Source organism: Crocodylus siamensis, chromosome 4 (assembly GCF_052110815.1).
Source record: "Crocodylus siamensis isolate JL-2025a chromosome 4, ASM5211081v1, whole genome shotgun sequence".
In the NCBI taxonomy this organism is placed as follows: domain Eukaryota; kingdom Metazoa; phylum Chordata; order Crocodylia; family Crocodylidae; genus Crocodylus; species Crocodylus siamensis.
Window position 1 is genome coordinate 130,701,487 of NC_143398.1, and position 52,591 is coordinate 130,754,077.

Sequence of the window (52,591 nt, forward strand, 5' to 3'; positions counted from 1 at the left end):
CCTACGAGGAGAGATTAGAGAAACTGGACCTTTTCAGCCTCCGCAAGAGAAGGTTGAGAGGCGACCTGGTGGCTGCTTATAAGTTCATCAGGGGGGCACAGAAGGGAATTGGTGAGTATGTATTCACCAAGGCCCCGCCGGGGGTTACAAGAAATAATGGCCACAAGCTAGAAGAGAGCAGATTTAGATTGGATATTAGGAGGAACTTCTTCACAGTTCGAGTGGCCAAGGTCTGGAACGGGCTCCCAAGGGAGGTGGTGCTCTCCCCTACCCTGGGGGTCTTCAAGCGAAGGCTAGATGTGTATCTAGCTGGGGTAATGTAGGCCCAGCACTCTTTCCTGCTTATGCAGGGGGTCGGACTCGATGATCTATTGAGGTCCCTTCCGACCCTAGCATCTATGAATCTATGAATCTATTCCTGCAATGGGCCAAATACCTGTGGAGACCTCTCTACATTATGGAATTCCATATAAGGAGAAGTCCCAGAAGCCACAGTGAATGAGGAATCATGCTTCTTGGAAGTCAAATTAATATGCAATTAATTAATATGATCGATTTCTTAAGAAGTGAACCTCATGTCCTAATAGAGCATTCTGGGAAAACTGAGAGGGAAATCTTGTACAAGGTACTTTCGGTCTTGGTACAATAGGAAGGTTTACCCATGAAAGCAAGCAGTGTCATACCTGGAATCTTACCCTATATAGTGATGCTGTGAATTAGCTCAATAGCCACTAGCGGTTAGCCCCTGAAAGTCACTCATTATTATTGTAGGAGCATAGCAGGTGCTATTATGGTCCAGACCAATGGCTCAGGAACCTGTCTCCAACAGTCTTGAAAACCAGATGCTTCATGGAAAGATGAAAGAGTCCTGATAATTGGGCAATTATAAAATTTTAGGTGGGTGCTCAAGAGAATCTCTAAAATGAGTTGGTGAGTTCAGTCCAGTTCCCAATGGACAAACATACAGGTTACAAAAACCCCGTGACAACTGATTTCCTTGTGAATAGTTTTGGCTTGGAGAACAATGACTAACTGAGACACAGACTGGTACTCTGTCAGGTTGGAAGTACATTGACTGGGGAAGTAATAGACTAGAGGGAAGCCTTCACTGCTGCTGTCCATGTTGTACCAGGTCTATGGCTAAATGGAGGGTTTCACTTTTCAGTTATGACATCTGGCACTTTTAAGAAATGCCTTTAAAAGGTATTGCAATGTCCAATAGAATTGGTCAGAAGGCAGGGTAGATGTGCGCCTTTGTGGACTAACTGAATAAGATATATATAGAGAGAGAGCACAAATGGACTTGGTATAATTCATTCATAATTTGACACCATTTATAAAAGCACTGAAGAGAAAAGGTCATTTTACATAATTTCTATATTCTGCTGAGTTCCCAAATGTGACAATTTAAGCTTCCTTCTGAAGTAAATATGAACACCCTATAAATCATTTCCTTTCTGAGCCTCCTCACCAGATAGGTGCAAAGCTTTTATGAAGCATTTTGACTCTTCCCTCTCACTTTCCTTACAGATCCAGACTACATCCAATTCTGCCAGTTGTTAACGGTTAACAGTTAATCCCGTGACAGTTCCCAGATCCAGCCCATCTTCCCATCCAGGTCTTCTGGGTCTCACATTGGAACTACTACAGGCCTTCTATATGGCTGCATCTTTCCCAGACTCCTTCAACCATAGAATATCCATTTTGAATCCTTCCTTTGCATCAAATTCCAGCTCCTTGTCCTCATTTTCAAAACCCTCCACAGTGCTGCACCTCTGGATTTACCCCTTCCATTTACATGAGCATTGATCTTTGCTGCCTCTGCTCTGTCTTCATCACCTGATGGTCCACTTTTCTACAGCCACCTCTGCACTCTCATCCATTTCACTCCTTTCTCTTGAACTGATCCTTTCTTTCTTCACACCCTTCCATAAGATCCACATCTACCAGGAGGGACAAAGGCAAATGCCCCCTAATAATAGCTATGTAAAAGGCTAGGGAGGCTACTTGACACATTTTAAAATGGATGGCATGCTTTATCCCTCTCTCTTGCCTTTGATTTAGATTACATTTTGGATGGCCTGACTTGTGTCAGTGAAAATGAAATCTGACCCTCTCTGTTGGCAGAGATGAAGCTGAGAGAGATCTGAACATTATTACTGTATTTTTCTACTTGTATCTGGAATTCACTGAGCTACAAAAAACCCCAAACATTTTCAAGTAATACTACCTGGACAATGCTCTTGTGAATGGCTGGTCCACTTCACTGGCAGACAGGATGACCTTATGCCAAACCAACTTGCTGAATAAATAAATCTGACTGTATATTGACTAAGACACTGATTCTGTAAACTCTCAGGTGTTTAGCTGTACTTAGGTGTCCCACTGCACTACTCATCTTAGCAAAATTAAGCAAATGTTTGCAGGGTAGAGACTAAAAAGAGATTCCACAGTCCTCACACAGGCAAAACTCCCATTGACAGCAATGGGAATTCTGCTTGCCTGTCTGTGGGATCATTTTAAACCAGTTGTTTATTTTAAAACTGAAATTATTAGGAAGACTTTTTTCTGGGTCTTCACTTGTTGGTCTACTTTTTTTTGGTCTACTTTTGGTCTGCTTTTTTTTTTTACCTGTCTTGTTAAGGGGGACTGGGAGGCTCTGTTTCTGGGGTGTTAAAACACAGAAAAGCTGAATGTACTGAAGTATACTGCATGTTCATTTGGTATTGAGAGATGATATGCAGCATTTTTTCATATTTTCCCCAGTACCCTAATATTTTTGTTTGGAACTTTTGCAGGTAATGTGTCTATCTCTGCACCTCCCAGTCAGGCAAAATTCTCCCCGATTCCACTAGGAGTTTCATGTGACCATAGACTTGAAGATCATTTGTAACAGGAATAGTTTTCAAAACAAAGCACTTGATTGACTGAAAGAGGAAGAGACCCAGGGGAAGAAGCCACATTATTATAATTTAATTACTGATTTCAGGGGCAACCTAAATCTAATTTAAATCTGAAGTCTAGGGAAAGAACTGAAACTGGATCAAAATGATGGTGGTGTAAGTCTGGAGTAGTTGCAATGTTCCAAGCATGATTGGTCCATTCATTCTGAGAAATCTGTCTGATCTATGCATTTATTTTAAAGGTGTCAGCTGCTTGATTTGCTGTATCTTTTAAAATCTGGTATCATTCCCTCTGTGATCAGGACTTATGACCAGTATCCTTCAATGCAGGATGAGGAAGGCACAATAATTCAGTGCAACAGGGCTGAACCTTTTCTCTTTATCACTATGATTTTACTGCCTTCCATGTGTTTTCCCTTGATTTTCACCTGAATTACAGACAGCTGAATCAGGCCCATTCTGTTTTAATAGGAGACGACCCCAGAAAGCAAAATTCAGAGCTGGAACTGGATTTTGACCCCCACACTTAGGGCTGTACAAGTTTGAACCAAGTGTTCATTTCAAAATGTAGATCAGATTCAGAGTTCAAATATTCATCCTCTCCCTTTCTGATTTGGGACCTTTATTTTTTTCCCTTTTACCAATCCTCTCAATGCTCTTTCCCATTAGATGTGGGTGGGAAGTTGTAAGGCAGAATCAAAGCAATTCTTTGTTAGCACAGATCAAAAGAAACCTAACACAGCTGTGCCGTGAGAACCTGGATTGAGCCTGTTCTATGATGTTGGGTGGAGACAGGCTCTCTATGTCCTTCCTTACCTGCAGCCTGGGAGTAGCTGAGGGAGGGAGTGTGTGTGCTGAGGAGAGGGGGTTGTAGAGAGGAGGCTGCATGAGGGAACGGAAAAGGAGCTGCTGTCTGGCTGGAGGGGTAAACTAGCTAGGTAATTTGGGTGCAGACCTGCAGGTGGGGTGGAAAGGAATGGGTGTTTATTGATGAGGAAGTAGGTGGTTGTAGTAGTGAACCTGTGTGTTTTTTAGGCTTGGAGGCAGGAGTTGCCCTCCAGTGTTGTTTTTCTGGCAATTCTTTTCAGTGCCTGAGCATGTGGAGCTGTTGGCTGGTGCCAGCTTTTTGCTGGTTAGTACACCTGTGTGCAGGTAAGGAGTATCTCTTTGTGATCTTTTTCCATCTCCTCTTCTTTCCCATTTCTAATCCTCAAAAAAAAAAAATTAAGAGAAATTTATTTTTCCTTTGGAGGTTCAGGTGTCTTCTTCTTCCCTCACCCTGTTCTAATATTAGAGGAGTAGTAGTACTTAAAAGATTACTGCAAGCTCCCAGTGAAGTGAGCTCTGTCTCTGCTGGGAGCATTGGTGGGGTTGTAGGATCCCACCTCTAAGCATTTGCCCCTGCAGAAATCCTTGTTTACGCTTCATGAAAAGGTTCAGATCAATCTATACCCTCTTTAAGCTACTGTTACTACTAACCTTCTCTGGTGTTCCTCCAGGAGAGGTAGAGAATGACTATACCCTTTTCTGACCCTCTACAGAGCTTCCCAGTTGCACTTGAGATGGTATCAGACCTGTTCTGGAGGAACTTACACTATCCAGGGGTTCAAAAATGTTTGTGGCTTGCTGCTGATTAGCCACAGGAGGATGAGAAAGGGAGGAACTTTAATTCAGAAGTGTTCCCAGAAAAGGAAGCCTTCAACTTATCTGCTTGGGCTCTCCTGATAAAAGGGATTTCCTTAAGACTAAATTCAGTGGGAGAGCATTAGCTTTGGGTGTGGGTTTCTTGGGTCCAGATGAAACAGTCTACCCTAGACATCGTATTTGGGACACTCATTTTTCCCCATGTACAAAGGGAAGAACCAGAACTTGAACTGGGATGCTAAGAGGGAAGCCCTGACTAGGAGACACTCCCTGGTGGGGGAGGTCAGAAGCCTTGCCTTTTTGCCCTAAGCCCCTATCCAAGTTTTCTTTTGATACAGAATGGGTAAACTTCAGAACTCTAAGCTTTACATGCCAAGAAAACTGTTTCTTTCCAAGTTCTAGTCCAAACCCTTCTCCTACCCTTTTGAGTATATTTTAATAATAAAACTTGATGGTGGTCATAGTAAAAGAAGAGTTAACCAAGTGTTTCCATTTCTGACCTATTGTTTCCAGCTCAGAGTCTGAGGCCACAGATTGCAAGCCCCCAGCTGGCTACAAACAATCCCACCTTTACTACAGTTGCTTTAGAAAAACCTTTTTGTGTATTTGATGGCTTGCTGTCCCCAGGTAAATCCTATGAAGTATATCTGTATGCAATGATGGATTCTAGTAAGTATTTTATTTTATTTTATTTTCATAACTCTTTCTTTGTCTACCCCTCTCCTTTACCCATTTGAGAGACTTATGTGATGGGTGCTCAAATGTAATTCTTCAAGAACTTGTGGAATGCTTCAGTATGGGGTATGGTGGCAAGGTCAACTTGTAACTAAGAGCCTGGGTAAAAACTAATTCAAGTTCATAGATGTTTACCACTCACTAATAAACATCTCCTTTGGACTCAACAAGCTGAGGGTCTGATATCAATTCTTTACTTGGTATCACGATTGCCGACATCTGGGTTGGCAATAGGTTGTTGGCCAGTGTAAACCTGGAGCAGTCATGTTCTGTACAGTTTCTGCTGAGCACTCGGGAGAAGCTGACACAATATCAAATGGGTGTGGTCTGCAGGGAACACTTGCACAAGAGGAAAACGATTCCTTTAGGTGAGCCTGGTAGAGGGCCGGATTGCTACTCCAGTACTAGCTGCCCTGCTGTTAGACTGTAGACTCCAGGAGTATTTAGCAACACTTAGCAAATATTCAAGTTTGTTGGAACTCTATTTAAGTATAAACAAAAAAGCCTGTAAAATGTTGGCTGTGCATCTCCAAGTAAGATGAAATTAGTTTACATGATAGTTGCATAACTCCTAAAACAGTATTAAAAGCAACCAATAAGTCTTTCTCTTCTGGAGGGAGACAGGGCTTTTCTATACTTTGCTAGTGTCTGGTCTTGAGGAAAACTGAGCTGCCCATCCAAGTCTGCACTCAAGAGCCAGAAATTTTGCTGGGGAAGTTGCTCTGTGATCTTAAACACACTCTAGCATGGACAAGCCCATCAGGTCTGTCACCTAATTCCCTCCTCCCTCCCTCTGACAGCCATCCTGTCTTAAAGACAAGGGGGTTACTGAGTAACTTTAAGTTACTGAGTGGTAGTCTTGTAACATAAAGATGAGCCTGAAACATGGCATGCTCTCCCAGTAAGCACTGGAAATGAAAGCTTGGACTGTGGCTAGCCGGGCTACACGATGCTAATAACATAGGAAATAGAATGACCAGACACCTCTCCTACTGGAGGCTCCTGCCTTGGGCTGCAGTGAACTTGCCATGGCTGGCAAGAGCTGCAGTCAAAGGCTCTACTGTCCTGAGCATCATGGGGTTCTCTATTTTTTTTTTTTTTCTTTCTTAAGAACCAACTGTTACATTGGCTATAATACATGGACAGACTAAAACATTCTGTTGGATGTTTGGCTTGTCTCAAAAATGTGCTGCCTTGACTGCTGCTTTCCATGAAGTGCCTTGGATGCTATATTGACCCTTCTGCCTACAGCAGAGTGGAGCTATGCACACATTTTGCTATAATGGTGTCTGCTATAAAAAGACTGCTTAGAAGAAATACCTGCTAATTAAACGATGGGCAAAGAGGCATTTCTTCAACACTTGTATTTGCTTTTTGTCTTAAAAAATGGTATGTTGGCGCATCTTTAGAGGTCTGCTAAAGTTATGGGACCAGGTTTTATTTGCCAAGGATTTAAATTCCTCAAATCTTGATGGATGGTTAAGCTGTCTGCAGTGTTTGGCTGACTCCCTGCTTTTCAGGGACTACTTTGCATGTAAAGCCCTTGAAATATCTGAGGAAATGGAAACTTCTTTTTCTGGTAACTTGGATAGTGCTACAGTGTTACTATAATATCTGCAAACTGCTCTTATGGGCCTACATCACTGAGGAACAAAACTAGGCAATGAATTCAACTCTTTTTAGAAATTAGATGTAGGATTACTATAGCAATTGCTGTGGGGTTGCCAGGTGTTGTTTAGAGCGGTGGTGCTCAAACGTTTTTGTACAAGGACACATTTTGTAAACACCAGTAGCCAGTGCTGACCCAGTGCCCCTCGCATCCAACCTGCTGCCCCCTACCCCCAGGCTCCAGCCCCCCAGTGTGTGGGTTAGGGGGTGGGGGTGGGGGTGGAAATCTGCCAGCTTGCAAGAGAAAACTCATGGGTTCCCCATGCTTTTCTCCTTTTAATTGAAACACATTTCTAAAGTTTGTTTGTGATGCTTTCATATTTTCTTGCAACCTACTTTTGGGTTACAAACAATGGGTTGAGGAATGCTGGTTTAGAGGGTGAGCTTATGCTGCTTAATGCAGATATCAATGCTTAAAATTACTCTGCACTGAGAGGGGAGACAGTAATGATAGTGGGAACCAAAGAATCAAACCGTGTGTGGGGTTTGTTTGACTATGTTTCCCACCAGTCTATTGCCCCCCACTTCCTCACCTGCAAGAAAATCCAAAGACACAGAGAATCATGGAAACTAAACCAATCGCTTGAGTCTCTCTACTATATATATAGGTTAGTATCAAGTATTCTGCTGGGTGCATGCATTACACATAGCAAAAAACTTTGCCTGACTTGCCTCTGTGCTCATTCCTGTAGCTTAATGACCCTGGCTAAAAACCAGGGCTTCTAGTTTGGAAGGAAGACTTTTTTTTTTTTTTTTCTTTGCTTCCATTACCCCCAAATCACCCTTCCAAGATCTTCATTTAAGAAGTCTAATTAGATGTTGCCAAAACTGAATGGCGTCCCAGACTCAGCAGCTGCTCAATGAAATGGATGCTCCTGTGAACCACAGTGTGGAAAGAATATTTGTTTTACTGAGTGGCCAGAGAAGCTTCTATGCAGTGCTAGACCCAAGTCCATCTCCAGGGTTTTCCTCTGCAACTGCTCTGAGTGTATGCTAAAGACAACCCTGGCCATCTAAACTGGTGGTGTTTCCAGGCTTGGAGCATTTGGGTGGTCATGGTGTGTACTTGGGGATAATCTAGCCAGGACCTGCTGCTGGAGTGTAGATGTGCCTTAAAGCTCAATCTTGGCTCTTACATTTGGGGCTTCCGTCTCCTTTTACAGCAGAGAATATTCTTGTGACTGAATATGGCTCTGAGGGTTGAAATTTCTGGTTTTGGTGCAGAACTGACAGTTCCTCTACCTTTCCTAACTTAGACTCCAATCCCCTCCATAGCACTAGCCTGAAGGACTGCTGTATAAATGTTCAGAGGGAGAATGAATGAGAGCGAGGGAGCAGAACCTCAAGTGGAGCAGAGAGGGCAGTGACATGGTTCTGAAACTCCCAGGCCAGGTACAGACGTTCAAAAAGCCCAAGGTAGAATTGATCCAACTAACACTTTTTCCTATAAGTGGCATAGGTTAGATTGGTAGTGAACAGAACATGTTTGCCCTTTGCAGGAGTGTGCGGAGCAGAGTGTGCACACGCTGTCTGTACTAGCTAAGGCCAGCAGGTTGGAGGCACTCCTGCGGGCTCCATGGGCTTGGGCTGCTGGAGATGGCCAAGTGCCTGAGCCACTCCTGATTGCTTGCTAGGAATGGGCAAAAATTCCCCCCCGCCCTTCCCACTGCTGCATCCTCTGTCAGCTGCAGGCAGGCAGGGGGAGGGAGGAATGCTTGCCCATACCTGGCAGCCAGGTCCAGCCCTGGGGCTCCCCTTGCTTTTGGAAGTTATTCTGGGCTCCACATCAAGTCTGTATATACTGTGGGGTGCTTTGTGCTAGGGTTTGTGCAGGGACATGGACATTTTTTCTCCCCCCTCCTCGCTGCCCCCCACAACACATGCTTGTGGCTGACAGCTGGCCAGAGGCAGGAGGAAGGGCTGTCAAAAGGGATTGTGCTGACTCAACTTTGACAGCCCACTAAGCACTTACTTAGAGCAGCTGAGCACAGTATGAATGCTAGTATGCCTCCCTGAAAGGCAGGCTTAGCAGGAGGTTGCAAAAGGGTTTGGGATGCTGGTAGACAGCAACCTAACGTGAATTGATAGGGGATCTGGTACAGAAGCTTGGTTCACCGGTCTATTAAATCAATTGAAGTTTGAGTTCATGGTGATCCAGGTCTATCTTAGACTGGGTTTTGCCATTTTTAAACCAGTCTACATGTACCAAACTTCTGTTCAGTTATGGGTACAGATTATTTTTTGTTTTTTTTCTGTGAGTCTTTTCCTTTTCAGTCACTCGCACAGGTAAAAGTGTAATGTCTATACCTGACCCCAAGAAAAGGGAATGCAGAAGACTCATTGTTGTGCAAAGGGTTCAGCACTAATGAAGCTAGCTCCACTTCAGTCTTATTATGAGACACCGCTGTGAGAGGCAGATGCCCAATGCGTGCTCAACCCTGCTGCTTGGTGTCATGCTGGTGAATAGAATTGCAGGTGCTCTGTGTTTCCTACCTTGGGAAGGAGCAAAGGCACTGCTTACAAACACATGCTCCATTATTGGTGAGGGAACAAGTGTTGTTTCTGAGTCTGCAGCTCCTTGGCATCTGCTGTGACTGATAACACTGTGGCTGAAGTACTAACTTGAGTGGGATTGAGAGAAAAGGCAAGAGCTAACTGGGTATTGTTTGACATTGTCTCTATTTCCTTGACTTGGAGAGGAATATGGTGGTTCATGTTGGCAGGCAGATGGGAAGGACCTAGGATGCTTACTTATACAAATCTCTTGCAGTGAGCATGATCAGCTCAGCCGTGACTGACAACAGTAGCAAACCTCTGGACACCACTTTCCAGGAAGTCAACGGAGGCCAGCTTGGACCTTACAAGGCAGCAGTGTTAAATGTGCCTGACTGTGCATCGCCTCCCAAGCTAGCTGATATTAGAAATGTCAAAAAAGCTTCTGATGTCCTGAAACAGTACCTCTTCAGAGTGGGAGATGATGTCTCTTGTTTGTATGATCCAAACTTCCTAGGTGTCTGTAACCCACCTCTGGCTTCGGGTACCACCTACAGGTATGATCTCTGGGTACATGCAGATGTTTGCTGCAAGCCATGTGACAGTCAGTTGGATGCTTCAAGCCATAGATCAATGGCAAACATGCACAAGCTGCAAATGTCAGGAGCCCCACCAGGAACTTGGGTTAGAGGAAGCATCAGGGGGGCTAGCAGGTCCAGGGGATTTGCCTATCCAGGAGTGGGAGGGGTTGGGGGCTAAAAGTGGACTGGTCAGTGTTACGGAAGGGGAATAAGAAGAGCACAGTTCTAGGCCTGGGGAGAGTAGCTGGGCTTTCCCAGCTGCAGGGCTGCACTCCAAAAGTGTGCAGGCATTCAGCAGATAGACTAGGAACAGGTTAGCTCAAACTTGGCTCACCTTCTTAAGTGACCTAATTCTAGACATGGGCTGGCTTTGCTTTATTTTTATTTGCCTTATTTTAACCTCCCTGAACCTATTCACAGATAAGCACGTAGATGTACCTACTAGAGTTAGGTTGATCTACATGTGTATATTAATGCAAAGCAATAAACTCCAGCACATATCTCACCAGAGTGTATTGCTCCTGGGTGCCCTGTTTACATGTGTGGCTGGGACTGCAGAATGTTGAGCTAGGTCAGAGCAGCCCTGACTGGCAGGGGGCTGTTTTGGGGGGGGTCAGCCTGCTAGCCTGGTGCTGCTCTGACCCGCACCTGCGTAACTTGCTGTACAGAGAGCCTGGCAGGGGCATGAGGGTGCTTCAGTACAGGGCTAGCATGCAGGCAGCTCTGTCACTGAAGCACCCTCATGCTCCACGCAGCCAAGTCGACATCTACACATATGCTGTTGCACACACGCAACCTAAACTCTGCAGCAGGATATTTATTTTTACAAGTACTAACCTCCTGCAGAGTTTCCTGAGGCCTAATAGGGCCGCACATGCAGACACCAAAACATTTTGCTGTGGAGCTAATTGTGCAACTCCGTAGTAAACATCTCATGTAGAGTCGCCCAGCTTGGTCCACCTAAAATAGAAGGTACTTGCAGACATTACATTGGCAGGTGGCATAGTAACACTCAGTGCCAGCACTAATTTGGTAATCAGTCCAGCTAATACTACACAAATACAATGACTTAAACTGAAAAGTGGTAAGCAGCGCTAAAGCAGCTGCACTTGTCTGTTCTAGCGGGGGGTATCTTGACCGGTGCTGATCAGAACTTTCCACTAAAGGAGACCTCTGACAAAATGCAGGAAAAGTTCTCTCTCTGCCTGGATTCCTGTTAGGTCCCTGGATAGATGGCTAGCGTTCACTGTAGTTCTTGAGCACTCTACACCTGCTGTGGAGTGCAGTTTGCTTCTGAAACAAAACCCCACAGTTCTGCAAGAACTCCTTGTATGGGTTCTTCCCTCCTTTAGAGGAAAAACATCTGAAAAAGCCTTGTAGAATAACAACTTTTTTTTCACCATTTAATGCTTTCTCTACACTTCTCTTTAACAGAAGAGCTAGGTTTTAATAGGCTATCCAGACCCCCTTCTCAAACACCTCTGGAGTAATGGACAACGTTTGACGAACTGCCTCTGTGTGCATGTGTGTTGTTAAGCTTTTTTAATTGTTTATTCAATCTGGTTATCTCCAAAATATTAAAATATAAAGGCTTTGCTAGACATGCTAACAAACTTAGCCTTTCTTATCTCTGTTTTCGAGGTTTAAATACATCTTGGTAGATGTGACTTCGGGTATCATGAAAGATGAAACTCTCTGGTCTGAGCCAATCAAAACCAATAGTGGTAAGTCTCCCTAAGGGTTTCTGCTCCTATTTGGGAAGGAAGCTTGCTTTAGCATCCTCTTGGTTTAATAGTCTAAAAAGTCCTTGGAACAAAAAATTTTAGTGGTACAGAATGCTTTGAAGCTAGTAAGAGAAACTCCCTTTCTCCCTAGACCCTGAAAAACCCCCCATCAGTCATAGCAAAGATATAATGGCTAGAAGTCAGGAGATCTGGCTCCTATTTCTGCCTTTTTGTTCAGTGACTAATAATAGCCAAATCACTTCATACATGGTTTTTAATGTATGGTTAGGTATAATACCGATGTTGCAGAGCTAAACTTAAACTAATCTACTGAGTACTTTGATGTGAAGTCTTCAAGTGCCAAGTAGCAAAGCATACAGTATTTTGAATTACTATGACTTGTCTGTGAAGTAAGGTGACTTCCAGGGTTTGTCCATACAGTGGGAGCACTCTCTGCCTCCTCACTCGCGCAAGCATTTCTCAAGCACAGAAATGTGCTAATAAAGATACTCTGAAGTAGCTCTCAAAATAAGCTGGAGATGACAGTATCAAGGCTTCCCTAGCTTATATATATAAGCTTCCCTGCAGCTCCTGGCCTCTTGCTGGGAGGTCACAAGTGGAGTAATAATACTGTTTCCATTGATCTCTCTCCTAGTTAAAAAGTCTTCAACAATTGATACCTGGCCTGGTCGAAGGAGTGGAGGGATGATTGTCATAACCTCAATCCTGAGCGTCCTTATCTTTCTCCTCCTCGCAGGACTTTTTGCCTCTGTATTCTTTGCTATCATGTAAGTTATCACTATGCTTGCAGCCTGGGAACGTTAAATGAACAACCAAGTGCCTGAGCCTTTGAAGTAAACAGCATTTGTGAATGTCTTAAGATGAGAGCACAGTTCCGCTCACTAGCATGATGCAAGTGCTATTGGGGTTGTCCAAAGTGGGACACTACTCTCAATACCCTTCTGTTTTGGAATTTGACCCTCCCTCCAGATGGGGAAATCCTACTTATGATAATGGATAGTCTAAGGAAGCTAGTGCAAATCTCTCCTATATACTTTGTCACTTCTAAACCCTTCCGGAAAACTTCTGGGAAGGTCCTAAAGCAGCTGCATCTCTTATGGGGTAAATGCCACTTCACACAATTGTGTGTGCCTGGACACTGGCAGGGGCGGAAATGGGGTGGGGAGGAAGGGGAATGGAGGGTGGAGTGGTGCACTTGCACCCTACCCTCCCTGACCCTTCTACCCCCTTCTGATTCCTGGTCCATCCAAAGCTGAAATCCAGCTGCCTAGCAGTGACAGCAGCACTTCTATTGAGGCACCAGTGAGAGAATCAGTTGACTTAATGGCTCATTCTAATTTGCTTGACTTCTTCTAAACCAGGGCAGGGAAAATGGTGGATCCAGCCTGTGGCTGGACTCCATTTCCCAGCAGCCCCAGTGGTGATGGCTCCTGACTGCTGCTACATTCAGCCCCACTGGCTGGACAGTCGGCCCCACACTCACCTCTGGGGGTGGGACTGGTGTGGGGAGCACATGTGACCAGGTGGCTGGGATGGGGCTGCAGCCAAGAGCGGGATGGGTGGACTGGGCTGAGGAGCCCTCTTGACCTTGGGGTGGTGACAGCGTGGTGCTGGGGCTGGGGAAAGCCATGATCCATTGCTTATGTACCCCAGCAATGAACATGGGTTCTGCGGGCAGGGGCATGCAGGGAGCAGACTGGGGCTCTGCTCCAGCCCCCTTCTGTCAGCCCCTCAAGATCCTGGCCCTGGCTGTACCTTCCTGCCTGGCCATGCATCCTGACTGCATAGGTACTGGCTGGTTTCCATGGAGACCCTGGGATCTTGGGGTGGTAACAGTGCAAGGATGGGGCAGAACCACAATGCACTCTTCACACACAACTGGGATTCTGTCATGGCCTTGCACTGTCATGGCCCCACAATCCTCAGATCTCCATGGACATGGGCAGGGCATGCAGCTGGGGAGGAAGCTGTGGCCAGGGTCTGGATCTTGGGATGCTGACAGCACAGGGCCAGGGCAGAACTGCAGTCAGCTTCCTGAGTGCCTCTGCCTAGGGAACCCGCACCCGTTGCAAGGGCATGCAGGCAGCAGATCATGGCTCTAGCCTGGACATGTGTTGTCACCACCCCTAGACTCCAGGGTCTCCTCAGCGCTGTCTACCTGTTTTGCTCCCAGCTGTGGTCCCATCCCACCTGCCTGGCTGCATGCCCTGCCTGTGCAGATCCCACCCCCGGTGGTGGGTACAGGGTGGGTTGGTCAGGTTGCCTAGGCAGTGGGGTTAGGTCTGGTAGTGGCAGCCAGAAGGAGCTGCTGCTGCTAGGAAATGGAGTCCCCCATGGGCCAAGTCTGGCCTGCAGACCACAGTTTGCTGACCCTGTTCTCAACTGTTCACTCCACAGGTGCTAGCAACTCTTTTCTTTTACATGGTCTTTTAATGGTTCCATTATTCCGGCTATCTCTACTTCTGCAATGCTGCTGTCTGTTAGCTGCTTCTAGTAACATAGCTCCCATTTCACAGCCCCTGCAGACCATGTTTTAAACTATAGTTAATATTTTCATACTCAAGTTTATTTTTAACTTGGGTGAATGTTAGCTCAGGTGTGGAACTTGTTTTCAATGAAGCATTGAATGCACTGCCAGATGCTTTAGAAAGCACTTTTGTTTTATGCATCTGAAAGAGATGTACATTTTAACTGTAATGTCTTTGAGTTATTTTGCCTACTTTATTGTGTGTTTTAGATCACTAGATATGATGTAGCAGATTAAGTCACATTCCAACATTTTTCTTTCCTCCATCCTAAACTAAATAATATAGCTCTAGGTCCCCAACATTATTGGTGAAGCTTCTAGTTACATTTTTATCCAGGTAAAAAGAGTTCTGTTGCATAATTTGGATGAACCAACCATCATCATCTCCAACCCCCCCTTTATCAAAATCCTAGATCAGGACACTGGTCTTCTGCTTCCTGGAAAGGAGATAAGTCCCTGAAGAGAATAAAGCTGACCTTGTCACCTAACTAACGCCACCTTAGTCTACTACTAATTGGCCTCCAGGATCCTATGTGCATGTGAAAATAGCTATCAAGCCTCACGGGTCTAGAATGAGATCAGGAAAAGGAACTTAATAACAATCAAAATGAGAACTCATGGGTTAACTCTACCTTGTGCAACAAGTAGCTTGATGTTACTTGTGCAGTCAATACTAGTATTTTTTTTTTTTTTTTTTTTTTAGTATTCTGCAGTCTGTGGGCTTTGTCTAGTATGTACAAATTACTGCAGGAATTGGATGCTGGCAGAACAATAGGCCTTAAAAGCTAGCTATTAGGACTCCTGTGTTTTGTTTTTTGTTTGTTTTTAAATAAGATAAAGGATTGGGGGTTTTTAATGCTTAGTGCATGTGTTTTCCTTAATTTTGATTTGTGATGTCACACCTGGGTTTCAGCTCTAACAGGGAATCCTTTTTCTCCAATCATATAGGGGATCAGAAGACTCTGCTACTACAGAAACCAGGCACATATCTCAAACTGTCCAGCAGGTTGCACCACGACCTCAGGCCAGCTCTGATAGAGCAGACCAGTGAGACTTCAGCTTTTGCTTGTACCAGGTTAATGCCACTGGAACACAATTGAACAGCTACAGCTGTATTAAATTAAAGCATTGCTTCTTCTACTGAACTCTGATCCAAAGATTACTGAACAGGAGTCTAATCACTCAAACTGAGCGGTACACTTGCCACAGTCTGGACTGTATTCTATCAGCTTCTGCAGTGGGTAACATCACTTGCTTCACTAGACTGCAGTTGCAAAGAGCTCCTTGCTTCTACCCTGCCACTTGCTGCTTTTGTATCCAATGAAGGACTCAAAACTGTAGTTTTGTCCTTGTTCTTCAGGCTAGAAAGACTAGCAGTAAAACTTTGGCCAAAGTCCCGACAACTTTCAACTTAACAAGTATAAGCTTGGGTCGTATAGTGAACAATGATCCTTGCTGTATAGTTTTTAAACTGAACTCATGCTGTTGGTGTAAGGTCCATCTTGGATTCCTGTTAATAAAAAAGACTAACTTGTGGACATCCTGTAACAAGGGCCCTGTTGTGAGAGAACTGCACTTCCTGGTTATAACATAGCGGAGCTAATCTTTTGACCACTTACCTAAATAGTTGACTTGGGCCTCCATGAAGAATCAAAGATTTTTGTTGTTGTTGTTTTGTTTTTTAAAGCAGTAACTAAAACAATCAAACTAAAACAAGTGCAGCAGCCCTTACTGAGAAGAAGAAACAAGGGGTAATGATGCCACCTAATTGGTAATCACAGGATGAGAAATGTACCTACTCCCAGTAATCTTGACTTCTGCAAATTTCCCCTGAGCCTTGAAAAGCCAGACAAAAGTAGTTGCCCTTAAAGAGTAGCAACTCTGGTATAGCATCTGTATGGAACATTTCCATTTGGAGCTGGGCAGCCTTGTCTCAGACAGAAGTGTTGTCTCAATACCATCTTCTAACCCTAGGCCTGCCACTGAGGGGAGCAAGCAAGCAAAGTTTATTTGGCTTGCACATCTGAAACCTGTAGTTAAGCTGTGTAAAATGAGTGACTTGGGAGTGTCCCTCTGTGCCACATTCTGTGAGTGTCTCTCTCTCAAGTGTGTTTTATAGAAAGCCATATATTTTGCTGCCCAGCTAATTAGGATCTGACGTATGGAAGTAGTGACATGTTTCCCAACAATATTAGGCTAACAGTTGCTTTGAAGGTAGATGGCTGGCTACCATGCCAGCCTAACACATTTTCTACAAAGATACTTAAGCGAATTTGATTGGATCCCTCAGCTAACTGCTTGTCTAATACTATGAGAAGCAAACTCAGACCACAAGCCTGAGAGCTGTAGTGCTTTCTTCTATAGCTACATTTAAGTATGAGCTTCTTTAGGGTGAAGTTCTATTTGAAGTCAAGTCTCCCTCCCCCTTTCCCCACACTCTCAATTTATTAGTCATGCATGTCTACTTTGAAGCCTTATCTCATGCAGTTTGTGTATAGCAGCAGCTCGATTCTGCTGTAACTAAATGCATATTCATAAATATGTTGCCGACACTGAGACTTCGTCCTACTTTGGTATGAAAAATCTGGGTAACACTGTCTCAGTCTAGCAAACACTGATTACTTCACAGTCAACAGTGATGATCTGAATCTGTTAATCCTGCATTGCTGTAAATACATGTAAAGAAAAAGCTGCTGGTGTGTGTGCAATGGTCTTTTTTGTTTTGTTTGCATACTGTTCTGCCCATTTAGTAGTTAAAGAGTATGTCTTAAATGAAAAACTTCAGGAAAATTAAATATTGCTGCTGAGTATTATTGTGTAGCTCACTAAAGTCAAAATTATACAGATAAGGTGGGTATAGTCTGGTAGAGTTGGGCTGACCTAGCAAAAAGGTCAGTGTAGCATTTAATGGGTATGCTACTGGCCCCGAAGTAAAAGGCTGGGGGAGTAGTGACGGGAGCTCTGGCTGCCCTCTAATCAAAGGTCAGACTCATCATTCTGTTGTTAGTTCACACTCTTATTTTTTTTTTTTCCAACCTCTTCTAATTGGAGGGAGACTGTAGTGTTATGTTGTACATTATGTTCTACACTGTCTGTAGAAAGCTCTCACATGTTGCACCTTTCCAGTGCACATCTTGAATAGTCTATTCTCTATTGCAGATGGGGCTCTGAGGAAGCTCCTTCACTTAAGTTGTTTGTTTATTACTTTAGGATATGTCCCCAGCAATAATATGGTAGGATGTGTCAAGGCTGCAATAGTAAAAGTGTTCCATTAAGAAAAGTCTTCAGGGTTCTCCTGTTCAAAATCACAGATATCCAGGAATGAATTTGGTATTTTTTTGAGAACTGGGGGCAAAATCATACTAGCAGCAGATTTCTCACAGTATTTACATAATGGAACCGTGGTGACTTGTACAAATCCATAAAAGAGGATTTAAATGATGCTCATGTTTTATCAGTAAGACAAAAAAATAAAATCAAGGTGAAGGGTTTGTCCAGACCTAGCAGCCCAGCAGTATCGTAGTTGCAGTATGGTAGTTGAAAGGATCTCGAGGCATCCCAGAGTGCTGTGGCAGCCTAGTTGAGAAGGGCATGCAAGGGAACCCTATATGTAACCTTTATCCTCCCCAGCCTGAATGAGCAGGTATCTATTTACAACAGTGTCAACCAGGGGCAGTCTTCAGGAGAAGTTGAGACCCGTGGTGCTTAAGGTTTTGGCCCTGTGGGTCAGTTGAATACCACAGGACTAGTCTGTGGACCAGATAGAGCCCTATGCCAACCTTAAGTGCCAGGTTCTGGTTTTGGGGCCCTGCACCACCCCTGCCCAGCCCAGCATGCCAGGATTGGGCCCCATGCAGGATTGTGGATCCATGGGGAGACCTGCAGGTTGAGCACCCCTGGTCTAGATGCTACAGAGAAGCTTAAACTCACACCTTTGCATTTAACTACTCTGCCTTGGTGCCCCTCCTTTAAAAAGGCTTCAGGTGGAAGTGATACCCCATAGTGCTGGGCTCATATAAACAAAGTAAGAAAATACTTGTGTTGGAGTGCTCCTCTCCACAGAAGTGGATATAACCCTACTTGAATTAACCTGTACCAAGCAGAGGTGATTAAGGTTTTGTACACTCCTGTTTCATTCCTGGTCTTCAACATGTCTCACATTTTAGTCCTGACCTTCCTTGGAGCAGAGACTTACAATCAGGCTAACTCATGACACTGTGGTGGGAGGAAAAACAGGTGCTAAGATGAGACTACAAAGGCAGTTTTTTGCCTTAAGTCAAGGTCTAAGGCTCAAATTTTGAGTCTCTGAGAGTAGATGGCAAAAGCATTAAATTTACATCACATGCCCAATCCTAACGTGCCTTCAGTCCAGGCTCCAGCTAGATTGTTGTGGAATGTTGTTCCGGGCCTGTTTAACAGATTCATTGTACTGCAATGTGCTCTAGTTAAAAATTGCAGCCAGGGTTATGAGCTAGTAGATAGATATGTGGCTGAACTCGTCTGTGAAGCTTGTCAAGTTTGGGTGTGGAGGGAGGAAGAGTAGGAAAAGTGGTGGGAGAGAGAGACAGGATTTACTTGTGGTTTCAGACATTTCCATGACTAGATAATGGATTGTTATGTCGCTTGGTTTGCCTTAGGGTTGTCAGCTGCTGAAATATGGACTACAATAACAGTGCGTCAGCTGAATGCTACATTGGCTGATACACTCTGCCCATGTTAATAGTAGGTGAGTGTTGTAATACATTTATGGGGCAATTGTACAGGAAGCATGTCAAATCTAATTTTTTAAAATAATATGCATACAAATAAAGAAGAAGTGCGTGGAGAGGTTGAAGAGAGGTTTTGCATTCCTTAATCATGTTGTTTTCCATATCTCTAGATCACACTGAAGCATTCTGTAGTCTCATACAGGCAATCCCCTCCAGTACAGACAGGTCAGTAGTTACAAGCCTATATATTATCTGCTTAGCAGGCTCATTTTACAGTTTGTTTAACATGTTTAGGAGAGAGATTTGGGATGAGACTTGTATTTGAAATCACAGGATTGGATAAATTGTGCTATGTGTTCCTTTGAGGCAAAGTTCATGCATTCTGCCTTCTCAAAGGTTGTTGGGTAGGCACTTGGTATTATACTGCCAGTCATCTGGTATTAATCTGGAATAAGAAGTGGATTTAGGTTCTTATATCACTTGAGTAATAAGGACATTGTTTTTCAACCAGATGAGGGTACAGGTAAACTCAGGTGGCTTTAAGATGCTGAAAACACCCTCAGGCTGTCTGGTAAAAGAGTGAGTGGTGCTTTTGTATAGCTCAGACAAAAATACAGACTGTCAGTTAGGTCTGGTAGGACAAGGCCCAGGAGCAGAAGGATGACTGGGATTCACATTGGCCTGTATTTGATGCAGACTTTCTGGTCTGTGATGCAGCAAGTCTATCCCCAAATTAGAAGGTCACTAGCACTGGTCTGAAAAAGGCTGTTTTATCTATTTTTCATTGGCTCTTGATCACTCACAAGAGGCTTGGAGCTTTATAGGTAAGTAAGAAGACATGCCTTCTGATAGTGCCCTTTAAAAACAAGAATGAGTTACTGCAAGTCTGTTGCCCCATTAAACTTAGCTTCATGGTTTTTATGCAGAAAAGATATTGTATGTCAAGTTCTCCCTGTATACACCATGATAACCATGCACAGATAATTACATGGATCTACAGGTATTAATCGTAAAAATAATGTAATAGCTACATAAAGGAGAAATCGCATAAATAGAGCAGGGTGAAAGGAATTAGACAGGGTGCCTGTGCCTTTGAATCTCTGACCTGGGTAGTGGGGGCATTAAAATGCAGAGTTCAAGAGAGACAAAGTGACATACTATAATAGTGCATAGTAATAATGGGAATCCAGCCATTGAAAACAATTATACATGGATGCAGGGGAAACCAAATGGATGCTTCAGACCTCTTTTGGCACTCCAGAGAAGCTGGTTAGGGAGCAAAATGTGCTGTTCTTTTTCACAGCCCCATACTTATGGCCCATGCATGCATGTGTGCACACACATGCACATATACACATTTGTTTGGAAGGGGTCATAGGATCTTTCTGTGCATTTCCTTGTCTCTGTTGTCTTCCCCATATTATGTTCAATTACAGAAGGGTTTCACAGTTGGTAGGGTCAGAAGTGACCTTAGCAGATCAAGTCCAACCCCCTGCTGTGGCAGGAAAGACCCCAGCAAGGTGTTCGTCTAGCCTCCTCTTAAAGACCCCCAGGGTAGGAGCCAGCACCACTTCGCTTGGAAGTTGGTTCCAGATCTTAGCCGCCCTGACCGTGAAGTAGCACCTCCTGATGTCTAGTCTGAATCTACCCTCTGCCAGCTTGTGACTGTTATTCCTGGTCACTTCTGGTAGTGCTTGGGGAATCCTATATTTCAGGAGGGCAGACTTCAATGAGGTAAGGAGACTAGTCCGGGAAGCACTCGGGTCTGGGAGGGGAGGGAAGCCAGGTGTCCGAGAAGAGTGGTTGCTCCTTAAGGAGACAATCCTCCAAGCCCAAAGGGAGATAATCCCAACATGGATCAAAGGGAGCAGGAAGGCACAAAAGCCCCCATGGCTCACCAAAAGCATCCGGGAATGTCTTCTAGTTAAAAAGGAGGCAGATATCACTTCTGTTAGTGCCCCATCTTTTAACTGAGTTATGAAAAAGACACAACCCCTACTCTTTGCAAAAGGTCTGCAACACAACTGGCCCCTTAGAAATTCAGGAAGCTATCAGATTGATAATCCTGATAAAATACTCTGCCCAGTTAGAATCAAAAGACAGACCCAGATCTCCAAAAAAGGAAGTGAAGGTTTCTCCTGAAAACATGGGCACTCTAATCAGAGAGAGTGCATTGCTCTCCAGGCTCCATTAGAGAAGGATTGTACCTCTGGCATACTTCACAGCTAAGGGCAGAAATTACACATAAACTGTATAAGTGATCAGAAACGGGTTGATACAATGTCATTAAGTAGCATGTGATATTAAAGACTATGTCAATGCACAGCCACCCAAGCTGGTGAGTTCCCTGCCCCGTGCTGGTCTAATTTATTTATGGGTTTGATTTGATTCTTAGATAAAAGAATGAGGAGAAGGCTGCTGTTGTCACCACTGTGGATGTCCTTTTAATCAAGCCAATTAGTTTTTGTTGATGATATTTTTTTTTCTCATTTTCCCTCTTTTTACATAGTCTGATATAGTTCAGAAGTTTTGCTAGAGTTGAATTTGTCCAACTTTAACCCTGGATGAAGCAGTGTTTGAATTGTTTCACTAGATTTGCATTGTTTCTGGCTTGTGCACATCTAACAGTTAGAAGGGAGCAGCTGCCGTACGGTTTGGAGCAAGAGGTCTCTCCCCTTTTGAGATGGCTCCAAATGTACATTTGTCCATACCCTTCCTATGTTTTTGAAGCTCCTAGCACCATGGGACCCTACCTCTGATTGGAGATCTCTGCATGTGATTGCAATATATACAATCTGCTATTTTGTATCTGGTCATGGCTTTTCTGTTAGATCTCATGGTATGGTGATTACTCATTCTGTATCAGGTCACACTTGTATTTGGGGTGGGGTGCTAGGCATTCAGAAACTATAAAGACACTATACTAATATGTCAAGAGGCACCACCATAAGGACTTAGATTTTCAAAGTTGCATATTTTGGATCTTGGCTTTATATCAGCAACTTCTTCCCCCCACCCAGTCCAGGACACTGGGATACTTCATGGATGAGGAAAATGAGAATGGGATAGAGTGTTTCTTCTCTGCCACAGATACCCACAAGTTCTTATATGTTCCAAGCCGGCCGTGACCAAAAATGACTATAATCTGGTGGCTGTGAAATGAGTTCTTTAATCTCAGTGTTGCAAAATTGTGACTCAAATCAGCACCAACTGGCACCTTGACTGACAGTCTCAGAGGATAGACCCATAGACCCAGGGTCAAAGGGATAAAGAGATTATTTTTTAATTAATCCTTTTTCAGTTGCTGTTGCTGAACTTCTTCCAGCATGTGAGTTACCAAAAGGCTTTGTCTTCCATGCCAAGAAGCATTCAAGTATGTCAGCATTCACTCCAAGTATGGACATTGCACCTGGGAGAAAACACTTTGACCTTTCACATATTTGCCTAAAGGGGTCCCATGCTTAAGTGAGCATAATAAAATCATTGAACAGGAATTATGGCTCACATATTTATCTATGCTAAAAGGAAAAATGAGTGAAGTGCATTCATCTTTTGAGTTACAGGAATTAAAGATCAAAGATTAAGTAAAATTTGGGTGCACATGGAGATGTAGCAATTTGGAATATGTTGAAAATTAGGTAGGTTATTCTCAGTGTAATTTGTAAATTCAGGGTTTCACATTTGAACTGAACAAATCAAATCTGTTTTCCTTCCCCAAAAAACAACATTTAAATGGAGGAAGCTGCAGTGCTTATGGGAAAAGGGACTGTGGTAGCATCAAGAATCTGATTTAGGGCTTACCATAAGTATCCTACATTCTGATGCCACAAAGACACGTTTAGCACAGCTTAAAGGTGACCAACTTTCTAATGGGCAACCAGTCAAAATGAATTATCACCATCTGGAACCTGAAGTTAGAGAGCTGCTATCATATCCCCAGTCCACCATTGGACTTCAACCAGCTCAGGATGGAATATGACAAATATTCTTAGCGGGCATGGCTGCATTACACCATATTACAGGTTTTTAGGAGGAAAAAAAGATGATGTGGTGGTGTCTAAAAAACATTCAGCTGTGCCTGCTATTTGTTATATGTATGATCAACCTGGTCATACATATGCTGGTACTTATGCAGGCAGACCTGGTACTTTGTGTTCCCTAATTTGTTGTCCTACAATCTAAATACAGGATGAACGTTTTGGGGGACAATGGGTGTGGTTTTTTGTTTCCTGCCTTATAAGGCCTGGCCCAGTATGGCCCAGTTCTCTGACTGAGGTCACTAATGCACTCTCACAAAACAAAAAAGCAATAAAAATAATTTTACCAGTTGACCACCCCAGCAGGAGTTTACATGCACTGAATGCAAGTATCCAAGCAGGAATTCATCTAAGACGTGAGGTTTAACTCTGTGTACCATGAAACCCTTTCCCCATCCATTTTCTGCTTCTTGTCTGAGGGCAAGTGCTTCCATATCGGGCAATGATCCTTTTACCGACTCAGGTGGAATCTACTCAGTTTATCTCATGGATCTCCGTGATAAATGCCCACATACCACACTTAGCTTGAAGTCCTTCAGCCTGGCCCAGATGTGGCTTCTATTTTACATTCTTCTTCAGGAAAGATCTAGTAGAGGATTCTCAGCAATTGCCTGCAAGTGTTTACTCCATTCTGGAGGAATGAAGGATATGCCATTTAATCTTCTTCATGCCTCTAAGTTTATAGCAGCATTCCATAACTGCAGAAAATGGGAATACTCTTTCCTTCAAACATAAAATTGGTATGTCAAGTATTATCCACAGTACCACCATCACCTCCCTCCTGAGTATATAGAAGATACAGGAGCTGTGTTAAAAGACTGTAGTATATTACATACTTATTAATTTAATTGCTTTTGCCCCAACTTTTTGCCTGACTGCAAGAAATTTGGAGGAATACAGGTGTGTGGTGAGGGTATAAATAACTTTCTGATATCTACTTGCTAGGGACTCTATTGTATTAACTTTTGGAGGCAAACCTAGAACAAACCTTGATAAATTTCCATCCCTTGTATTATAGATATATATATATTACTAACTATCTAGGGCAAAAACAATGTAATGGTATTTATAGTGGAGTAAAGGTTCTAGGTCATCCTCACATACTGACTAAACTCAAGTAAAGCTTTCTTTCATTGTAAAGTTGAAGCCAAGGAATTACAGGTTCTTGGTTATCTTCTTCTCCTCTTTCCTTTTTTTTTCTGAGAGATTCATGAACAGAGGTTTCAGCAATAAGAATTTGGAATATTTCATTTTTTCATTCTTGTGCTTTTTCCATTGGCTGTACACATTCCCATAACACAGGCACCTGCTGTTGGACAAAGTCTATGCCTTTTACAATTAAATGACATTAGGATTTTCCCTGACATGTCTGTTAGCTGAATGCCTCTTAGAAATTGTTTGTATTATGGACCCTATGTGGCTGTTTTTGCAGCTCAGTCATCTTCAGTGAAAAATAAGTCCTATCATTACCTTTGAGCAAAGGACAAAAGGTCTGACTTAGAAGTATGTTGCTGGAGGAAACTCTTCAAGTTCTCAGATAGAAGACTCACTGTCTTGCAACCAATGCATTTTTATCTAGGATACATATCTCCCTTGTTTCTCCTCTTCTGTTTCCCCCCACCTCCCTCCTTGTACCTGTCTAATGAATGCAAATCCCTCCCTCTTTTCCAAGGCAGAAATTCTGGAGCCCAAAAAACTCACCTCACATTTGTCCAACAAACCTAACTAACTCCACCACATTTCAGCAATGAAACTAGTTCTGCTGCTGTGCTTTGTTAGCTGCCTCAGAACAGGATGGGCGGTTCAATTATCCAGTTTAGACAAAATCTGTGAGTACTGCTCTTCTATTTCAGCAATAGCAAGCTACAGTGTACTTTATGCTTTTAATTAATGCATTGGTGTTTACTAATCCTCTGCTAATTAATGCTGTAACGGTGCAGCTAAAGTATAGGGGAACTGGAAAACAAAACTGCAGTATATAGTTTTAACTTGGATGTAGCTATTATTATTTATGTGTGCCATATGTATGTGCAGAGCTATGCAGACAAGTACATATCCTTATTATAAGATATAATTTTCCCATTAAAATATTTCATTGTAAAACATCAATCTATTCAGCATAGAATTTTGAAACATCTGGAGCCAGATGTTTCTAGTGTAATTAGAACTGAGGAAGGAAACTTCTGGGTGGCATTTAATGGTATCATAGTAAGAAGTGGGATTCATGATGTATAAGCAGGGATATAGATTCACTTTCTTTATCCACATAAGGCATTTCAGTCATGATTATATGAGTATGGCAGATAGAGATCTTTATAGAATATCAATGTTGCATAGGCAAGACAAACCTATTGCCCCTTTCTGTCATACACTCTTGGTCTAGACTTAATATAGAACCTGACTTTCAGTAACCAGTGGAAATTGTGGCTATTCGCCTCTTTGAAAATCAAGTCCACCCTTTATCTCATTATTGCATATAATAATATGGTTCTTTAGGGCCCAGGCCAAATACCAGCAATGTGTCTGTCCACTGATTGTAACAACAGCTGCATGATGTCTTTAATTAGTGATATATGAATTCTTTAAAACTTTGAAGATTCTTTTGGGATCAAAAAAGGTGTTTAAATATAATGTACTGCAGTCATGAATGGCATTATTCACTTTAGACCAGAACTGGTGCTGTGATATGCCTGTGTAAATCCAAAGCCTGTCCTTTGAAGGCAGTTATTTTGAATATGCAAACCTGTGATTCAGAGCTAACTTAATCTTTCTACTTCCAACCCTGCAGCTGGCATTCAAGAAAAATCTCTACTGATTTCAGTGAGAGTTTTGCCTAAGGACTGATAGATAAGGTCTTCATTTATAACAAGAAGAACATGACTTAAATCACTACATCAGAAAGCAAAATGAGAAAGAACCGGCATTAGAATAAATGGCCAGAGGCCAACTACAATGCACAATGAGTAGGCTCGTGAAACACCCAGTCCTACAGAAATGTCATACCTGTTCTGGCTCCAAGCACAGGAGAACCCAATACCTTTATCTGAGATCAGACTTAAAGGGATAAAACGTTAGTGATTGATACCAACTATTCTTCACTCTGCTGCATCATTTTTGATTACACAGGAGGTTCCTTCCAGTCCTATGATCTCTGTTTCTACTTTCCTATGTGGATAAGCAATGTATTACAGTTGCTGTATACTGTTTGACTCCCTTCAACTTCAGGGGGGTTGGCAATGGGGTGGGATGGCACTAGTCTTTTTCCCACTTGATAGTTTCCTAAATCTTTGAGTTGATAGGGATTACTACCATTTTTAACCTTGGTACATAATCTATATAGCAGTGATTCTCAACCAGGGTGCCTGAGGTGCTTTGAAATCCTTTCAAGGGTGCCATGAGATGCCATGCAAAGTTAACACAGTTAGGTGTACAAACGTGATTCACAAAATAAACCCAGATATTTTAAATAGGAATCCAGTGTGTCAAACACCTTCTGACCTGTTCTGATCTTCCTGAGTTCTTTACAACATAAGAATTGCTCAATTACTTTTCTGTACTCAACAATGAGTAAAGGTAAAAAGGTTGAGAACCACTTCTCTAATCTTAACTGATGTATCTTATATGTTTTAAGCAATACCTATCTTACCAGAGGGGTTGATATGTATAAAAGTATTTTCCCCATCCCAAAGGGGCCTCTACTGTGCTCCATACTACATCTACCTAGAACTGGACACCATAAATTAGTTGTAAGTCAGCAGTATCCTAACTAAAACACACAGGTGCACCCACTGTGTCCCTGAATCATCTTTAGTGAATTAAGATGGGTGAGAATGTACCTGAAAAAGTTCCTTGAATGCCTACAGCATTAAGAAAAGAGTACAAGATAGCTAATATTGTTTTACAATTTTGAATCAAAGCTTTTGTATAATGCAAAAGAGCCTTTCAATTACATAAAATTCCAGCAAAATATTTTTATTTTTCCTAAAAATATATACATATTTTAATAAAACAAAATTGCAAAAATCAAATGAACATGAAAACATTTTCCTGCTCATTAAGGTATTTTTTTGAGGATGGAAGGGATCAGTTCCCAACCAACTCTGATAAATCTGTTACATAATTTCCTAGATTTCCTGGACATCTTTACTGAGAGAAGAATTGGTCTGACATTTTTTTCCTTTTGTTTCCAGCACTGAACTTCTTTCCTAACATGAGCAATATTTTAGCAGCAAGATTGAGTACTTCCTTCATTGTTAATATCCCTAAGTGTATCTCCTCCTCTCACTATACACCCACTACCATCAGACCAGCAATAGCTGTTCTTGGTGAGACAGTTGGCCTGCCAGGTAGGACATATTCTTATTTTGTTTGATGAATTTGTTATTTTTTTAACTCAGTGATATTTTAATGGTCACAAACGTGGCAGTTCCATCAGCATCCATGGACCATCAGACAGTGTATAGGCAACAGAAGTATGGGCTGCTTCATCATGCCTCACCCACATGACTCAAGGGGTTTAGAGTATGTCTTTACTGCTTCCAGAAAGAGTGCATGTGCACCATTGAGAAATAATCCCCACCCGCTTGCACCCATGGCCAAACCTGCAACTTAAGCAATGTACACAGTTTACTAGGATCCCAAGTGTGTGTCCCAGCACAATGTCCAGGCTCTACCCCTTGGAAAAACTTGAGAACCCCTCTGAGCTGTCTACCCTGTCTAATGTGTAAACCTGGGTGCACACAAAGAGGGCATGTGTGGATGGGGCTTGTGGGTCGCTCTAGAAGCAGAAGAGACTTGTAATTCAAGGGACCATCTCTATGATCTATGCTCTGCCCTTTGATGGGACTGTCAAAGAGGGGGCCAGTTATATTGTACAGCTTTTATTTTAAATGGCCATCTATCCACCAGGAACTGACTGAACTGTTGAGGTGCTTCTACACTGCCTTGAATAGCAATAACTTTCAGTCATATTATTTGCAATCTTAGTTGGATTTTAACTATGAGTTTACCTGTTCAGAAGCAAAGTAGCACCCCTCCCCAAGGAAGCTGCTTCCCTCACATGCCGTGATCACAAGACTTACACAGGGAAACAAAGAGCAGCATAGGTCTCCTTTCTTCTCTCCCTACTTGTGTCAACTCACAAATGAGCCCCAAGACATTTCTAAATTGCTAATGGGTTGAGCTCTTGCCGCGCTGATTGGGCATGTGATTGATGTACAAGCACTATGCTGTTCTTTCCTCAGCTGTGACAGACACCAACCAGATCAGATCCCTCCACAACTTCACTGATGCCCCCATTTACTATGCGGGAGAATTTGCAAGTGTCTCATGCAGGATGGCCAGGGCTCTTGTGAAAATGGACATAGATGATGAGAACTATAAGCTGACCACAATTGTAGGCTACCAGGTGGGAGCAGAAGTCTGTGAAAACACTAAGGGACCCTTCTGCAATCGAGTCCTGAAGCCATCCTCATTCTACAGGTACCATACAGGCCAAATGAAGTGAAATATCATTAAAATGGTAGTAGACTTTGAAAAGTCAGTGCTGTTCCATGGTGTTATCTACTGGAGAATGTGATACAAGAGCATGAGAAGTCTTTGTTTTTTTAGCAAGTGTGAGAAACCATTAATTTTAAAAAAATCACACAAAATTAAAAAAAAAACCAAAACATTTTGAGCTATGTGTTTCTCTCCTTAAAAGTTATTTCCTTTTCCTTAGAGTTTGTTCATTTCAGCTGTAGTGCAGGGTAGGAGCTTTTCCCAAAATACAAATGCCTGATTTTCACTTGGTGATCCTTACGGTTTAATAAATCATGGTGAGAAACTCGGGGGACCAAAGAATTTTTTAAGGGAAACTTTCAGGAAGAAAACATTCTCTACTACCCTCAGCTTCTGTAAAAAAAACCCCCTTAATTTAACATATAAAGTACCTGTAACATGCTTTTTTTAAAAATGAAAATGGTCAAATCAATAGAAAATGGTTCAAATGACTCAAATGGACCCAGATTTTTACTTCTGGCTCACTCTGGGATGGGAGCATTTTTCAGAATCTCAGAAATGTTTATAGGCTGGGAAGCCTGGTTCCCAACCACAGCTGGCTGAGACTTCCACCGATAGATGGTGGGGCAGGAATTTGCAGTGGGCACAAATCTGGTAGTGCTGGTGCCTCCACCAGCCAACCCTAACCCTAGATAGGTAGGTGCATCACTCCAATGCAAATAATGGCAGACATTTATATGACCCTGCCAAAGCAACTGTTTAACATTGGGTGGCCAACCTACAGCACGTGTGCCGCAAGTGGCCCAGGCAGTCTCTGTGTGTGGCACAGATATCAGTGAGGGAACAAGCAGCACAGTGACAGATAGGGCAGAAAGCAGAACAGCAAAATATTCAGGGGAAGGAGATCAGAGTGGCATTCAGGAAGGGTGTGGGGCTAATTTGGGGCATGACTCTCAAAAAGGTTGGCCTCCACTGCACTAATATATCTTTTCTTTTAACTTTTAAGGGTGAATTTTTTTGTTTTGGATGAAAATGCTGTAGTAAGAGCTCACACAGGCTGGTCTGATCCCATCCAGACAAATAATGGTAAGTCCCTAACATGGTAAAAAGGTAATTTCCATCATTTGCCTTAAGCTGCTGCTCTTTCAGAATCACTCAGACACCCAGATAATATTCCCAGAGCAACCATGGGACTGTGTCACTGTAGCTTTTCTGACTTGTTTCTCTGACTCTCTGACTAGTCTCACCTCATAAAAACTGAAGTCTGGATTCACTATTGCAATTTAGCTCACACAATCATATGCAGGTGTGTTAAGTCCAAATGGTAGTGTTTTACATCTACTTTGAGGTTATTTTACATGTCATTTGCACAGCAGTAGTAAAGGAGGTGGAAGCCATGAGTGAATCAGGCTTCTGGTCTCCTCAGGCCTGCCTATAGTGATCATTAGAATTGGCCAAGCACCCAGAGAGAGAGTGGGGGGAGGAGAGAACAGGGGGCAGGAGATGGATGGAGCCAAGTGAGTTTTACCTGACCCTGGAAACTCAAAACCCCCAGATGATCCCAAGGGCTCCCTGAACATTGGGATTTGCCATTCTGGTACCCCTATAAATCGGTGCTCAGGACTGCTGCCCACTTGCCCACCATGAGTTACATTACTTCTTCTGGCCGCATGCTATGGTGCAGAAAAGAAACGCAGTTTTGAACATTTGCGCCAAAACTTTCAATCCTAAATCGTTTTTCTTTACATTCTAGTGACAAGCTTCTCAGCCTATGATGGTTCATTTGAAGGGAGAGCAGGAGGAATGATTGTGATCACCGTGCTGCTTTCTGTTGGCATGTTCTTGGTGGTGGTTGGTTTAATTGTGGCAGCTGCTCTTGGAGGTAGAAAATCCTAAAACTGGCAAGTCAAGATTGCCTTCCAGAATGATGCCAACAACAGCTATGGATAAAATGGGGCCTGGGAGTCAAGAATATGTTTATGTAAGCAGTGGTGTACATAAGAGGGAATATGAAGAGTTAGAAACAGTGGAAATCAGAAATAAAGATGTGTAATTTATAAAGTGAAAAAACTGTACAGCCCGATTTAGACAGAGATAAGCCCAAAAAAACCCTCAAGACCTGACCAATGCTCAAGTTGGGTTCCAGATTGATTTGAATCTTTATCTTGCTAACTGACTGAAGTGGATATTTGAGGTATATAGCACATAGAGCACAAGCTGTGACTTTAAAGTATCAAGGAAAAACATTGTTGAGGGTGATAGGTTGAGTTCTGTATCTAGGCTCTGTTCACTTGGCACAATGCAGTGCTGTGCAAGGGCACCTGTGTACGAGAAGCAGTATAGTTGCATTTGCTAATGATGTAGCTATATTGCTTCTGGTACCTGAGTTGGATCTGAATGAGCTCAAGTTGGGTATCTGTGCATAGCACTACCTTGTGTCAAGTAGATATACCTTCATTGTCTTAGACCAGAGGGGGCCGACCTTTTTGGCATGGGTACTGGAAATTAACCCCTCACCTTCCCTGAGTGCCACACCAATCCTTTCCCTCTGTCCGATGTGCTTTTCTACTTTTTTGCTCCCTGCCCTATCTGCTGTTCTGCTTTCTGTCTCTTACTTACCCTGTGCTCTCTGCCTGATCTGCTGCTCTGCTTTCAGCTTATTGCCTCATCTGCTCTTCTGCTGCCTGCTCCCTCCCCAATCTGCTTCATACCACACACACAGACTGCTTGTGGAACTTGTAGCACTTGTGGCAGGTTGGCCACCCCTGCTGTAGACCATCTTTTGTGTTAGTGGCTATGTAAAGTATAAAAGCAAGTGACTGTATTGCATATAATGGTTGAATATGGTATGCCAGGGTCTATATATCTTTCTGTTAAATGTACTGAATTTCCATTTATCTCTTCCCTCCACCATGAATCAGATGACACCATCTTTGAGTGTGATGTTTCTTTTTGGCTGGACAGGTTGTATGGTGCAGTATACTAATCAATATAGTAGCTGGTTTTAGAAGCCTGGCCTTAAGAGGCATTGAGCACTAGTTCTGCTCATTGCGTTGACTTCCATGTTGATGTCAAGGAGAGCTGCAGATGCTTAAACCATCTTAAGTTCAGGCCTTTACCCACACTGTGGGTGTCCTGACGATCTATAGGCTTCATATACTCTTTCAAAGGGGCCATTAGTCTCCACAAGATTCAGTGGCCATGGCCAAAACTGCAGCATTTTTGCTTGTGTTACTTAGGCTTGTTGGTTAACCTGCTAAAATTGAGCTGAAAGAGCTTATACTGCTTGTAGCTCATAGACCTGATATCTGTGGTCAGAATTTGCTGTGATAGTTTGGCAACTGCACTTAAACCTCTTTGGATGTGGCCAGAGAAAACAGTACTGAAAAACAGGTTGAAATTATGGAGTCTGAAGGAAGACCTCAATATTTGTGAAACAATTCAAAGCTCATAGTTAAGATAACGAATAGGTAAGACTAGAAATCAAACTTATACAAACTGGGACATATTCTGCTCCTGGTCAAACCTGTGCAAAACTCAGTGAATTTGATGTAAATGCAAAGTATTAGTTTAGGTAAAATTTGGCTCTTTGAGTTCAATCCAAAGTCTACTGAAGTCACATGGGAACCTTCCTAGGTGACTTCATTATACTTAGAATTAGGCCCTTTATATTTTGTATTTTTCACTAAATGAACTCTTCCAGGCTTTAGGTATCAAATTAAAATAAATGATCCTTGATTACTTTTACGTAATAATGACTTTGTGCCAAGTGAAATGGATGACAATCTGTGGTAAGCATTAAAAATAAATAAAGCCAGGGGAAATGCTTCTGCAGTTTTCTGATGCTGCTGAATTTCACAACACCCATGAGGACGAGTATATGACACATTAGCCAGAGTGAATTCCAATAACTGGTCAGTAGCTGGTGGTCATTCATAAAAAGGGATCACTTCTAGAAATGATTTAATAGGAAATCTGTCCTGTGTCACTGATGTCATGTTTTATGTGTCACTTTGCTGTATTTTCAGAAATTGCATTCAGGTCCTTGGTTTGATAAAATGGACAGTAATCTACTTTATACCGTCCTTGCTAAACTGTTATGTGTTTGGGTTCATAACATTTTTTTCTACCTACCGCTAGTCATTTCCAGGTTTGTTTTTTATTTTTTCCCCCTCCTTCTGAACACTGCTTTGACATTCAAGTAAAAATGTGAATGATGTTTATAAATTAATGATCTTTGTAAATAAGTTCTGATTTAAATTACAATGCAACTGAAACTTGCTTGGAAGGAAAGTAAGTCCAGCATGAATGAAAAAAATTAAGCTTCAAATGATTTCACTTTACCTTAAGTTATACATCAAGTCTGTATATGTGCTCTTCATTGAGAGCCTAATCTGGTGGAGTGATGAGTTCCTCCAGGGAAATGTACAAAATCCTCTGTTGTTCTTAGTATTCAGTCCCAGGCTGTTGCTTTTGTGTTCCTATGACCAAGTCCTCTGGTGGTGTAAAGGGCAATTCACATGCATGCAAGAGAGCAGAATCTAGCCCATAATATTATAATATTTATGCCTGGTACATATCTTGCATCTCATACATGTTGGGAGCCATGTGCTCATCTTGCTGCCATCTTTTTTACCATACAAATAAAACCAGAGGCATAACAGGGTAGCTTTGTGCCCTGGGCACTGGCAATAGGGGAGACAAGAAGGGTTTGGGGGAGACATTGTTTCCCCTAGCACCCCCTGGCATAACAAGGAATAATGGACACAAGTTATTGGAGAGTAGGTTTAGATTAGACATCCGCAAGAACTACTTCACAGGGCAGCTAGGAGCTGGAACCAACTTCCAAGGGAAGTGGTGCTGGCTCCTACCCAGGGGGTCTTTAAGAAGGGGCTTGATGCCTACCTGGCTGGACTCATTTGAGTCCAGTTTTTCTCCAGGTGGGGGGTCGGACTTGAAGATCTGCAAGGTCCCTTCCGACCCTACTTCTATGAACCTATGAATACTGGTTGCTATGCTGCCAGGTATGCCAGTGGTGGTTATTTTTGCACCTCCCCTCAAAAGGCTGCACATGGGGCTGCTGCTGTGATCAGCGCAAGTTACACTTCCGAATAAACCTTATTTTCATCAGGTGCCCATGAGTCTACAGTAGAGAAGATTTACTAATAAATGCATTAGAGTTGCCACATACATATTACTGTCACACAAGGCAAATAATAGTGCAAAGGGTTTACATTTGATAATTAACCCTGCATACAGCAGTGGTGTCCAAACTTTTTAAGTAGGAGATCATCTTTGGCATTTAAAACAATCCAAGATCTACTGTGTGCCACCGCCACCTCCACCACTCGCCCCTTTCCCCCGACCCAGCTGGTAAATCTGTGGGGAGGGAAGGAGGAGGTAGATCGAGGCAGAGGGAGAAAAAATTATTTGGGGTCATGCCTCCCCAGCAGGTAAGTCGCACCTGGCCAGGGCCTCATTCATCTTACCCCTGTTCCTGCCTTTGAAGCACTGTCCCTCACCGTGGGGGCCTCAATCTAACCCCCACCCCTTCCCTCCCCCACGGACTGAACTGCTGGGCTGGCACACTCGTGCAGGCATGCGTGTGCGTGCAGGCATGCGTGTGCATGCACGCAGGCACTCAGCCCCTCACCCCAGCCTCAGACTGACTCCAAGAGGCTCCGAGATCTACAAGAGGTTGTGAGATCTACCAGTGGATCGAGATTCCAAGATGAACATGGGCCGACAGTGTGGGGATGCGGTCAGGAAGGCTTACCACACCTTGTCACACATCCACAGATGCATCACGAGCAGGTCCAAGGAGGTGATCCTCCCCCTCTATGCGGCACTGGTCAGGCCACAGCCGGAGTACTGCGTCCAGTTCTGGGGGCTGCACTTCAGGAGAGATATGGACAGCATGGAGAGAGTCCAAAGGAGGGCTATGCACATGATCAGGGGTCAGCAGGGTAGACCCTATGGGGAGAGGCTACAGGACCTGAACCTGTTCAGCCTCCACAAAAGAAGGTGGAGAGGGGATCTGGTGGCTGCCTATAAACTTGCCAAGGGGGACCAGCAGGCAATGGGAGAGTCCCTGTTCCCCTGAGCACTACCAGGGGTAACAAGAAATAATGGCCATAAGTTAACTGAGAGTAGATTCAGGCTAGACATCAGGAGGCACTACTTCACTGTCAGGGTGGCTAGGGGCTGGAACCAACTTCCAAGGGAAGTGGTGCTTGCCTCTACCCTGGGGGTCTTCAAAAGGAGGCTAGACAGCCACCTAGCTGGGGTCATTTGACCCCAGCATCCTTTCCTGCCCATGGCAGGGAGGCGGACTAGATGATCTGCTCAGGTCCCTTCCGACCTTACCAACTATGAAACTATGAGATCCACTGGTTGGTGACCAGTGGCATACAGTATGCTACTTTTCCTGCAGATCAGCTGCCCACTCAGACTGATGCAGCAACCACGTCCAATGGCATTTAAAAGTCCTTAAAAAGTATACACCCAGTTATATGGAGCCCTGCTATGAAGAGGCCTTTTCCACTTGGTTACAGTGCACAGGGACTGCTCAGATATACTGAACCAACACAGCCAAACTGCTAGTGTCCTAGTCATATTGTTTACATTTGCAGTAGCCACAGAAACACAGAACAAAATGAGAGTTCCTGCCCCAGCAAACTTTACGCTCCCTTTTCTAGTGTCAGATAAAATACTCCCATGCTGCTGAGGAAGGCCCTGGATTTTGTATATAGAATCATAGGAAAGTACAGCTGGAAGGGACTTCATGAGGTGATCTAGTTCAGCCCCAAGCTTAAGGCAGAATCATCCCAACTAAACTATCCCAGCCAAGTGTCTGTCCAATCTGCTCTTGAAAATTACCAGGGATGGAGATTCCAAAGCTTCTGTAGGCAGCCTGATATAATGCTCGACCACCCTCAAGGTTAGAAAGTTCCTTCAATTCTCTAACCTAAATTACTTCTGCTGCAGCTTGAGTCCATTGCTCCAATTTCTTTCCCCTATGACCACAAGGAAAAGCCCATCTCCATTCTCTACAATCATTCTTCAGGTATTTGAAAACTGTTGGAACACCCCACCCCTCTCAGGCTTCTCTTCCCCATACTAACTAAACCTGTTCTTTCAGCCTTTCCTCATAAGTCAAGCTCTCCATTAAGGAAAGGTGAGATCTCTTCCATGCTGAATAGAGAAGAATTACTTCCCTTGATTAGCAAGTGACACACTTGTTAATGCGACTCAGTACACTGTTGGCCTTTTTTGCAATGAGACCACACTATTGGCCATGAGTACTCAAAGAAGACAGCTAATGGGTCTGAAATTACCTGAGCCAATTCCTTCAGTACCCTAAGCTGCATCCCATCTGGCCCTGCCAACTTAAAAGCATCTAGCCTCTCTAAGGAGTCTCTAATCTGTTCTGTTATTACTCTAGGTATTGCTCAACCTTCTTGCAGGCCAGTAATCCTGATCCAGTGCCCAGGGTGACTGCAGGGGGCCCCATCCAGCCATGCAGAGGGGGACAGCCCACCTGAACCAAGCCCCATGTGGGGAAGGAGGCTTGACTGAGCCCTGCATGGTGAAGGGAAGGGAGCCTGACGAAGTCCTGATCCAGCCACGAGCCCCTCAGAGCAAGGGGCCATGGCTTGGCTCCAATCTGCTGTGTGGAGTTGCTGTTTGGGAATTTGGCAGGGGAGAGGGTGGCCGTATAATTGCTATGCTCCCCCACTGCCAAATTTCCTGACCTGTGAGGACCCCCACAGGCCAGGTGCCAAGACTGTGGGCCTCATTTGCCCTGTGGGCTGGAGGTTGAGCACCCCTGCTCTAGACTGTAGTTGCCTAGAGGCAACTTTGACTCCCGTCTTTGCTGTCTACTACGCTTATCTGCTAGCTGCCCCCACCTGTGAAGACTGAAGTAAAAAAGGCATTAAGTACTTCAGATTTCTCTGCAGCATCCATATCTAGATTGCCTTCTGCATTCCATAAGGGACCCATGGTTTCTTTGGTCCTCCTCTTACATTCGACATACCTGAAGAATCCCTTTTTTATTGGCTTTTATGTCGCTTGCCAATTGCAATGCAAATTGTACCTTAGCCTTCCTGAATTTCTCCCTACATACCCATGCAATAATCATACTCTTCCCTAGTACTATCAATATGGTCAGATTCAGTCATCCTCAGTCCCTTTTTCACAAACTGACCTGCTCTGCCATAACATTGGAAACAAAAAACAATCCAGACCAGTTGTGAAGGAGGGACTCCTTCAGGAAAGATCTCTTACTGTATTGCATAAACAGAGGAAAACAGACAGAGGACAATTAGGACCCCCCTTTTATTGTTTGGGAGTAAGAAAAACATTGGCCTGAAGCATAGCAGCCCAGCTTTTGGCAGCCTGTGAGCGGTTAACATGCAGCTCACAGGCCCCATAGCTGTCTCTCCTGATGCCACACATGGGGGAGAGTCCAGGGGTCCATGTACTGCTGGCATGCCACTGGCACAGCCCATGGGTGGGTGGGGAATCCAAGGGGCTGCCCCTCCTCTGAAGTGTGCAGCCTGGCTTGAAGGAAAGCAGGTTTCATATATTCTCCATTTTTTATGTCTGCACTTCCTTTTGAATGTACATGCCAAGCATGCTATACTACACATCATGCTCTAGGGAGTGAAACATTAATATCACTATTTCCAAGGCCTTATCTGCACTGCAGAATTTAATTTCAGAGCTGAAACAATGTAAGAAGAAAACACATGCATGCGAGTTGTCCTGAAACAGTTTAAGTCTTGCTCTACATTTATAGTCTCACTGTAAGCCACTCCAGCTACAATGCCTTCTTGGCACCTATTCCACCATTCATGGCCAAAATCCCAGAAGCAGTGCATTCTGAGAGACTTTGTAAGGCAGAAAAATAGTCAAAGAACCAACACTGATTTAAGTGGAATAATTTAAAAATACATTCAATTAAGTCCCAGCAAAAGCTTGGATACACTTATATTGGTTTATTGATCACGCTTCAGGTTCATCTGGTATATTATTCAAGCTCATCATACATTGTATATTGTGGCCAGGCTGGGGGTGAATAACGAATACTCTCTTCAGGGATTTTTCTGCCACGCCTTAAGATGTTGGGAGAAGAAGAGAGTTAATTATCCCCAGGAAACAGTGTAGTTAATCGCATAAGTCATGAGATAAACAAAATTTTGTTTTATTGTGCTCTCTGCATGAGTGTTAACAATCACCATGACCCGCAGCACTCCTTTGCTTTATTCTTCCCCTTTCTTATCTCTTGCCTCACTTAGTAGGGGTTCTTCCCCCTGACCTGACCTCCCATCCACTTCTGCATGTGTCTTTCAGCTGTGTCAGGCATTCATCTGCTTGCCATGATCCCATGCTCTTCAGATCATGCAGGTAACTTTTCTTCTCACCTTTTCCTCTTTTGATCCCTTGTTCTGAATTTCCTCACCCAAGTGATCGGTTGTTGAAGTGAGGCTTCCAACCGCCAAACTTCTCCAGTCTCCGAGTGCCCCGAGGGCAACATCCCCTTCCCACACTGCTGCTTTTATCCTCCAGCTTGCTGCTTGCCAGTTAACTCTTCCCCAGTGTGCAGATCCCTCAGCAGTGACCAGTGTTTCAATTACCCTTGCCCGTATCTTGACCTCACTCTCTGCCCTTCCCCAGAGCTACCCTTTCCAGTACAGGGTTGTCTTTCATCCTGTTACATATATAGAGAGCTTAACTGTATGCACCAGCAATGCATTTAAGTCCTAGGTGACTTAAATCAATTACTCTGTGCCTCAGTTCCTTATCAGTAAAATAGAGATAATGCAACCTCTTCACTTCATGAGATGTGTAAAAAATCTTAAAATTTGTGAAGCACTATAATTCTACAGCAATGAACAGCAGAAAAAAATGCATAAGAAAATGAGTTATTCTGGTCTTCAGAACTACATTTGAATAGTGTTCAGTAAATAAGAGCTAGGGCCACACATGAAGCAGCCATTTAAAACAATTTTGTTGTATTTATCCATTTCACTCTGAAGGATCCTGAAAAAAATGTAGTGAACTTTAGATAAAGTACTAAATTCCCACCTGTGAAATGCAACCACATGTAGAGTGGAATGCAGAGGCAGTTTAACAATAGTCTTATTCTCTATGTTTTTGTATAATACTATAGTAGTGTTGAAGTAAATGTTGGCATAATGTAATGTCGGTGTGATGGTCCAGAAAATATGCAAGAGGCAAGACTGTTTGTAGGTGGTATCTTTTATCTGCAGAAAAGTTTTATCCCAACTGCTTGGTTGGATAGACTTAGCCAACTGCTTGCAACATATTTTGTGTGAGTTAAGGTATTAGTGATGGTGTGCTAGCCAAACCTCAGCATAAGCAATTCAATTCTGCCTGCCCAACTTCTCCCTGCAGTTTTAATTGGATACTTTGTCACTTCCTGCTCTAAAGGGTTATATAGTATTTTAGTGGCAAGGATTTTTGTGGATGTTATATTTTATTGGACCAACTGCATAGTTAAACAAGCTTTCAGGTATCCCAGTGTTCTTCCTTGGGTCTGGGAGAAAAACAGATGCAACAGTTGTGCCATCTAGCTGTACTATAACAAACCCAAGGAAGAGTATTGTAATACCCAAAAGTTTGTCTAAGTGCTTTATAGGTCATCAGAATGCCGGCACTTCCAGCAACTGCTGTGGTCGTGCTGGGGCATTGGTTCATTATGGAGCCAGAGGAAAGAGTGCTGCCTGCTGAACCACCAACACCAAATCCTATACAAATGACCAGTTTATTCTGAGTCTTCCTGCCAAGAGTGGATCTGTTTTGCTTACAAAGCGTATTAGGAACAAGATGAAATGACTGCAGACAACACAAGCAGGAATGTTTCCATGATCAGTAATATATGACTTACTCTGATGTCTTTCCCAGAAGTCCTGCCTCCAGAAATATTTCTTGTAATGTTGACCACACAGATATCTGTGGTATGCTTATGCTTGTGCTGCCTGCTCTGAGATGGAGATGGTTTTCTTTTTATTAGGGAAAGATCAAAAGGCAGACTCTTAGGTTTCCCTGCAGAGTTCAGGAATGAGATGCAATGATTCGGATGTGCAAAACGCATGAAAAAGACCTGAATTCTAGTGCAGGTTTCTTTGAAAAGAGCAGGTTAGATCTGGAGCCATTAATGCAGCAATAATAGAATGCAAGGTTTTTCACTTTGCCCTGGCATTTCAGTCTGTGCTGGACAAGAATTTGCTTTAGCAAGAATGGGGGAAGAAGAAGTAGTAGTGATTGAAACTGAGCATAAGACTGAAAAAAGCTGAAATTCCTCTTGTTCTGACCTTTCTACTCTCTTATCTTCATGCAGAAACAGGAATAACATCTCAGTGAAACTACCTAGAGGCATCTGTAGTTTCTCATAATGGAGGCTTTTCATCTCTATTTCAGTACATGAGAGAATTGCTCAGGTTTTTTTCCCCCTCTGCAACAGTAAAATCCACTGGATAGAGAGGAGCAGAGGAAGGTGTGGAAAAATGTAGAGACTGCTCAACATTTTGAGCTCAAGTTAAAAGCTTAAATTCTGGAAAAGATTTATTGAAAGATGGAAAATGCCCAAATTAGATAGTGCTCCACACAGAGACTTGAAATTCATCCATGAAGCAAATTAAATTCAACTTTTGTTGTTACCTAGTATAAGCAAGAAGGACAAAAAGGGGGTCATATCACAGCACAGTGCAATTGGGAATTTGCATGTTGCACCACAAAAGGCTTGTTATTACTGAGCTTTTTGCTTCTCAGTCAGTTAAAAGCATTCCATGACATTTACAGAAATTACAGGCTTAACCTAAGTGTGCAACTAAAATGATAATTCTCAAAAACCAGTTAAAAACACTCTCCCCGCCTTCCTCCCCCCCACCCCAGCAGACTTTAGGGACTTTCTGATTACATCTTTGGACTTTGAATCTTTTTCCAAGACTCTTAGCTGGGAAACTAACACTTCACATCTTAACACCCCTGCTGTTAAAGCCAAAAAGCATCATCAACTAGCCTGACCTCCCATATGACAGACCGTAAAGCCTCTTCAAGTCATTTTTGCATCAGGGCCCAGATCCTTGAAGTTATTTAGACACTTCCCTTCCACTGATGGACCTTGAATTGGTGAGGATTTGTGTGGGGTTTGGAACTTGGCCCTCTCAGACCCTGCCGTATAGCATGGCTGTAATCATAAGGAGTAAGGATCATAAGGATTTTAATGCATAAGGAGTATAGGGAAATATTTTCACCTTAAGATCCAAAAATCCCCTTCCCTGACATAGAGGGTAATTCTCACTTGAGTAGTGACTCATCCCTGAGGTAAGATCTGAGAAGTATTTTTAACTTCTAGTCTAGCTTTCTCCCTGAATGTTCTTTGTAGTTACATACTGGCTGGTCCATTTTGTTGACCTGTTGCTTTCAACTGTACTTGCATGCTATTTCACCTTCACTTTTTACATTCATTTCTAGGAATATTTCTAGGGCTGTGCGAAATTTCACCATGTGATTCATTTCAAAGCTGTTTTGATGTGTTTCAAGTTCAAAACAGCAAAATCAAAATGAAACAAAAAGCACTGAAACAGCTTTGAAACAAAATGAGGGCAATCAAACATTTTGAAAGTTTCAAAACGTTTTAAGATTCGAAGCAGCCCAGTGATGGGAGGCAGGGGAGAGCCAGGGCTGCACTCCGAACGGCTCTGCAGCCCCATGTAGCTCAGCCCAGCAGGGAATGCAGCCCTGGCTCTCCCTACTTCTCACTGCTGGGCTGCACTCCATGGGGTAGGTGAAGCCAATCAGAGGGCAGTGCCAGCTCTGCCCGCCTCCTGCCATCAGGCTGCGCTCTGATCGGCTCCACCAGCCCCATGGAGCTCAGCCTGGCAGCAGGAAGTGGAGTGCAGTGCCATCTCTGTCCACCTCCCACTACTGGGCTGTACTCCGTGGGGCTGGCAGAGCTGATCAGAGGACAGCACCAGCTCTGTCCACCTCCCGCCACCAGGCTGCTCTCCATGGGGCTGGTGGAGCTGATTGAAATGCAGCCCAGTGGCAGGAGGTGGACAGAGCCAGCACCGCACTCTACCTCCCGCCACCGGGCTGTGCTCCATGGGTCTGGCAGAGCCAATCGGAGCGCAGTCTGGTGGCAAGGTTTGGACAGAGCTGGGGCTGAATTCCACCTCCTGCTGCCTTCCTGAGCTCCATGGAGGCCGGTGCTGGGCGCAGGCTGCACCCAGCTCCAGTCCCAGGTGGCAGTCTCCTGTCATCCGGCGCAGATCTAGGGTCCTGTACCCCCAGGAGGAGTCCAGCACAGCTCTGTAGCCCTCCTGGGGTGTGAGCCCTGGATCTGTATGCCAGATAGCAGGAGGCCACTGCTGCCAGCAAATTTTGCTTTCAAGAGTTTGAGGTGCAGTTTCTGAGAAACCTCTGAACCTATCTCCTTGAAACTTGGCAGGCTTCATGCCCTCAGAAGGGACTAACATTCCTGAAATTTTCATCCAAATCAGGCAACAAATTAAAACCTTTTAGGCATTTTCATGATTCCCCATTATAGCCTATGGGTGAAACGTTGAAAGGAGTCAAAACAGTGAAACAGTTTTGATGAAATGAAATGGAACAGTGCTTCAAAATGAAATGAAATGAAACAAAACCGTGTCCTTTTGAAACAGTGAAATGGACGTCAAAACAAAACAATGGTGTTTTGCACAGCCCTAAATCTTTCTTCTTCATTTTCCATTACCTTTCTTCCTCTCTTCACTTCAGACTTTTACACTTTCCAAACAACATAGCCATTTGTAACAGATAAGGGCATTCTAAAAACGGATTTTTTGTTGTTTGTGGAGGAGATATAAATGGCATTTCCTTTTTATAAAAGAATGTTCCAGTCAGTTCTACTCCTTAAATTGATATAAGATAAGCTCATACTCTTTTTCATTGTTAAAACTAGTTTACACTAAAATCAAGAACAGGTTAGTTTAAACTAATACAGCTGAACTCATATTTAGCTCTCTGGTTCCCCATCTGCTCCTTTATATCAGTGTGATTCATGTCAGCATACAAGGAAAGTAATAAGTCCTTTCTAATGCTAGTACTACTGGACTTTAGAGAGTATGCACTTCCATTTGCTTCTTCACAGTTGGAGAAGTGAGTGAGCAGAACAAAATTGGTTATGCTGAAGTCTCAGAAGAAATGCAGTTACCATATTTACTCAAAAATAAGATGAGGTTCACATACAAGGAAACCTCACTAAATATTTTGTCTATCATTAAACTGCTGTCAAAAGCAGCATGTGCTCAGCAATGAAAACCAACTATAAAGCAGATTAAATGTAGTTAATATTGAGCATGACTATAAAACATGTGGCCCATGTGGGGCCATACTGATAGAAACCTACCAAAAAGCTAGGTTAGTACAGCCCATCTCAATTTGATATATGGTAGTAGCCATTGCCTCCCACCGCACTGACTCTTTTTCAAAGTTATGGTGAGCCACTACATTACACTGAATGCTGCACCTTTCTTTCCCATTTGCAATGTGTCCTGTTTTTTGACCAGCTTTAAATATCTGGCAAGCATCACAGAACAGGACCCCAAACAGCTTACCCAGAATCCCTCTGTTGCCCCCTCTCTCAGCCTGTCACACATGAGATGGAGCTGGACCAGGTTGCCTTGTGCCTCATCTGTGTATACATTTTTGGATGGTCCCAGGATTCATGACAAGAACACCCAGTGCCAGGCATGAGTGGGGCACTAATTAGTACGTCGATCCTTTGTGGGGGATATCTGGAGTACACACACATACTGAGCAAGCTGACCTGTGGGGTTATCATGGCTTGAAACACAGTTGTCTCTGCTGGGGCCCAGCCCAAAGAATGGTATGATAAATCTTGAGCCTTTTACCTTTGGATTACTGTCATGCATAAGCAGAAGACACATGGAAAAGGAAAGAGTGGTACAGACTGTTCAAGAATGAGACCACCAGCGAGGAGGAATACAACACAGAGGAAGAGGAGGGGGACAGGGAGGACAATGAAGTTTCAGGAGCAGCAGAGCTGTAAAAGGACTGGAGAAAGAAGCAAGGGATTATAGAGGAAGGAAGGGGCATGGAAGCAGTGTGTGTGATTGTAACGGGTACAGGAGATGAAGTTGAGCATGGGGATGTTATTGTAATGGGGATGATGATGGTTAACTATAGATGCATGTTCTGGACTGTCAAACGAAATGTATTGATCATGAGACAGGACAGTAAGTATGAGTGTGTGTGTATGTATGTATATGTATGTATGAGTGTGTGTGTGCGTAGTTGCAAAAACAGGTATTATATGTAAGTAGATACAGGAGTGTTGCTTAAAAGTGTGTTTATGGAGTATGTGTGTTTAAAATTTTCAGGAGATTTAAAAGAGGTAAACAATCTGTTCTGGATGAACTAAGTCTATGAGTACCTGTAGTACTTTCCTATATACAAATTACGATGGCAATGTTTCTTTCTAGGTCAGTGTTTTTTAATTTACTTCTCACTTCTATGTGCTCAGGGAAAGAAGGTTCTGACAGTAAGGAAGTGGGGAAGGGGCTGTAGGCGAAAGAAACTGAGAGAGAGCAAGAGGGCTACTTGGCCTCCTTGGTTTACTTTCCCTGCTATAGCAGTGGGACACAGGGAGATTCAAGGCAAACCTCCAATAATTAGTCTATCCCTGTAGATTTACAACCAATTTATAATTTTTCCATATATAGAAGCTAACTATTGGGGGGGGGGGTATAATCAGGGTCATCTTATATTTGAGTATATATGGTATGTTGCACCAACTCTTACATGCTGGTATTGTTATGGTGCCCATTGTCTGGAAACATGTTGATATTTATTATTTAGAGCTTAGAAAATGTTAGACAGACTTTCTATACCCCTCCAAGCTTCACATGAAGCTATATCTCATCATCCCACCTTATCTAAAGCTATTCCCTAAAAAAAACATTGAAAATGTAAAAATAATTTAATGGTGTAGGCAATGGAAGGCACTAGAAGGCTCTGTATCCCCATGGTGGAAGGTACAGGGTGATCCAGAGCTCAATGCCTAATGTTCATTTCAAACTATGTTTAGAAGACCATATGGGGTCAATTGTTGGGGGAGTGTTAAGCACTCAGAGAGCATTCCGGGTCTTTTAAAGAAACCGTGACTTATCATAGTTTCATAGTTTTATAGTAGCTAGGGTCAGGAGGGTCCTGAACATATCATCTAGCCTGACCCCCTGCCACAGCCAGGAATGGATGCTGGCTTCACAAGACCCCAGACAGGTGATCATCTAACCTCCTCTTGAATTTGCCCAAGGTAGGGGTGAAGACCACTTCCCTGGGAAGTTGGTTCCAGATTTTGGCCACCCTAACTGTAAAATATTGCCTTCTGATCTCTAACCTAAACCTATTCTCCATCAGCTTATTACCATTGTTCCTTGTCACCCCAGGTGGTGCTGGGGAGAAAAGGTCTCTACCTATTTGCTGTTGATCTCCCCTGATGAGTTTGTAGGCAGCCACCAGGTCCCTCTTCAGCCTCCTCTTGCTGAGGCTGAACAGGTTCAGGTCCCTCAGTCTCTTCTCATAGGGCCTGTCCTGTTGCCCTCTCACCAAGCAGGTGGCCCTCCTCTGAACCCTCTCCAGGCTGGCCGCATCCTTTTTAAAGTGAGGCACCAGTACTGGATGCAGTACTCCAATTGTGGCCTGACCAAAGTTGCATAGAGGAGCAGAATCACCTCTCTGGACTGGTCTGAGATGCATCTTTGGATGCATGACAAAGTATGGCTGGCCTTGCTAGCTGCGGTCTGGCATTGGCGGCTCATGTTCATCTTGGAGTCAATAATGACTCCCAAGATCCTGTTCTGCCTCTGTGCTTTCAAGAGGGGAACTCCCCAGCCTGTATGTATGCTATGGATTCCTTCTCCCAAGGTGCAGCACCCTGCATTTATCTACGTTGAACCCCATCCTATTTTCATCTTCCCACTTTTGTAGTCTGTCTAAATCTAGTTGCAGCCCCTCTCTCCCTTCAACTGTGTCCACCTCGCCCCACATCTTAATGTCATCAGCAAACTTGGAAACAGTCATCAGTGTGCTTTCCACCCCTTGTCCAAGTCGCTGATGAAAATGTTAAACAGTGTGGGCCTGAGGACCCAGCCCTAGGGTACCGTACTGCTTCCATCTCGCCAGGTTGAGTACAACCAATCCACCACTACTCTCTGGGTGTGCCCCATCAGCCAATTTTTTACCCATCCAACTGTGCAGGCATCAATGCCACAGTCACTTAATTTATTGATGAGGATGGGGTGAGAGACAGTGTCAAAGGCCCTCTTAAAGTCTAGAAAGACTATGTCCATGGCAACACCATCATCCAAGGATTTAGTTACTTGGTCATCAAAGGCAATCAGCTCGGTCAGGCAGGACCTGCCTTTGATGAACCCATGCTGATTGCCTCTCAGCATGATCTCCCCTGCAGGCCCCCCACAGATGTGCTCCTTGATGATTCTCTCCAAGATCTTCCCGAGCACTGAGGTGAGGCTTACAGGCATATAATTACTTGGGTCCTCCTTCCTCCAAATGAGTCCTCCTATCTTTCCAAATGAGTTCATGTAGTGCTTCAGTTAATTTTTGTCTAGTGCAAACCAAGTGGTTAGACAGAGTTTCTGTGCTTACAACATTGCAAGAACATTTTCAGAAGCCATTTTTTGAAAATTTGACCCAGGTTCAACGATAGCAAAGAGTGGGTTCCATGCAATGTGACATTAGCCTGTTTTGAAACAAAAAACAACTTGATTCTAGAGGATCTTAAGAGCATATTTGCACATGCTGATATCACCTTTCTTCCCCAGAGCACTTACACTGTTCAGCATGCAAATATTTCACAGTGCTGAGATCCAGTCAGCTCTGGGATGAAGGCCAGAAAACTAATAGCAACACACTTGCTGCACAGCTAGGAGAAATATTAACTGAAGAGACTGAGGCAAAGTACCTGTGGTCATGAAATGATGAACTAGATATTTAAGTAAATTCATGTCTTAAAGATATTTTTAGCAAGCATGATGTGTTGCCATTAAGACCCCAGTTAGGAATTTTTTCAAATCAGAACATTCTGGACTTTGTGCATACAGCAAACTAGAATTTGTTTTTTTTATTGCTAATTAAGCAGTGAGATGTAAAAAAATAAATCAACATTACATTTCAGTTCGTTTAAAAAAACAAACAAAGCCCCCCACAGTTAAATACTTAGCTGCATAGATTCTTCCAGCCAGAAATAACCAGCCACATTGTTTATTCCAGATTACATCACCTCAAGCAACATTTCCAAGGTCACTGGAAAAAGCTAAGCATAAGCACCTGTTTAATATGCTTAAAAGACATATGACTGCATTGTCTATTGGTAAGTATATGTGTCTTATTTTAAGTAATCACCTTTTCTGGTTATTCAGTTTATCTTGTTCACAGGAAAGCCACTCTTTAAATTGGGAACTAGTTTTAGCAACTTCACTTCTAGTGTGGAAAAGTTGAGCTGGACTTCAGCCAGACTACGTGCATTTCTGGGAGTGAAGGGGAAAATACCTATTCTTTGTTTTTCTTTAAAGAAAATCATGTCCAGAACTTAATGGAACAGTGCCTGCTCATGCAAAGTCAGATTGCATGCTGGATGTTAGCCCCTTATGCATCTCTTCTTCTATGCACTTTGGTGATGGTGCCCAAACTTAATTCGGACCATTGGCCTATCATCTCACTATGCTTCTTTGCTGTATCTAGTCAAAGGTAATTGGTACACACTTATTTTGGAGTCCCTTGGAGTCTTTTTACATATTTGTATCAATTCCCTTGACTCTAAAGAGTATACTCTTTAGCTCTCTCTGAATTTCTCAGTTATAATAGTTCTCTTCCTTCACTTCCCTGTCCTTTATAAAAAAATCTTTCCATGTCAGCATACTCTGGCTTTCTATTCTTACTATGCCTCATGTTTCCAAACTCTATGCAACAATCTTGCTGCTGCTTCTGTCTCTGACATGTGATAAAAAGTGCAGTTTCAAATGCAAATTTTTGAAAACCAGTCTATTTGTACCATCTGATCTTGATAGAAGCTGTGTTTCAATAACAAAGGCAAACCTATGTTCTTAATTAATTTCCTAGTCCCTTGACAAGATTGTAGTGCTTATGTAATGTACCACTGTGCATATTACTGAATTTACTCAAATCTAAGATGACCCTGAACTTAAGACAACCCCCTTAATAATTAGATTATATATATGGAAAATTTACAAATTTGTTATAATTTTTCAGGTATAGAATCTAATTATTGGAGAGTTGTCTTGAATTGTCCCCCTCCCGCTGCCACAGCACAGAAAATAGTGGCTAGGAGGTCAGGTACCCCGCTTTGCCCTTTCACCATGCTTACTATCTGACCCTATTCAGGGTCTGTTTCTTCCCTGAGCACATGGAAGCAAAGGGGTAATTTGAAATGCAAGGGACCAAAAAACACTGACTTTGAGATAAACATACCTATAATAATCTCCATATAGGTAAATTAGCATGAGTATCTATAGACCTAGTTCATCCAATGCATTTTACCTTTTTTTTTTGGAAACTGCTGCAAGCACAGCACATAACCACATTTTTTAACAGTACTTTCGTACCCACTTAAACATAGTACAAATTGTGCATAATAGTACTCTAAAGCTAAAAGGCTTATGATTTATCATATAGTTTATTGGGCTGGGCTCCAGCAGTGTCAAAAGTGTTTCAAGCCATGGTGATCCTACAGCTCAACACAGTATTGTGTGTGTGTGTGCTCCAGACATCTCCCCCTTCCCCATCCCAATAAAGATCCATGTGTTAAGCCTTGTGTCCCCACTCTCAACTGGAACTGGGTGCTCTTGTCATCTCTTGTCTTGTCATGAGTCCTAGGATCCTCCAAAAATGTATGTGCAGGTGAAACGTAGGGCTACTTGGTTCAACTCCACATCATGGAGGTCAAGGCCACATCAATCACATGCAATGGGCTCAGAGGGGGTGACAGAGCCTCTCACCTACATAGATGTTTGGTGATGCTTGCCAGACATTTAAGGCAGGTGAAAGAACAGGAATCGTTGTAAACAAGAAAGAAAGGGGCAGCTCAGATGCGGAAGTGACAAACAAGTAGAACTGTATTTAATGTAGTAGCTCACCATCAATTGAGCACAATGGACACTATCATATTCAGATGGGCTGTATTGACTTAGCCTTATGATAAGTTCCCATCAACATGTTTTCCCAATATGAGTCAGGTGTTTTACAGGCATGCTGAGTGTGGACTGCATTCAATCAGCTGCATGGTTGGTTTCTATTACTGAGCATATGTTGCTTCTGGCAGCAGTTTAATAATAGGTAATGTATTTAAGGATGGTTTTCTTGTGTGTGAATATAAGAGGAGGGGCTTAGCCCCGACCATGTTCATGAGGGCAGTGGTGAAGGGGAGAATCTCATTTTATATTTACTCAAATATGGACTTTTAAAGTTAATGTAAGATGACAAATATCAAGTATTGTAAATGAGAGGAGGGTGACTGCTTCTCAAACTTGAGTAAAATATTTAGTATACCTCTGGGACACTGTTGTGTGCTGCTGGCAAAATATCCTAGATATTCAGCTAGAGTTCTAGTATTCATAGAGTACTGCTGCATGCCTGGTGACCCTGGGTTCCACATGCAGTTACTTGAGTAACCTGCTTCTGGGTGAGGTGACATAGTTTGTTGTCTTTGAACCATATTAGTATTAAAATTGCCACATGCCTTTCTGGTTGAGCTGACACTAAAGAGTGATTCCAGGCAAAAATGAACCATCTTGAATGGCTGCATACCACCAAACTTGAATCTCTTTTCAGGTGAGGTTTGTTTGGTTGCATTCTTTTTTATCTTTATTCAGCCAGGCTTGGTTTCCTCCCTCACTTTATTCTTCCTCCTTGGCCCTTCCTTCTTGTAAGTGGGATAGCATTTTCTGGGTCCAGGAGGGTTTCTTAATACTTCAACCCCCTATAAAATATTGGAAACTGAATGTATGGTCTGGCCATGTCATTAGAGTCAACACCACTATTCTTACAAAAAAGTGTGTTAGGTTCTTTACCAGGAGAGAGAATACTGGGTCTGTGTCTATATAACACATCAGCACAGTTCCTAATACCATACTTGCACTGTCTTAAGAGTGAGCCTACCCTTTTCCCTCCTGTCCGCTCCTTTTTATTTCTTACAAGAAGGATGGGAGTAAAGGAGAATGTTCAAAACCAATCATATGCATACGATTCCCTTTGAATGCTCCCAACTTTCTAGGATGGAAGAGTCATTCATGACTGTCTAGCTAAAGATATCAGCATGCAATGATGTAGCTGGGGAGTTCACACCAGCAAACACAAGCAGCCTTGAAGAATCTGTTTTTAAAGTCCTAAATCAAAAGCAGGGCTATGACTAGCATGGAAGCCTGAACTTGCCTGCAGCTTCAGCATGCCACCCCCCAACCGCCACCCCTCTGCATGACTGGAGTCCACCCGCCTACAGCTTTAGCATGCCCTGACCCAGAAGTTGCTGAATCTGGAGCCCTGACCCAGAAGTTGCTGGCTGTGTTTGGGCAGCTGTGGACACAGTCACCAGCTGCTGAATCCCGACTTGGGTGGGGTGTTGAGTTGGGCATGCTACAGTTGTGGATGGGTTCCTGTTTCCAATTCCATGCCGTTGGCAGCCCTGGCCCAGACAGAAAGACTGAGCCCATGGCACACTAGAAGCTGCCTCAGCCACCTGGCAGCACACGGCGTCTGGAGTTGCCAGCTGCTCAAGTGCTGGATCCATTTACTTGGTGGGCACTTGCCTGCAGGCCAGATCCAATCAGTTGGCAGACCAGACCCAGCCTGCGGGCCTTTACTCACCCCTGGATTGATAGATTACAGTGAGCCATGAAGTCAGTTCACTCCCTCACTGGTGTGTGATGGGAAATGCTGCTGCCACGGCCAAGCAGTCAGTTTTAAACTTTGGGTGGAGCAGGAATCAAAGGGTGGTGCAAGTGCACCCACTGCTCTCTTTCCCCCCAGATCAGCCTCCGTCGTCACTTACCAAGTAGGTTGGTTTAGAGCTAGTGTGCAATTACCCAGAGGGTACAATGAAGTCATGAAGTTGAGTGCGTGACTGAAAGACCTGTGGTTAAGTGTATTTAACTGATAAACAGATGACTGGTTTGTTGCAGTGCAAGCAATAGGTGATGGAGATCTGCCAAATAAAAGACTTTTGAGCAGGAAGGATATCAAGCTAGAATACGCTGGATGCAAATGTAGGTCCTGTAAGTTTGGAGCATCAGCTAGGACTAGTACTGATACCTGACCATTGTTACTGAGAGCCAGCAATGAGCAAGTAGGTCTGTGGCATCAAAATCAAATATTATTCATTCAAAGAAGGCCAGCTAGCTGTCAGTTTAGCCTTCTTCTCCACACTGATTGTTAATGCCTGCCCCTAAACTGTCTTTTTCCTAGGCATACTCATTGAAGAAGTGTCACAGCATCTTATCTCCATTAGCATCTTAGCCTGGCCTGGATTCTGACTGCACCTACGTTCCATGCAAATTAAGCAAGAGCCTGCATGTAATATTGTGAACCCAGGGACGTAGCCATCCAGCCCACTGCTGAATCAGGGTCTGTAGGTCTTGTCACAACACACTATCTGATGCATTTCTTGACAAACTAAAAATGATTCTTTCTCTCTTTATAAAAAAGAAAACCAATTAAACAGTGTTATTAGCAGTAATTTCTTGTAGAGTTGGAGATTTCTAAGGGAGGACATTTTTGCCAAGTTATCCTGCTGTGATGTAGTTCTGCGATCATTTGGGGTTGAGAATGGCTTGGGAAGGCTGTTGGAGGAAGGTGGATTTTGGAGATTACTTTTTAGCAATGTACACTGAGGTGGCGGCAGAAAGATGATATTTTGGACCTTACTATTAGTCCAAAATGTTGGCAGGAGAAGGAGAGTCTAGCAGTTCGCCAGTCCAGCAAACAGACAGAAAGAGCGGGGGAACCATCCCATATGAAAGCCTGAGGTGGTATATCTGTGAGAAGGCCAACAGGAGAAGCAAGCAGATTGTTGAGTGATGGTGAAACTTTGCAAAACCAGGCTTGTGATTGTGTTGGCACTATTGATATGTCAGAGTTTCCTCCATGTTTATTTCCTTATTCTGAATATAATGCCTCAAGTTTTAAAGTGATATGAGAGTAACAAAACAAATTCAGACTAAATTCTAATTTTATTTACATCAGTGCAAATCCAGATAACTCCATGGGAGTGGGGTGATTCATTGTGGTTTTACACTGGCATAAATCAGGGAGGAGTTTGACATCTTCACTTCATTTTAACCTTATCTTTGTATCTGGCCAACTATATAGCTTAAATGTATTCTGCTCACTAACCATGCTGTGTTTGAACAAACTACGTAAAAATGATCATCACATTTCTTTCCTTACCTGTGATGTGCAGAAGGGCCTGTCATCCAAAGTCACGTGTGCAAGTTTCCAAATTTGACTGGTTGTGTGAGTGAAGGATTTGCAGGAACAGGCTGAAAGGAGGTGATGCCAGGAACAATAACTTGAGATGTGTTACAGCTTGCAGATTTAGGTGCAAGTCTGTTTATCTAAATTGGTGCTTATCCTAGTGAAAACATAGCATATTGCAGAAAGAACAGTACTTAATTGGCTTTTCAGCTTCAATTGCTTGTCTTCAACGTAACTAGTGAATGATGAGCTTGTCTGCTGGGAGTGAGTGTAATTCTTCCTTAGTGTCATGTTTATAATCTTGAGATGTTCTGGACTGTTTAGTTCATTTAGCTAAAATGCAGTACTGGCAATTGTTCACCCTGTTTTAGGCTGGGCTGAGAAGTTCCTCAAAACATGAAATGGCAAAATAAACTTCTGTGCTATGGATATCATAGTATGAACACACTTCTAAAACTGTCAGATATGTGAAAGCTTTGTTGGGTTTGAGTGAAAAATTAGCTTTATGAAAT

General features: G+C 43.2%; 2 protein-coding genes across 4 annotated transcripts; both read left to right on the plus strand.

The window, feature by feature from the left end:
* The first annotated feature begins 3,706 nt into the window (after nucleotides 1–3,706).
* On the plus strand, nucleotides 3,707–17,248 carry UPK3A (uroplakin 3A). 2 transcript variants are annotated; one of them, XM_090043799.1, is made up of 7 exons: nucleotides 3,707–3,841; nucleotides 3,992–4,055; nucleotides 5,061–5,216; nucleotides 9,721–10,000; nucleotides 11,666–11,748; nucleotides 12,404–12,536; nucleotides 15,245–17,248. In XM_090043799.1, the coding sequence occupies exons 2-7, from the start codon at nucleotides 4,001–4,003 to the stop codon at nucleotides 15,345–15,347; spliced, it is 810 nt and encodes a 269-aa protein (XP_089899925.1). In that variant the 5' UTR covers nucleotides 3,707–3,841; nucleotides 3,992–4,000; the 3' UTR covers nucleotides 15,348–17,248. The 2 variants fall into 2 exon arrangements, with proteins under 2 accessions (XP_089899925.1, XP_089899926.1); XM_090043800.1 differs by having other exon boundaries at nucleotides 3,799–3,841; nucleotides 3,939–4,055.
* A 1,670-nt stretch (nucleotides 17,249–18,918) lies between these two features.
* LOC149866499 (uroplakin-2-like) lies at nucleotides 18,919–32,626 on the plus strand. 2 transcript variants are annotated; one of them, XM_090041120.1, is made up of 6 exons: nucleotides 18,919–19,022; nucleotides 19,176–19,230; nucleotides 27,233–27,388; nucleotides 28,286–28,523; nucleotides 29,548–29,627; nucleotides 30,295–32,626. In XM_090041120.1, exons 3-6 carry the CDS (start codon nucleotides 27,253–27,255, stop codon nucleotides 30,435–30,437), a joined length of 597 nt encoding a protein of 198 aa, XP_089897246.1. In that variant the 5' UTR covers nucleotides 18,919–19,022; nucleotides 19,176–19,230; nucleotides 27,233–27,252; the 3' UTR covers nucleotides 30,438–32,626. The 2 variants fall into 2 exon arrangements, with proteins under 2 accessions (XP_089897246.1, XP_089897245.1); XM_090041119.1 differs by lacking the exons at nucleotides 18,919–19,022; nucleotides 19,176–19,230 and adding an exon at nucleotides 24,734–24,871.
* The last annotated feature ends 19,965 nt before the right edge of the window (nucleotides 32,627–52,591 follow it).

Coding starts and splice junctions, on each gene's coding strand:
- UPK3A (XM_090043799.1), top strand. CDS start 4,001: ATGTGGAGCTGTTGGCTGGTGCCAGCTTTTTGCTGGTTAGTACACCTG. Junction 5,217..9,720: donor GTATGCAATGATGGATTCTA/GTAAGTATTTTA, acceptor AATCTCTTGCAG/TGAGCATGATCAGCTCAGCC. Junction 11,749..12,403: donor GCCAATCAAAACCAATAGTG/GTAAGTCTCCCT, acceptor TCTCTCTCCTAG/TTAAAAAGTCTTCAACAATT.
- LOC149866499 (XM_090041119.1), top strand. CDS start 24,790: ATGAAACTAGTTCTGCTGCTGTGCTTTGTTAGCTGCCTCAGAACAGGA. Junction 24,872..27,232: donor ATCCAGTTTAGACAAAATCT/GTGAGTACTGCT, acceptor TTTTGTTTCCAG/CACTGAACTTCTTTCCTAAC. Junction 27,389..28,285: donor TGAGACAGTTGGCCTGCCAG/GTAGGACATATT, acceptor TTCTTTCCTCAG/CTGTGACAGACACCAACCAG.